The 69,300-nt window shown below is 49.4% G+C and overlaps 1 protein-coding gene and 1 long non-coding RNA gene across 2 annotated transcripts; one reads left to right on the forward strand and one right to left on the reverse strand.

Moving 5' to 3' along the window:
- Positions 1 to 449: 449 nt before the first annotated feature.
- ACADM (acyl-CoA dehydrogenase medium chain) lies at positions 450 to 11,277 on the reverse strand. The gene is made up of 12 exons (XM_031967889.1): positions 10,788 to 11,277; positions 9,893 to 10,162; positions 9,405 to 9,579; positions 8,995 to 9,173; positions 8,688 to 8,755; positions 8,163 to 8,242; positions 7,170 to 7,870; positions 6,085 to 6,190; positions 5,467 to 5,966; positions 4,548 to 4,643; positions 3,198 to 3,446; positions 450 to 1,319 (listed from the first exon to the last, which is right to left on the reverse strand). The coding sequence occupies exons 1-12, from the start codon at positions 10,818 to 10,820 to the stop codon at positions 1,248 to 1,250; spliced, it is 2,529 nt and encodes an 842-aa protein (XP_031823749.1). The 5' UTR covers positions 10,821 to 11,277; the 3' UTR covers positions 450 to 1,247.
- A 20,960-nt stretch (positions 11,278 to 32,237) lies between these two features.
- On the forward strand, positions 32,238 to 38,543 carry LOC105750607. The gene is made up of 3 exons (XR_002770368.2): positions 32,238 to 32,319; positions 34,716 to 34,865; positions 38,179 to 38,543. It is a non-coding gene; the product is annotated as an uncharacterized LOC105750607 (long non-coding RNA).
- The last annotated feature ends 30,757 nt before the right edge of the window (positions 38,544 to 69,300 follow it).

Here is a 69,300-nt window from a genome sequence, read left to right on the forward strand (position 1 = left end):
AGATCCGGCCCGAGGCCCTGCCCCCCAGCTGCGGGCTGGGTGATTGCCTCCGGAGGCCCTTCCCAGTCAGAACCCCACCCCACCCCACCCCCGGGCCTTGGAGGGCCACAGGCCCCCTCGCCCTCTGCCCCGGGCTGCTGCCCGGCCCCCTCGCCCTCTGCCCCGGGCTGCTGCCCGGCCCCCTCCCCCTCTGCCCCGGGCTGCTGCCCGGCCCCCTCCCCCTCTGCCCCGGGCTGCTGCCCGGGCCCCCCAGAAGCCTCCCCGGCTGCGGGGTCAGAGGGTGAGGCCTGGAGCAGCCCCGCTTCCTGGGTCTCATGGGGCCGTTCTCCTGTGGCTCCCGCTCACCCGCCCTTGCCCACCACGGGCAACGCCCCGGGGCGGGATGTGAATGGGGAGAAGCCGCCGCTGCCGCCTCTACTCTGCAGGAACAAACGGGAGAAGCCCAGGAGCAGGTTTGGAAAACCGCTTTATTCTGGTGCTCGTTCAGACTGCCCGGTTGGATGCCCTCCATCCTCCCGCCACAGTCACTTCCAGAGCGTGGCCCGTGGGACAGGCTAACAAATAAGCCAAGTGGGCCGTTACCGCCGGGGCCACCTCCCTCTCCCAGCCCGGACGCTCACAGGAGGGACGGGAGGAAGACGGGCCCAGCGCTTCCTGTGCTTCCGTCCCCCTCAGAGAAAGAGCTGCCTCCTAACCAAGAAAGGCGGGCCAGAAACTGCTCCTGAGCCAGCTTTCCTCCCGTCCTCGGGGGCTGGCAGAGCGGGTGCCCTAGAATGCCAGGCTGGGGGCGCACCCCGGGCACACCGATGAATTCTCCCGTGTGCCAGTCCCGGCGCTTGCAGGGCAAAGGGGAGAAGTGGGGATCTAGAGGCGCGCCCTGTTACCTGAGCAATGATGCGCCAGGACAAAGGCGGGGAGGGAGCTCCCTCCGGTCCCACCAGAGTGGCCGCTCAGCGGCGGAAAGCGCTCCGACTTTGGGCGGTGACAGTTTTCCGAACAACTCAGAAGGTTCCCTTGATGCTTTGCGATACAAGTATAAGCGCCATTGGAAGAACACACAAGTATTTTAATGAAGCCAAAGATTTCTCGTTTTAAAACCTATCTGGAGCTAGACAGAGGCTACAGCCACCTCACCGCCCTGGCGGTCTCCAGGCCGCTTTCCCGGCGCTTCTGTCCGCAGCGGCCGACGCCTGGCAGCCTCCCCGCTTCCCGCCCCTTGCAGGAGGGTCGCGGTGGGCCGGGTCGCCTCAGTTCTTGTACTTGCCGATGTGCTCCCGGGCTATGATCAGCCTCTGGATCTGGGCAGTCCCTTCATAAATCTGAAAGAGCAGAGGACATTCTCTAAGCGCGTCAGGGACGCCGCCGCCGCCAAGGTTTCCCATTTTGTGTCGGGTTCCCTGGCAGCAGCTGCCCAAAGGTCAAAATGCGTGCTTGGCGCCCGAGGCGGTCTGAGAATAAAACGAGCCAGACTGACGTGGGCCCAGAGGAGCCTGCCAGGGCCCCCAGGCGGCTCCCACGTTTCTAAGAGCCTAAGAATAATGGACATTTCTCACAGTATCAGAAAGGATCTGGATGTAAATACAGTTTCTTGCCATCAGGACATCACAAGAACCTCCCAGGGAACGCACGTGTCATGGAAGAAAAGCCTGAAACCAGTCCCTGTGGGTCCCCTTGGGCCGGTGAACACGAGAGCCTCCTCCTGAGCCAAGGACTGTGGGAGGGACTGGAGCTGGGTGCCAGGCGCGCCCCCGACTCAGGCAAGGCCCCTGAGTCATGCCCCGAGGGCCCGCCTTGGGTCAGGGCTCTGGAAGGGGCCACGGCCAGTCCAACGTGGAGCCCGACAGCCAGAGCTCGGGGGGCTTCTGTGGAACAGCTTCGAGGGAGGCACAGAGGCTGCCCAGGGCTTGGGGGGAACATGGTGGGGAACGGCTGGGAGGGGAAGAGGGGCCCCATCTCGAAGGGCTCTGACCCCCAAAAGGGACATTTGAAGCAGAGGGAAGCCCTGGGGCTGACTGGGAGGGGAGGGCGTGGTGGCTGCAATGGGCCGAGCTCTGAGGTTCCCCTGCCCCCCAACAGTCCAGGTGTGGGTGACGAGGGCGGAGCAGGGGACAGGGAGGTGTTGAGGTATGATTGGCAGCCTGTGGAGAGGGAGGGAAAGGCAGCCAGGATGACTCCTAGGTGGGGGCCCTGAGGACTGGGAGCAAGAGGGGGACCCCAGGTTTCCTCTGTCCACCAAACTGCTCCTGGTGAGAGAGCTCCTCCCTTCCTCTGGGAAGCCCTGCTCCCCTTCCCCTCAAGCCCCTCACAGCCATCTCCATCCAGGAGGCGGCCTGGGCAGCAGCCCCGACCTCCAACCTCTCCTCAGCCATTCCTGGAGGCCCAGGTACACGGCCTCCTCTCTCCCCCAGGACAGGGAGTCCCCCATCACATGGCTGGGGTCGGGTGTCCCTTCTCTCTTGGCCTCAGGGACCAAAAGCACCAGGCCTAGGTCCCCGAGGCAACCTCCCAGGCCCTCCTGGCCCAGCCCACGGCCTGGTGATTTCAGGGGGCTGTCTCACCAAACGTCCTCGAGCCTCCAGTACCCGGCACTAATGAGCCTGGGCCCAGAGTCAGCAAGACCCGACTCAAGCCCAGCCTCAGACCCCACTGGGTGACCCTGGACAAGTCCCTGCACCCTGCCTGCCTCCGTCTCCTCATCTGTACATGAAAAGGACATGGCCCCTAGTCCGGGATCAAAGCCCCACACGGTCACAGCGAGCCAGACCCAACTGCAGGGGCCGAGCAGCCCAAGGACAGGGCATGGGGAAGGCACAGGACGGGTCAGCACCAGGCCCAGCCCATCGGCACCTCGGGCACTGGCGCCGGCTTGGGGGTGCAGAGCAGCAGGGGTCCACTGGGCAAGGGAGGGGACTTCCCAGGCCCAAGCCATCCGCTGCTAGCTCCGGGGGCACTGCTGGGCTGTGTAAGGGAGCACTGGCCCCCATCCCCTTGGGCCCTTGTAACCCCCCCCCCGAGGCAGCATCCTGTCCCCTTGGGCCCTTGTACCCCCCCCAAGGCAGCATCCTGTCCCCTTGGGCCCTCGTGCCCCCCAGAGGCACCATCCCAGCCAGGGGGCTCCTGGTGGAAAGGCCACGGAAGAACCGTCCCGGCCCCCGGGTGCATTCTGCCTCTGGCCAGCGCCGAATTAGAACAGGTACCTGGTAAATCTTGGCGTCCCTCATCAGCTTCTCCACAGGGTATTCACTGTTGAAGCCGTTGCCGCCGAAGATCTGCACGGCGTCCGTGGCCAGCTGGTTGGCGATGTCGCCGGCGAAGGCCTTGGCGATGGAGGCGTAGTAGGTGTTGCGGCGGCCCGAGTCCACTTCCCAGGCCGCCCGCTGGTAGCCCATCCTGGCCAGCTCCACCTTCATGGCCATCTCAGCCAGCAGAAAGGCCACGGCCTGGTGCTGAGTGACGCGGAAGGAAGGAGCGTGAAGGCATTATCAGCCAAACGGCCCAGAGAAGGTGCAGGCGGACAGATACGCTTCGGTTCTGGCTGCGGCCAGGCCGGGCGGGCAGTGCCCAGAAAACCCGGGCACCGGCTCCCTTTTAAGGCCCCTGAGTCTGCCTTCTGCTCCCTGGGCAGTTTCTTTGTGTTCTGCTTCTCACCCCCCCCCCCCCCAGCTCTCCCCTCTCAGCACCGCCTCCAGCGCAGCTGACCCACAGAGCTCCGCCCTCCCTGACGAGGTGTTCCCCCCCCCCCAGTCTCTCACAGACAGTGGCCTCTCAGGTTGCCTTTGGTGTTCTTTATACCCCCCCCACCATGACTTGTGTGAGCCATGATTGGTTGGGACCACCCTCCGCCTGTGGGGCTCAACTGGGTGCCCAGTGGACTTGTCTTTGTCCTCCGTGGGGCCCTGGCTCAGGGAGGGAGGACCCCAGCCTCCAAAGTGGCCGGACCCCCCCCCGCCCCACTGACACCGAGGGTTCCCCCCTTCACCCCCCCCTGCCCCACCAACACCGAGGGTTCCCCGCCTTCACCTCCCCCTGGGCACCGAGGGCTCCCTGTGGCAGCCCCTGAGGCAACACTAAGGACAGTGTTAACTTGCTCTCGGGGAGACCTGCTTTCTCCCCGTCCCTATGCTCCAGAGAACCTCACGGTCTGAGGACGGATGCGTGAGCAAGTGCGCCCCACTGAAGTTACAGGGGTACGGGGGGGGGTGATGGGGGAGGGCACTTTTCTGTTCCCTGGGAGGAAGCGGCCATTATTCTCTCCTCCCAGCAGTCAGCGGGAGGGCCGACTCCTGCTTCCCCAGGAAGGGAGCCAAGTGTGAACAAACAGGGAAGAGCCACTCAGGAGGAGCGAGTTTAGCCTGCGGCATCTCCTCCTTCCACAACGTTTTTTGGCTCCTTCGGCTCCCTGAGAGCCGCTCGCTGCCCGGGCCGGTCTCCTCTGGCTCCCCTGACCCCAGAGGCCCCCGGCCACCTGCTCACTGCCCAGGAAGGGCCCCCCCCCCTTCCGGAGCCTCGGGGCCCTTGTGCAGGCCCGGGCCTGTCGGGGCCAGTACCTCCACGAGGTGCCTTCCGAAGGTCTTCCTCTCCAAGGCATACTTGGTCGCTTCGTCCAAAGCCCTCTGCGCGAGCCCGACGGCCCCGGCAGCGACCTGAGGCGGCAAGACAAGGGCGAAGGGGAGCCATCACCTGGACAGGTCGCCCGGCAGCCCCGCACACCAGGGGGCGTTTGCAGCAGCCCTTTCTGCGGGGGCTGCAAAGTGGGGGCCGGGGGGGCAGCCGAGCAGCCATGCTGGGCCAGAGAAACGAGGGGCGGCTGAATGTGGGAAGGGTCGGCCCAACCCGGCCTCAGAACCCAGGAAGCCCAGGGCTCGATCTTGTGACAACAAATGCGCAGAGTTGGGAAAAATAAATACTATTAAAAAGCCAAAGAAAAGAGCTGCTCATTGGATGCCCCCAAAGTCCTCGCAGCAGGCTCTGTCCCTGAAGGGCTGTGGGCAGGCTCACAGGGACTGAGAACGGGGGGAGGTTCTGGGCCCCCAGTAGCTTTCCTCCTCCCCAGATGGTAGGAGGCTGCTCCCCAGGCCCTGCACAGTCTGGGGGGGAGGGGAGAGGCTGCTCCCCAGGCCCTGCACAGTCGGGGGGGAGGGGAGAGGCTGCTCCCTGGGCCCTGCACAGTCTGGGGGGGGGGAGGCTGCTCCCCGGGACCTGCACAGTCTGGGGGGGAGGGGAGAGGCTGCTTCCCGGCCCCCCGCCCCCAGGGGGGATCCCTGAAGGTGAGGAAGGACAAGAGTCAGCCAGACTCCCTTTAGAAAGCACGCCTGGAGAACAAACTCTTCTCTTAATGAGGATGGCGGGGGACGACTTCAGGGGGGAGCCTCCAAGCCTCGGGGAGGACTGGGTCAATGAGGCCAGCTCCCAGGGGGTCCCCTGGCCGCCAGCGTGGAGCAGAGCTGGGCGCGGCGCCCTCCTTACCGGGGGTCTGGTCTTGTCGAATGCCCCCATGGCGATCTTGAAGCCAGAGCCTTCCCCGACCAGGACGTTCTCCTTGGGCACGACCACGTCCTCGAAGATGATGCCCCTGGTGTCTGAGCAGCGCTGGCCCATGTTTATCTCCTGCAGAGGACAGACCCTGAGGGCTGCTTCCTCACCCGCGCCGTGACCTCTGGGGCGGGGGCTCCCCGAGCCACAGCCGAGGTCCCCGGGAAGAGGTCGGACACGGGGGGCAGAGCTGAGACCCCCACGTGGGGGATGGCACCTTCCCAAAGAGGCAGCAGCACCTCCCTTCCACTGAGGGAGTCCTGGCCCAGGTCCCTTGTGCCGCAGCCCCAAACAAGAAAGCGGGGCAGGGGGAGGGCGGGGGCCCTCCTGACCGTCCCGGGGTCCCGCCACGTGAAGCGGGTGAATTTCGGCGGAGCCTTGGGGTTGGGCCGAGCCGAAGGAATCCTGGAAGACTAGGGCCCCTTCAAGGGGAGCTGTGGAGGGAGGGCCGGGCTTCTCCCAGCCCCAGGGGCCCACCCGGGCCTGGCGGGCCCACCCAGGCCAAGCCCCGGGAGGGGAGGGGAGGGGACCAGGGGGGGCCAGGGCACCCACCTTCTTTCCCCGGGGTTTCCACATCTTTGCCCATTGAGACACCGGCCTTCTTTCCCGGGGGGCCCTCAGGCCTCCCCCGGGCCGCCCCGGTGTCCGCAGGGTAAGCCTTTGGGAAAAGGTAAAAGGGTGGGGCGGAAGCTTTGGGGACCCCCAAACAAGATCCGGGGGGGTGGGGCCCCTTAAAGCCCAAAGGCCACGCTTGACCCAGGCCGCGGAGCCCTCCCCCCGAGGAGGGGGGACCCAAAGGGGCGGGGAGGCCCCAAAGGGGGCCCGGGTTTCCCTGCCGGGCCTTTCCCCTTTCCCGGGCGGCTGGCCTCCTCTCGCCAAGGACCCCCTGGGACCCCCTCCCTTTGTGGGCGGGCACCCGGGGACTGTTCCACGGTCCTGACCCTGGCCCTCCTCCCCGGTCCCGAGGGCAGAAACCCGGGGGCTGGGGCCAAGCCTCTTCCCCGGGGGCCCCCTCGGGGGGGCCCAAACCCCGCCCCTCCTTTCTCACCCCGGGAACTGTCCTTCCCAGCCCCGGCCCCTTCCCCCCCGGGTTACAGGAGGCTGGCTCTGCTTGGCCCTTCCCGGCCGGGAAACATGCGGGGTGCCCCCCGCCCAACCCGGCCCGGGGTTCGGGCTGCCCCTCCGGGGGTCCCCCCGGCCCAGGCGTTTTAAGGGGACAATTGGGACCCTACAAAGGCCCGGGAAGGGGGGCCCGAGGGGCCCGGGGCCGCGTTCTGGGGGGCGGGAAAGAGTGGAAGACCCAGGGCCAGGCCAGGACCCCAAGGCGCCCAGAGTTTGCTGATGAAGGGCCTGTCCCTGCCCTTATCCCAGACAGGCCGGGGGCTGGTGGGAGGAAGGGGTTCCCACCCCATCACCTCCGCTCCCCTTTCTGAGGCCAGACTCTGGGCCTCCCTCCGAGGAGTGGGGCGGGCTCCGATTCCCCCAGGACCCCCTCCCACCACTCGCAGACGGCCAGTACCCGGAGAACCAGGGCATGCGTCACGGGGGCTCCCCACCCAGCAGCCCCCTCCCCCACACGCACCCACCTACTGAACCACGCAGGCATAAGCTGAGACAGTGGGTGGAGCCTAGGCCACCCAGGAGGGTCGGAGGCAGGATCTGCCTCCGTGCCCAGACCAGCCCTGGCATCTCCTGGGGGCCCCGTAAGGACCCTCCAACATGGTGCCTTTTTCCCCCAATCTTGGCACAAGGATGGAACAGGGCCGGGCCCCCTCATCTTCCCCCCTCCAAGGACAATTGGGTGAGAAATGGTTCTGGAGGAGCTGGGCCCTTGGTGGCGGGGCAGGGGCCGGGGCAGGGCCGGGCGGGGCCAAGGGCGCAGCTGTGTGGTCAGCCATGTTATGGCCGCTGGGAGCCTTGCCCGTCTGGATGCCCCGAGGCCGACCCCCCAGAAGGAGCCCCCTCCCGGGCCGGCCCTGTCTGAGCAGGTTCTGGGGCACGGGGGAGCCAGACAAGGAAACGCCGTCCCGGACGTTGCCCGCACTCCTTGACCACACCAGCACGGCCGCCCCTGGCAGTGGCCGCCCCCGGGCAGCAGCCGCCATACTCACGCACATCATGGGCTGCTCCGTCATCCTCCCGAGGTACTTCTTCTGCTGCTGGGCGTTCCCCGCGATGATGATGGGCATTTGCTGAGGGGGAAGCGGCCGTGTTAGGGGGGCATGGAGAGCCATGGACCGCATGGGAGGGGTGGCTCCGAGCCTGGAGGGGTCGCTTGGTTGGGGGCCCCCGGCAGTGGCCGTGCCCCACAAGAGCTCATCCCTGGGTCTGTGTCGGGGTTACCAGCCGACTCCCACGAGGACCGGACTCGGGGAACCTGAGCAGGGCCTGGAGGGGAGGCCACAGGCGCCCCTGCTGCTTCCTGCTCGGTGCCAGGCCCAAGGTCACGGGACCCTTTGGCGTGGCCCCATTCCCGGCACCACGCCGGGAGCCCCCAGTGGGGGGATCCCGGGAGGGGGCCCCAGGGGGCAGAAGGGCCATGAAACCATGCCACAGGCACCAAGCCCACCCACCACATGGCCCGGCCCAGGGGTCCCAGGGGTCAGCCCCACCCCGGCCCCGGGGCTTACCCAGGGTTGGTTGAGGGCCAAGCCTGCACCGGGCCAGCCCTCCGGATGAGGCAAAAAGATCCCGGGGCCCCAGGCCGCCGGGAAGGAGGCAGGCCGGGGCCTGCCAGGCTGGGAGGGGAAGGGGAAAGGGGTGGGTACAGGGGGCAGGCTGGGAGGGGGGGGCCGGGCACAGGGGCAGGCTGGGAGGGGGACAGGGGCACAGGGAAGGCCTGGGGGCAACCCCTCCCACCTGACTTGTGTCTGGCCATGTCCCACCTTCCAAGGGAGGTGACTTGGAAGAGGTGGCCCCAGCCGGGCCCCCCCCCCGGGATTTCGGCCCCAGGGAGGGTCTTCCTCTGGTCGCCCATGAGCGGGGAGGGTCTGAACACGGGTTTGGGCCCAAGCCCCTTAGGACAGGGAGGGGAGGGGCCCCGGGGGCCAGGGAGAACAGAGACAGAGAAAGGCGAGGGGGGCAGAGGGAGGGGGCACGGAGGAGAGACAGAAGGCAGGGGGCACATGGTGCAGCCCCCGCCCCGCGACTCACCGCAGCTCTCCGGAATGTGGGTGTTGATGAGCCCCAGCTCCCAGGCCCTTTTGATCAGAGGAACAGGGAACTACGGGAGAAGAGCCGGGGAGGCGGTGAGAAGGCTGAGCGCCCAGGCCCCTCCCAGACCCCCCCAATCCCCCCCCTCCCGCCCGCCTCGCCGTCAACTGCGCCACTGAATTCTTTCTGCAAACTTCCCCTGGAACTCCTTTGCTGCCCGGATTTTGGGGTGGGAGGCCCAGACGAGGGGGGCCGGGGGGGGGGCAGCATTTCGGGCCGCCTCCAGGGAGCGTCCCCCCCCCCTCAGACCGGGCCGGCCGCCACCACTGCTGCGCCCAGACCGGGCCTCGCCTGGGGCCCCACCGGGAAGGGCTCCAAGGGGAAGGGCCCTCGCCCCAGACCGTGTCCCAATTCAACCCACTGGGACTGGCCTGGGGGGTCTTTGGCCCCCCTTGCCTCCCGAGCGGACAGCCGGGCACCCAGCAGTGCTTAATGCCCACAGGGGGCCGAGGTTCAGGGGGGGAAAGACCACCCGAGGCCGGATGTCTGCCCAGGAAGTGCGGGCAACACGGCTCTCCGGGCCCCAGGAGACACAGGTGGGTACATGCTCATGGGGGGGCAGAAAGCCCCCAAGTCCTTCCTGCGGGAAAACTGTGGGAACTGGGCTTAAAGACAAACTTTGGACCAGCGCCACTGGGGAAGTGAGGAGAGCCGCTGACCAGGGAGGACCAGGGAGGAGCCTCTGAGCAGGGAGGACCAGGGAGGAGCACGGAGGAGCCGCTGAGCAGGGAGGAGCGGCTGAGCAGGGAGGAGCCGCTGAGCAGGGAGGAGCACGGAGGAGCTGCTGAGCAGGGAGGAGCCGCTGAGCAGGGAGGAGCCGCTGAGCAGGGAGGACTAGGGAGGAGCCGCTGACCAGGGAGGAGCAGGGAGGAGCCGCTGACCAGGGAAGACCAGGGAAGACCAGGAGGGCAGGGGAGGCCCTGAAGGGAGGGCAGGGAGGATCCATCAGGAGGACCAGGGAGGGCGACCAGGAGGAGCAGGGGGAGGGGTGGAGGGGGAGCCCACCAGGGAGGAGGTGAGCAGGGAGGGAAGGGAGGAGGGCTGAGGGGAGGACCAGGAGGGCCCAAACCAGGGAGGAGGGGAGGGGTGAGCAGGGGAGCATGACCAGGGAGGAGCAGGGAGGAGCGGCTGAGCAGGGAGGACCCGCTGAGCAGGGAGGAGCCGCTGAGCAGGGAGGACCAGGGAGGAGCCGCTGACCAGGGAGGAGCAGGGAGGAGCCGCTGAGCAGGGAGGACCAGGGAGGAGCAGGGAGGAGCAGGGAGGAGCCGCTGAGCAGGGAGGCCCCACAGGACACCATCTCCCCGCCAGACCCGAGCAGGGGGCACTTACCAAAGTTAAACCCCAGCGCAGGCTCCCGCTTCAGCTCACTCCGGGTGTGCTGCGGCCTCCAAAAGATCCCGGGAAAGCCCGGCAGCACCTGCCCAAGCAGAGTCCATGGGGGCGCTCCGGGAGCGCGCCTCGGGGCCACAGCGGTGCCCGGGCCCCGGAATCCCGCCCTCGGCCCAGCCCGGGCCGGACTTGGGCCGGGGCCCCCAGGGAAGGCGGGCCGCCAGCTCCGGGCTCAGATTACCGGACCATCCCCTCCCTGGGCCAAGGTCACCCAAGCCGGTCCTCCCGGCCCCGGCGGCGGCCAGCTGGGCAGCGGCCAGTCCCCTCGGTGCGGCCCCGGCCCCCGCCCCGCCCCCCCCCCCCCCCCCCCCCCCCCCCCCCGCAGTCCTGGGGACACGCCCCCCTCCCGCCTCCGCCTCCGCCGCCGCCCCCCCTCTGAGAACGCAGCCCCGAGGGGCCTCAGGATTTCATCTCCTGCACTTCCCCCAGCACCGCCTCTGTCCGCCCGGGGATGGGCCGCCCCGTCCCTCTCCTCCCGTAACAAGCGTCAGCCTCAGAGACCCCCGTGGGGCGGGGAGGGGGAGGGGCAGATAGCGGGCACGGACCCCCCAGGCAGGGACAGAGCGGGCACGGACCCCCGTGGGAGGGGGAGGGGCGGGCGGCGGGCACGGACCCCCCTCCCCCCGCGGCGACGCCCGCGCCCACAAACTTACCCGCGCCCCGCGCCTCAGCACCGTCGCTGCCATGTCCTCTCCTTCTCCTTCCCCCCCCTCAGTTCAGCACCCGCTCCGCTTCCAACCGCCGGCAGAGACTTTTAGGGGAGAGGGAGCCCGGCCCCGCCCACACGGCCAGAGCCCGAAGCCCTGGGACACGCCCCGCGCGGGGAAGCTTCGCTGAGTCACGACCCCCGCGCGGCCGGATTGGACGAGGCGAGGCGGGGCCCCGCCCCCTTCGGTCCTGGAGCCTGAGTCCCGCCCCCCGGGGGCCCGGATTGGATGGAAGGTGACAGAGGCGCGTCCCCCCGGCGTTAGGGGTCGCCCACCCAGGGGAGAGAGCAGCACGTTGGCGCGACCCCCGAGGGCCCCGATTGGAGGAGGAGAGGCCGACGCCCTCCCTTCTCGCGCTTGGGACTCGGGGCAGACGGGAGGCCCCGGGGTGTGGGGGCGGGGAGCCGGCCAGGAGATGATGGGGCGCGGGGGTCTCCCGGTGCCCGGGCTGGGAAGGCGGGTGGGAGGAGCCCCCGGAGCGCGGGAGGGCGGAGCGAGGGCGGGAATCTGGGTGAGAGGTCACGGGGTCACGTGGGCCCGGCCTTGGCCTTGGCCCGGGAGAAGAGGGGCGGGGCGGGGGTCCGAGAGCCGGCTGGAAGGGCACCGACGCCCCGCGGCCTCCAGACGGCTCCGCCTGGGCCTGGAGGAGCGTCCTTCGTAGCTTTGGAGAGGAGAGGGACCTGGCTTTGAGTCCCTCCCTCACCCCCTCCCCAGCCCACTCGGGTCTCGAGGGCGCGGGAAGACGCAGTCGCTGCTGACGTCATGGTCACGTGCCGGGAAAGAGGGCGGCCCGGCCGGTGGCGGGGTCCGGGCAGGCCCCCTCCCCCAACCCGACGTTCTGCGGGGCAGAGGGGGGCGTCCCCGCCGGCCCCAAAGCCGGGCCTCCGCGCAGGTTCCCGGGATGCCCCTGACGGCGACTCCGAGCCCCCAGCTCCTGCGAGCCTCGGAAGCCTCCGGGCCGCCGGGTTCTGCCTCCCGGCCCTGGTCCCGACGCCGATTTCCTCCCCCCTCCCCCCCCCCCCCCCCCCCCCCCCAGAAGGGTCTTCCCCTCCCAAGGCAGCGCCCCGAGCCACCGGCCCGCCTCGCTCCGGTTCCCCCGGTCCCGCCCCCTCCCAGGCCTGCGGTTCGCGCCCGGGCTCCAGGCCAGCCACTGACCGCCGTGCGCCCCCCTTCGCGTCCGCTCAGCCCCGGGGCCGGCCTGCCCCCCTTGCGGCCCCGGCGCGGACTTTCCGGCGCTGACGGGACGCCCCCGCGGGGCCCCCTTCTCTGAGGGTCGCGGCCCATGGCGGGCTCTGGGCGGGGCGTCCCCGGGGGGCGCGCGCTTCCTGTGGGGCTTCGCCCCCAGTGGGGCAGCGAGCCCCGCGTAAATTGCCAGGCTCCCCTTGGAGCTCGGCCCCGCCCGCAGCCCCGGCAAAGCCTCGTCTCCTGGGACGCCCCGGCCCCGAGCCCACCGGGGGGAGAGACGCCGGGGGAGCGGCGGGCTGGAGAGGGGGCGTGGCCGGGAGCAAGGGAAGGGGGGAGGAGGAGAAAGGGGTCCTCAGGAGGGTAGGTGAGGACGCGCTGCGAGAGTCGGCAGGGAGAGGAAATTGCGCACCGGACGCCAAGAGCGGACTTTGTTCGGGAAAAATCGGGGGGGGGGGGGGACCGGTGACCCCAGACAAGTGACCGCTAAAAAGGATGCATAGGAAAAGTCGGGGAAGCCGCGGGCGCCGGCGCTTAGAAAGAGGCTGGAAAGTGGCCGGGACGCGGAACGAGCGGGCGGAGTCAGAAAATTAGGGAAAGACTCGGCCCTGGGAGGAGGATGTGAAAGGAGGCCAGAGGGCGGTAGTACAAGCTCAGAGACGCAGGTGGGTGTCAGTGCGCGTGCCCCTGTGCGTGACCGTGTGCGCGCGCAGATCCCCTGAGCTCAGCCTTCGTGAGGGGGGCGGGAGGGAGGAAGGGGGACAAGAGAAACCTAAAAGGAGCAAAGAAACGGGACCTTCGTGGAGACCGCAGTGGTTACTGGGTGGCTTCTCTCAAAATGCAGTTTTGTTCCATGATTCGAGTTCCGCTGCGCGGCAGCTTTTCTTTTTCTGTTTTGTATTGGAGTTTTAAATACAGACATTTTAGAAAGAAATAAAGGCTATCTGGCCCACAAACCCTTGGACAAGACTATTTAGTTTGACCCCATTTTGAGGAAAAAAGAGCAGGCAGCTAGTCCCACCCACACCAGCGGGCAGAGAGGGGGCAGTTTCCAGGCCCCCTCCCCCGCCCCATCAGGTCTCCCTTCCCCCGCTGTTTCTTCGGTTTGATTCCCCAGCGAATTCCCTTCGGCCCCGGATCGGTTATCGAGATAGGAAGCCCCAGGAGGGGGACGGGCCCACATTTTTCTGCGGTTTAAAGGTTTTTGTTTTGTTTTCCTTTTGAGGAGCAGCCCTGCCATTCATTGCTGTGAAGAACTTGCTTCTTCCAAGGCAGTCAAGCACGTGCCTTGTGGGAGGAGCTACTACCCGGGGCAGCCGCCCGGCTCCGGGACTGGGGGCGCTGGCAGGGGCAGCCGGCGGCTCTGGGACTGGGGCAGCCACCCGGCTCCGGGACCGGGGCCGGGGGCCTGGGACCGGGGCGCTGGCAGGGCCAGGGTCTGGGATGCAGCCACCCGGCCCGGACCGGGGCTGCGGGCCCGGCCCGGGCCTTGGGTCGGGCCGCTGGCAGGGGGCAGCCGGCGGGTCGGGACCGGGCGCTGGCGGGCGCGCGGTCGGGACTGGGGCCCGGGCGGGCCTGGGACTCGGGGCGCAGGCAGCCGCCCGGCTCCAAACCCGGGGCACTGGCGGCTCTGGGACTGGGGGGTGGCGGGGCAGCCGCCCGGCTCCGGGACTGGGGGCGCTGGCAGGGGCAGCCGGCGGCTCTGGGACTGGGGCAGCCACCCGGCTCCGGGACTCGGGGCGCTGGCAGGGGCAGCCGCCCGGCTCTGGGACTCGGGGCACTGGCGGGCTCCGGGACTGGGGGCGCTGGCAGGGGCAGCCGGCGGCTCTGGGACTGGGGCAGCCACCCGGCTCCGGGACTCGGGGCGCTGGCAGGGGCAGCCGCCCGGCTCTGGGACTCGGGGCACTGGCGGGCTCCGGGACTGGGGGCGCTGGCAGGGGCAGCCGGCGGCTCTGGGACTGGGGCAGCCGCCCGGCTCTGGGACTCGGGGCACTGGCGGGCTCTGGGACTCGGGGCGCTGGCAGGGGCAGCCGGCGGGCTCTGGGACTCGGGGCGCTGGCAGGGGCAGCCGGCGGCTCTGGGACTGGGCCAGCCGGCGGGCTCTGGGACTCGGGGCGCTGGCAGGGGCAGCTGGCTGGCTCTGATTTTCCAGGGCTGTGCCCGTGTGACAGGCAGGGCTGGTGGCTGGAACCGTGCCAGGATGCCTCTCTTGCGCATAGGAGGCTGCCATAGCTGGTGGAGGGGGGGAGGAGGAAGGCAGGGAAGGCTGGAGGACGGTTACTCCTCTGAGACAAAGGGAGCCCAGCGGTCAAATCAGTTGGCTGTGACCTTCAGTCAGCTTTCCTAACACCTGACTTCTCCGTGTTTATTTGTGGGCTTGTGTAGCTGTCTTTTGTCCCTAGGGGGAACTGGGAAACAAACCCAAAGGGAGAGGGGGGGGGGGGTTGGGTTAAGTCGGGGTTAAAGGGGTTTGTTATGTTAAATTCCCTCCCGACCTAACCCTAACCCCAATGCCTCCGACCGTCAAAACAGCCTCTTCCTGCTGGCCCTTCTGGCTGCCTCGGCCCTAGCATTTACCCCTTCCTGGAGCAGTAGGCACTCCCATGGCCCTGCTCTGTTATCAGGCAGGATGGGAGGCCCTGCTGTCCTGTTGTGCCACAGTTTCCTTTTGATGTCCTGCCCTAGTTTCCCTAATTGTCCTATTTAGTTACTCTGCCTCAGGTTATAACCTTTCCCTCTTTTTTTCTTTTTAAAAACAAGGAGCCCGCCTGGGTAATTTTTTACAACATTTCCCTTGACCACTTTTTTCCGATTTTTCCCCCTCCTCCACCCTCCTCCAGATAAGCAGTCCAAATTAAATCTTCGGTATCCCTGTCCAACGTGCAGAACCCAAAAGTTCCTTTTCACAAAAATTGGATTCAAAAAAATAAACGGAAGAAAACAAAACAAACCACTATTTCCCAGGGATTTTTTTATGTTTCTTCCACCTGTAATTTGTTGCTGTTTTTCAAAACAATAATTAAATTCCATATCTTTTCATAATTACCCTTTCCATTTCCCAGGGTGGGCCCAGCCCTCGTTTTGCCCCGTTTCTAAAAAAATATTATAAACTAAACAATTTTCCAACCATTTCCCCAGTCCCCCTTCTTTCTACCTTGGGGTAAACCCATAGGTTTTTTACACCTTTGGGGATCCCAAGGCATTTGGTCTGATTTTAATTTGGGCATAGTTTAAATTGTTCCAAACGGTTTAACCCCTCAATTTTGATGGACAAAGGTCTCCTCATTGCTCACCCCCCAAACCCCAGGCTAAACTTTCCTCTTAAATGGATGGTTTTAACTTTTGGGTTTAAATTTTCTTAATGTTTGGGTAAATCACTTTTACTTGAATATCAGGGCCCCCAGTACCTCCCTCCAGGTTATGGCCCTCCCATTAGGTTACCCCCAGGGACCCCCCTGTCTTTTCTTCCTGTAAAGAGCTTTGTCTTGCTCAGGGCTGGACTTTGGGCATACCTTCGCCCTGGGACACAGTGCATTTGTCCCTACTCTCCAAAACATTAAATTGGCTCCCCCTGCCCCAGTTCTGGCATTACAGTCCCTCTGCTCACCATCACCACAGACCCAAAATGCCAACAATCTGGGCCACAGAACCTCAGCACTGCACGAGAACCCAAGGGCCTGGGTCCATCCCATGCCCCCAAAGTGACTATTAGGCTTTTGCTTCAAGAACCCTTCGGGGGGACTCCAATACCTTCTTGGAGCCCAACAAACATCTCGAGCCCAAGAATATCTTGGAGTTTGGGGCTGATGTCTCAAGGAGTCTCAAAAAAATGCATAGTCTTAGACCACTTCCAAATCAAGGGGCAAAGATACCAATATCTCACCATTGACCCATGAGCCCAGGCCCAAAAGGGAGGGCAGCAGGGAAGGGAGCAAGGGAAAGATGCAGGTTAGGTTCTGTGGCAGAAGAGTCCATTAACAAGGGGGAAGATGCCATCAGGGCAGCTAATCAATGAGCCCTTGTGACACTTGGGCAGCAGGCCAGTTTCTAAAAGGAGTTAGTGATAAGTGGGGTTCCCGTAAGGAGAAAAATGGGGGCGGACATCATAGCTTGGCCTTCTCCTTGGATCCAGGGGACCAGGGCCTCCTCAAGGACCACCACGGGGCCCACTCAGGACAGATAATTCTCTTGGTGCCTTCCCTGGCACCCACCCAGCTTCCAGGGACCCAGGACCCCATCAGTATCTCATGGGAGCAATTCTACTGCTGGAAAACTCTGGTTTCCTTGCTCCCCTTCTGAGCTACAGCCCCCGAGAGAGCTCCTTTCCTAGAGCTCCCCCTTTTTCTTTTCCACTTCCTGCCTTCCGAACGCCACAGTCCCGGTTCTGATGGCATCACTCCAGCCAAACTCCAATCCCTCTCCTCTCCCACCAGGGAACCAGTGATCTCTTTGCTACCAAATCTTTATTTATTTATTTTTTTTGTTACATTTTAAATTCAGAGACTTTCCCTCCCCACCTTGTACTAGGGAAGGCCACAGACTGAACAGATGTCGGACTAGGCTGGGCATACTTCTAGGGGCCAGTTCTTTGGAGGCCAACAGCAAATTCTGGGCCAAATCTAAATGCTTCTCCACTCACCTCTGTAGCTTCTGACATTTGCTCATTCTCCTTTCCTTGAAAATGTCTCCTCTCCAATTTCAGGACATTCTTCCCTTCTGGTTCTCCGCTACTCATTCACTTTCGGCTCCCTTTCTGTTAGTCTGTTAATGCTCCATCTTGGGCCCTTAGAGAGATCCCATGGGTTCCCAGAATCTCTCATGGACGTCCCACCCAGGGCCAGGCCCCATCTCCTTGTCGTTGGACTCTCAGCCACCAATCTCATGGTGGGTTCACTCCACAAGCCCCACTGGCTCCCCACTAACTGTGGGGTCAAGTACAAAGCCTTCAGCTGGACACTGATTCCTTTCTTTCCAGGCTTAGCCTGCACTCCCCTCTAAGCACACTAGGCCAGATACACTGGTCTTCTGGTTCTCCCCTTTGCCTCAACCTCTCCATTTCTTTGAATTACTTCTTCAGGAGAGCCTTGCCCAGATCCCCCAGCTCCCAGTACTCTCAGTCCCCTGATTTTGTGCAGACTTTGCACATACCTGCTTGGTTACGGGTTGTGTCCCCTTGGCCTGAGGGTGGCGGGTGCTTGTGTCCGAAGCTAGCTGTGCAGTTCCACAAAATAACAATTAATTTGACATAGTTAAAATTGGTTGAGAGGTCAGTAGTTAGGTCTCCTCAACATATAAAGCATTATTGTAAAACTAATCAGGTTTTATATTTCACTTCCTGAACACTCTTATCTGACAGTCCCAAACAGGCCAGTGCCCAAAATGCTCTTTGATTCTTTGATCGCGTTATTAGGAAGTGTCTTTATAGTAATCCTAAATTTGTCAGGTCTTAACGTTCCTTCGGTGTCCTAATTTTTGGGAAAGGATGCCTGTGGAAAGTGAGCTGGGATAGGAAAGAGTCCAGGTAGAGGTGAGGGGTGAGCATTTCAGGCGGGGGAGGCAATCCAAGAGAATGCTCAGAGCTGAGAGGTGAAGGGTCCAGTTCATGGGACACCAGGAGCCCACTGGATCAGAGTCCTAAGAAAACTGGAAAAATAGGGACGGACTCAGGGATGAAGGCTCTGAAGCATTTGGTGTTGGAGCCTGGAGCAATGGGATTTGTTTATTGAATGGGGCTGCAGGTGGGGGATGGAGGGAAGAGGTGATCAGATAAGGCCGAGTTTTAGGAAAATCACATTAGTGACTGACCTGAAGATGCATCAGAATGGCCAGAGGCTGGGGGCAGGCAGATCCACCCTTCCCACTCTGGATTTTGCAATAGAAGTGATAAGGGCCCGGGAAGTGGGGGACCATGTTGGATCTAAGATGCAAGAGATGAAGAGGGATGGGGGGGAGGGAGTCCTCCAACAGCACGGATTGCATATGGTGCACCCCAGCCTTGTTTAGCATTCTCTTTATGTGGCTAGCCTTCCTGTAAGAATTCTCCGTGTGCCTTCTGAATGTCTATCCTGCAGCTGTCCCCTTTCTGACTTGTGACCCTTGGAGCATCTCCAGCATCCTCTGACCAAAGATATTTTCTGATCCTTCCCTGCTTGTGTCAACCCCCACCCTCCTGCATGAAAACAATTTCCTTCTGTTTGTTTTGTAGTTGTCTCATGTACTTATTGGCAACATGTGTTGTCTTGCCAATGGAATATGAATCTCTTGGAGACAAGGACAGTTTCATTTTTTTCTTTGTATGAAATAAAAATCTTAATTTTTATTACTCATGAATCTTTGTGTCTTAAGTGTGGTATTTGTAAACAACATTGTTGGGTTTTCCTTCCTGACACATTTTGATGCCCTCTTCCATTTTATGGGTGTGCTCATAACATTTACATTCAGGGGGCATGGTTAAGTTTATTTTTGTCTTTGTCCAAATCATACCATCTCTTTTCTTGGTCCTCTATACCTTTATTTAGGAAAAAAAAGAAAAATGGAATGAAATCAGCACTCATTAACAATAGTTTAGATTTCTTGAAGAAATCTAATTCCTCCCCCTTTTCCCTTATCCCCGACCTGAATATTGGGATCTAAATAGCTCTTTATAATGTTTTTCTTTTCATAATCAGACCTCTATAATAATAGTTCAATTTCCTCGTGACTGTTCATCAACTTTACCATTTTTTCCCCAAATCCCTGATCCAGCTATCTCCCTTGTTCACTATATTGTAGATCCACTATACTCCACCCCTCACCCTTCACAAATACCTTGCCTTACCTGCTACATATAAGAACAAGATTTATGAAGTTCCTGTTTCTCTAACTTAGTTTTACAATATTCTTTTATGATATCATAATAGTTCCTCCCCCTCCCTATTTTTTCCTCTAAGGTATTCATTTCTTTTTGAATACTTCAAACTTGAACTTGCCTTTCTTTGTTCCATTCGGGAGATGTGATACTAAAGATAGTGGATATCATTAGAGATAGTGAGATTCTGATTGTGAAAGGGCAATCCTCTCTCAGGATGTAAGCACTTTATCTTTTTAATTCAGTCAGTCAGTCTCTTTGTTTTCCTCATTAGGTTTCTTTTGTCTGCTGTGTTTGCCCTTGGAAGACTCTGCCCCTCTGATTTTTTCAACAGGAATTACTGGGTGTCTGTCTCATATTTTTTTCTGTGTTGTAGGTATTCTTTTTGTATCCAGTGTGGTCAATATATATTGAGATTTTTCTTTGCACTTTTTCCTTTTCAGTTCAAGATGTGGCCTGTGACCTTTATTTTATTTTTAGGACTTCCTAATATGTAGCAATCTTTCCTTAGATTCCTTCCAACAGTTTCCCTTGTGTTATAGTAAATCATCAGAAATAAGTAGCAGCAAACAAGTTTGACAAGTCTTAGCAGGTTCTTTCATGTTTCCAATTGTAGGATGGTTGTTTCCTTGTTGGAGATAACACTCTCGTCTGCCTTCACCAGGTGATCATCAGCCTGTTCCTCTCCTCTTCTTTTGACCCTTACCAGCTGATTTCTGCCCTGAGGACCTCTGTGGATTCCAATGGGGCTTAAGAGTATAAGCATTGACTTTCCTAAAAGTCAGTGGCATATAATTCCCTCGAGGAAGGCTTCTTAAACTGTGGATCACAACAGGGAGGAAGGCTCAGGAAAAATTTGGCAACAGTGAAAGGCTTCTGAAAGTAGAGACCGAAAATCAATTCAAACAGAAAGGCACAAATTGGAAGTGTTTCTGGCAGCGCTTGCCTGGGTCCCATTGCCTGGCTTCCCAGCCTGGGCTCTGAACAGCCTGAGTATACATTGTACTGTGTGTGCCTCAAACACTTGCCACAAACACCTCTACTGAGATTCGAGGCAGGGTCAAATAAAGCTTTCTCAGGCCGAAAGGGGCTGGGAGAGCAAAGAGCTCCTGCACCAGGTGGAGCTTTTAAACAAGGGGTCCCTTGTGGGTAGATTTCAGAACTGAGATGGGTGAAAAAACGAAAGGAAACAAAAGACCTTATGTGGTGATGTTTTACTAAACTAACTGAAGGTAAATGTTCTTCTACTGTGGATGAAACCAACACACACTATTCTGAGAAGATGTCCAGAGATTTCATCAAAAGGATGTAGTAGTAGTGGGGAGTAGTTGTAGTGGGGAGGTGAAGGGAGAAGAGGAAGAAGGGGAAGAGGAGAGAGAGGGATGGAGGAGAAGAGACAGAGAGAGACAGACAGAGTGAGAGAGAGTGAGAGAGAGAGAGAGAGAGAGAGAGAGAGAGAGAGAGAGAGAGAGAGAGAGAGAGAGAGAGAGAGAGAGACTTCCTGCACTAAGGGAAGCACTTCACATCAGTTACTGAACTTCAGCTATTCAGTTACCCTCTCCTTTCTTCTCTGTTACACTCTTTTATTCCTTCCAAACACTTCTTCAAGGGGGTTAGGATTTCTCTCTCCTTCAGATTCTTTTTATTCTTTGTTTTTATCTTTAAGCCCCCCTTTTTTTAATTAAAACGTTTTATTTTTCAAAATAGTGGACAGTTCTTCAACATTAGCTCTCGCAAAACCGTGGGTTCCAATCCCCCCCTTTCCCCACATCCTACCCTAGAGGGCAAGTAGTCCAATATATGTTAAACACAATAAAAATACATGTTAAATCCAATATACGTATACAGTTATTGTGCTGCACAAGACAAAAAGAGAAGCAAAATAAAATGCAAGCAACAACAGAGTGAGAATGTTCTTGTTGTGGGCCACACTCAGTTCCCACTGTTCTCTCTCTGGGTGTAGATGGCTCTTCATCACTGAACAATTGGAACTGGTTTGAATCATCTCATTATTGAAGAGAGCCCGTCCCTCAGATTGATCATCCTATAATCTTGTTGTTTAAACCCTTTCTTTACCACAGAAAACTGTTAGAACCTGCCTGAAGATTTTAAAGATGGAAAGTAATTTGTCAAACCTCTTTCCTGAAGCTTTTCATACCCATAATAATTAACTGTGAAGAGGCAGAAGACTTTGTGTAAGTCCATGTCCTCCTTTCTAGCCCGAAGGGATTCTCTGCAATCTCCTGGCCTTGCTGCACTAACACCCAAGGACGAGTCTGGGAGCAGGCTGCCAACTGGCAATTGTTTGTTCGCTTGGTTCGGGGCTCGGCAGCTGGCCGTGGGCTCTTTCTCACTCACTCACTCACTCACTCACTCACTCACAATTTTGACGAATAAAATAGGCCTTTTTCATGTTTACGTCCACATCCTCCCTCTGTGCTCCAACCGAGGACAAAATCTTCCTGTCACGAGCATATTCAAAGGCAAAACCTTTCAGCCCATTGACTACACCTGGGAAGGAGGGTCGGGATCCGGTGTCTCCTCCCCCTGCCCCGTCCCGGGCGGGCCGTTTGGCCGCGGCTCCTTCTCGGCCGGTTCTGAGACTGTTAGAACCGTTTCTCCTCACAGCATCACTGTGCTTCTCAGGGTTGTGCTGATTTTACTCCGTAGCCTAATTGTGCTAATGACGGCTAATTGGGCTCTGAGGGCTAATTTCATTATGCATGCGTGGCCTGCGAGCCTCTCCGCCTTTCTGGGAAGCCATCATAGTCTTGCTTTGCGCATTTTAAAGAAACATCTTCCAGGAAAGGCCCTCGGGTGTCTCCGAGATCCGCCATCCTGGGTCTTTGTTCGTTTTGTCACCCACCTGAGGAAAGAGCAGTTTGTTCCGATGGTTTCTGGCTTTTAGTACCGAGAGTTCCTTGCGGAGGGAAAGGCTGCTGCTCTCCAGCTGCTCCTTGGTCCCCTCGCCATCTCCTGGCTCCCCCGCCGAAGTCCCACCTTCTTCCTAGTTCCACAGTTCTTCCGCGGCCCCTTCCCCTCCCTAGCTCATTGTCGGCCCCTGCCTTGGGGGAGAAGGTGCCAAGGAGCGGGGCGGGGGCTCCGGAGCGCCTTTTCTCAGGCTAGGACCTCGAGCTCCTTCGGGGCCGTCTGCGCCCAGGGCCCGGCCCCAGTAGGGGCCTCCCTGACTTAGAAGGCAGTCCGGACTTGCCCTCGTTGTCTGTGGGTCCAGATGCGCAGAAGTCGGGCACATTATACGTGGGGAGTTGCGTAGACGCTCCCTGTGTGTGCACATGCTCGGAGCTCCCGGAGCACGTGCGAGTCTCCCAAAGGGGAGAGGGGCCTGGGACAAAGCGGGGGTCACCCTCCCACCTCCTTGGGGGGGCAGGTCTCAGTGGGGACCAAGGTCCTTCCCCTCCTCCGGCTCCCTCCTCTGCCCCAAACTCGGTGGGGTCTCCAGTGTTGTGTGACTCAGCCGATGGGCCTCAGTTGGTGCCATAGGAGGATTAGCGGGAGGACCCCGGCTTTGCTATTTGCATCCCCTGCGCTGCGGCTGTGGCTTTAAAGCTTATTACATGCTCCATGCATTCAGGTATTTTGTGACAGCAGAGTCTAAACATGACGGCCCAGAGTCACTGATGGAGAAAGGCGTTTGTAAAGAAATCTTTTTAAAAAATTACATGTTATTCCTCCCCAAGACAAGTAAAAACAATTTTAAACGTCCATTTTTCTCTCCCCTCCCCTTCCCTTAAGGGTTAAACCATCTGGTCTAGTCCCGCACAATGCATTTCCACATTAGTCATTTTGGGAAAGACAGACGGAAAAAGTCCCGGTGAAATAAAGGGGGAAGTTCTGTGCTGTGGCTGGCTCAGACCCCTCAGTGTGACTCCGGAGCCTTTTTCAGCCGGCCGCCTTTGGGAGCGTCTCAGATCCCGGCTGTGGGGAAGGGAAGAGCCCAGTCATCCAGGGCTCTTCAGCGGGTGGCGTGGCTCTCTGTGACCCGCGCTCCCCGGGTCCCGCGCTCCCCGGGTCCCGAGCTCCCCGGCCCTGCTCACTTCCCAGCCCCAGTTTATGTTCTTCAGGCTTTTCTGCATCCTGCCCGGGCGCCGCGGCTTGTTCAGGAGTCCCGGGCTGCCTCCCGGGAGGCAAAGAATCCCCAGATCTAGCGCCAGCCCCTCGTTGCTTGTGGTTCCGCTGGGCCGGCCCTTGGGGACCTTGCGGACGGCTTCCCTTTCTGGCAGAGATGCTTTACCTGGAATGAAAGCAGAGATGAAGGGCCTCGTGCAGGGTCACAGAGGCCGCGTTTGGTGTTTCCAGGCCCTGAGCGCTCCCCATCTCCCCATCTGGCTGAGGGACCACTGAGCCCAGCTGCTTGTGTGCCCTTCGAGAAGGCGGCTCTCTTCCTGTATTTGAAGAATAAGCTCACCAAGCTAATAAACAAGCTTTTATTAAGTGCCCACTACATGCCAGGCCTTGTGTCAAGCACTAAGAATATCAGCCAAAAGACAGACTGTCCTTGCCTTCCAGGAGGTTCCATTCTGTAAATTAATTTATTAAAAAAATTAAATTTATTTTATTTTTTAATTTATGGAATAAACAAGCATTTCCATAACATAGTTTATACATGTATACATTTTTGGGGGGGGCTGAGGCAATTGGGGTTGTGACCTGCCCACAGTCACACAGCTAGGAAGTGTTGTGTCTGAGGCCAGATTTCAACCTCCTGGCTCTCTATCCATTGCACCACCTAGCTGCCCCCATAGTATAATTCAGTACATGAAGCTGCAACTCTCTTATATACAAATTGTTATTCCTTTTAAATATATAATAAAATCACATAAATTTTTCCCCCATGGCTACCATTAGACCCAAATATATAAATGTGTGTGTGTGTGTGTGTGTGTGTGTGTAAAATCATTTTATGCACACTCCTATTCAATTCTTTCCCTAGATGCAGAGAGCATTTTTCTTTATATGTCCTTTGTAGTTAATTTGGGTATTTTTAATAATCATAAGGACTTATTTACTCAAAGCTGTTCTTAAAACAATATTGCTGTTATTATATACAATATTCTCTTGGCTCTGCTCATTTCACTCCTGATTATTTTGTGCAAGTCCGTCTATTTTTTATTAATTGTTTTATTTCTTTCTGGGTGTGTGTGCATATTAACTTTTAAAATACATATTTCTTTATGAATCATGTTGGAAGAGAAAAAACAAAGGAGAAAAACCACAAGAGAAATAAAATCAGGAAAAAAAAGTAGACATAGTGTGCGTTGATTTACATTCAATGTCCATAGTTTGTTTGTTTGTTTGTTTTTTCTGGATGCAGATGATGTTTTCTATCCAAAATCTATTGGGATTCCTGGGATCACTGAACCGCTGAAAAGAACCAAGCCTTTCATAGTTGACCAACACATGATCTTGCTGTTATTGCGTACAGTGTACTCCTGGTTCTGCTTGTTTCACCCAAAATCAGTTCGTGTAAATCTTTCCAGGCCTTTCTAAAACCAGCTTATTCATCATTTTCTATAGAACAATAATATTCCCTTACTTTCATATACCATAACTTATTCAGCCATTCCCCTATCCGTGGTTTTCTAGGATCACTGAGCTCATCATGTCTCATAGCCCAGTAATATCCCATCCCAATCGCGGGCCACAATTTGTTCAGCCATTCCCCAATCGATGCAGTCCTTTACCTCACAGCTGCTATAAATAGTTTCGAACAAATAGGACTTTTGCTTTTTCCCTAATCATCTTTGGAAAGAATCCTAGTCATTGTGTTGTTTGGCTAAAGAGTATAAACAGCTTCATAACCTTTGGACAGAATTCCAGCTTGCTCTCTGAAAGTGGCTGGATCAGTTCACAGATCAGTCAGGAGCTTTCACTTGAACTGGGGGAAGTTGAAAAACAAAGGCTCCGCCCCTGGGGTTTTGTTAGACTAGACCCAGTTCTTTATCTATAGTTGTTAAAATGTCATCATAGTAAATGCCTTTGCTTTGAGCTAATTGTGTTTATTGACTGACTATAAATATTTTTTTTTTCTGATAAGAAGCAAGATTGAATGAAACCCATTTACTAATAACTTCCAGTGTAAAAAATAAAGTCAGTGAAAAAATGAGTCTTGACCTTGCTGTTCCCTGGGATGAGGTTCTTCTACACTTCCCGGCACCTCCCAAATGCTGATGTGTGCCCCCAGAACAGAAGAGTCTGCAGGGCTGTGGTTGGTTACCCCCAGGGAACAGAGACTGGAGGAAGGCAGGGAAGGAACAAGAAGGTGTTCATTGTCTTTTACCATGGAATTCCAAAGCGAGGAAACGTACTCGACATCTGGAGACCAATGAGAGGGGAAATAATGTGTCCGTTTTCCAATTGTCCTATTCTGAGAGTCTGAACACTTAGCCTTTGAGTTTCTATACAGTGAAGATAGCTGTTCATATTTGTTCTCTCTGTCTCTCTCTGTCTCTGTCTCTCTGTCTTTCTCTCTCTGTCTCTGTCTGTCTGTCTGTCTGTCTGTCTCTCTCCAAATTGGCCATGTTTGCCCAGTGCAGAAGTGATTGCGGCACCCCTCCTCTGTTAATTCCGGTGGTTTCCTGTTACTCTAGAATGAAACATAAACTCTCTGTTTAGCCTGTAAAACCCTTTAGCACCTGGGTTCCTCCAGTCTTCTCAGATGCATTGGACCCAACTCCTCCACCTTCCTTCTGGATGCAGCTAAAATGGCCTTTTCTCTGTTCCTAGTGCCGGACTCTTGATTTCTCCTTAACTTGGCGGTGCTCCCCAGTACAGTTTGTCCCCGGAACCCTTTGATTAGAAAGCTGATGGGGAGGTCCTCCCTACCCTGGTGGATGGGGCCCAGGCCAGCCATCTCTTTATGTCCTGGACATCTCCATCTGCCCCTGACTGTGCCTCCCCTTCCCCCTTTTGCTCCCTTTGTCTTGCTGTTTCCCCAAAAGATTGGGAGCTCTTTAGATTGTGAGGCAAGGACTTTTTCACATTTATATCCCTGTACCTTGTATTCTATAGAGAAAGAGAATGGGGCAGTCTTATTTACTCGCCTTGCACTATGTGTGGTGGGCTTTAGTAAACATATAATGACTCACAGACTGGCTGGTAAATATAGACTGACTAGTGTCATTTAAAAGGCAGCCATTTACAAGGTTCTCCATCAGGCATTTCCTGATCCCTGCAGCCGCTTGGGACCTCTCTCCCAAACCCTCCTGTATTTACCCACTTTACACATATGCCTTTATTCACTTTGCATGTATGATGTGTCAATGCACACATGTGCATATTGCCGCAGTCTGCATGTGTAATTTGGAGCATGTACAGACATCCTAGAACCGGCTCTTCATTGAAGAGAAATCTGTGACTGCCCAAGTAGCCAGAAATGGGCTACTCTTATTCCTCTGACTTCTTCCTACCTACTTGTGGTGCCCCAGGGAGAGGCTTTGGGTCCTCCCAATGGAGGTCAGCATTCAGCTTGTGAAGAAGAACCTTTGTTCCTGCCTGAAACAGGAAAACCGGATGCATTGAGGCAATGGGAATTGGAGGAAGGAGTCCACTGCAGGCAGGCTTTGCAGGTGCCAGTTCTGCATCAATGCCCCAAAGAGAAAGGAGATCTTCTGGACAGGTAAGACAAGGATCGATTCAGCAGGTGAAGACTTGGCAGGACCAAGTTATATAGAAAGTGGAGTCTGATCACCTTCTCTCCAGATGTCCAGGTGGCAAAAGGGAGACGTGCATCCCAAGCACGGGAGAGAAAGCTCGTTCTTCTGTCCTATAGCCCCTCATGAAAGTTTAATGGTAATTAGTTAAATAGGGTTGGGGTTAACACCCACTAACAGGTCCTGAAGAACAGGGAGGGAAGACGGCACCGGCCTCCCTTTGGAGAATGAGGAGGCCGATCACCCAACTGCCTGTGGAGGTTTGGGGTTTCTTCATGACTGCCAGCTCAATATCCTCTTGCCTTTGTGACAACCATTGACAACCTGGTGGTTTCGTTCTTTCCCCTTAGAAATTATTGAAAGACTCGAAATCAATCAATTCCAATATTCTAGTACAGGAAAGTCACTGATTGTAGTGATTAATTAGCAGTGAGATGGGTTAATATGAAGTCATCAACCAGACTGTGTCTACACTATTAAATTTGCTGGTTCATTGGGGAGCAAAGAATTGCTTCATTTCAGGGGACCCAACATCTCACTCATTTGCTTTTAAGCTTTTTAAATATATCCCTTGTTTCATTTATTGTCAGGCTTTTATTGCTTGAAAATTGCCTTCATGTTTGGATTTGTATTATATAGAGAAATATAGTAGGAGCAGTTTTATTTACTTGCCAATTAAAAATGTTGCATCTTTATTCAAAGCAAAGAAATTATTGCTAAAGTTTGCTTGGTTGAGGTTTGTCATGTTCAAGACATTTTTTTTTTAATGTAACAGATACTTGTGAGCCATAAAATCCAATTAAAAACAACTTAAATAATTAAATATTAAAAGAGTTCCCTTGGATGCACTGTCTTTGTCCATTAAAATTAAGCTCCTTAAGGATAGACTTTCTTGGTCTTCATTTTGTTTGTATTTATATTCCTAGTGATTGATTCATATTCAGCACTTAAAAAATACTTCCTGTTGACTGACTAAATAGGTATTTTATACAGGTTGTGAAAGCACCTGGGCTGACTTAACAAGTAATTAATTTTTGTTGCTCAAAGGGATTAAAATCAGACTTCAAATCTCTGCAACTAGGTCCTCAATATTAGAAACTATTATCTTTCTGATAAAGGGAAAAGAAACATGGTACAATGTCTTCTAGATGTTAGTGTTCAGTAAATATGTTGAGAAATAAATCTAGAAGTTGAAGAGGTTGATGAAATTAAAGAAAAAAGAAATAGAAATGATATTGTCATTGCACTGTATGATAAACAGTTATTGAAATGGAAAGCACCGTAGGAGGAGGAGTTGTTTTAGATTTTTATTTGCTTTGTCAGTAAAACATTTAGTAAATGACTTGATGATTGACTGATTGATGGGCAAAAAGGAGAGATGAAGGCATTTATTTGATAAACAGATTTCATCCAGCTTAGGAGACATTAAGAAGTATTTATTTATCTGGATACCTGTTGGAACTCTAACTTTCTCAAAAGCTAATAATGCAATATTTTTGCAATTTGTTTGAGGGGAAGCTTATTTAATACAATTAAACCTAATGGAATAATGGTCAGGGAAAGGATTTCATGTAAACATTTAAATTAGTATCAGTTGCAAGCATTCAATTATTCTTTATTAAGCAATGAGCATTTAGGATTATGACTCAAGCATGTCACTAGGAAAAAGTTTTGAATAATGTACATGTTTTCTTGTAACCAGTAAGGAAGCCTTAATGATAAATATTGTGAAAATATTTGGAGACGTGTCCCAGAACTAAAATCCAGTAAACTGGCTGTGCCCTAAACTTAGAATAATAATGATCCTTTGTATTTTCAATAATCTCATCTTTGGGCAAAGCATATTGCTTTGACCCACACCAGGAACATATTCACTGAGGAACGTATAGACCTGTGTTTCCCAGGGACCTGAAAGCTATGCGTCATATCTCTTGACAAGCTCACAATCCTGTTTCTTGTAACAGTGTGAACCAAACTAGGTACTACACTCCTATTCCCCTCACACTGACTCTGTTTCTACACTTTACTGGGAGATCATCTATGTGGAGACTGTTCCCACAGGACCAAGGAATTCCTTCACTGCTCTGCAGGAACCTGCTAAGACACCCAAGAGGGATTAGGCCATGATCCAGCCTATCTATGTATGGAAAGCACGGGCTTTGTCCCAGCGTGTTGTCCTCCTGGGGGAGGAGGGTCAGAATGCGGAGGAGGCTTCCTCTTACAAGCATTTTTCATCTCTTTGAAATGAATTTTTTTATTATAACTTTTTATTGACAGAACCTATGCCTGAGTAATTTTTTTTTACAACATTATCCCTTGCACTCACTTCTGTTCCGACTTTTCCCTTCCCTCCCTCACTCCCTCCCCTAGATGGCAAGCAGTCCTATACATGTTAAATAGGTTATAGTATATCCTAGATACAATATATGTGTGCAGAACTAAACAGTTCTCTTGTTGCACAGGGAGAAATGGATTCAGAAGGTAAAAATAACCTGGGAAGAAAAATAAAAATGCAAACTGTTCCCACTTATTTCCCAGTGTTCTTTCTCTGGGTGCAGCTGCTTCTGTCCATCATTGATCAATTGAAACTGAGTTAGATCTTCTCTTTGTTGAAGAAATCCACTTCCATGAGAATACATCCTCATACAGTATCGTTGTTGAAGTATATAATGATCTCCTGGTTCTGCTCATCTTTGAAATGAATTAAACCTCTGTTTGATCCCTGACTGGAAGGAGGTACCATTGGAGATTTCTCTAGAGTCTGATACCCCTACCCGCTACTGCCGCTGAGTCCTCCGTTTTTAATTCCTGCTCCAATCTCTGGGATTATCCTTGATTGAGCTCACTTTTCTTTGTGAGGAAAACTCTAGAATCTCTCACTTGACCCTATATAGGGATATCCTATGCACAATCTATTTTCTCGAGCCTCTGTAAACTTGCTGCCATGTGCCTCCCCTAACTAACTATTCCTCTGTTTGGCTCTGGTGTCCCACGCCAGGAAATTCTTACACACCTCTTTTTTGACTCCAGCCCCCCTACATGCTAAGAAGATGTTCATTTAGCTCCATGACCAGCCCACCTCAATCATTTGGCCCCTCTGAACAACTCTGGTCTGTCTGTGTCTCTGTTCTTTGTTTTTTTTTTCCCTGCATCTCTCATGCTATGTGTGCCCTGAGTCAATCAGGTAAAATCAAATTTGAGCTTTACTGTTTGTATTTGTCTTGTCATTTTGTCTGTGTCTATCTTTGTAGTTTACAGACAACTACATGTCATGTTTGTATTGAGATCTGGATTCTGTTACCTTCCAAGATTTAAAATTCAGTCAACCAGAAAAACTTATAAGAGCTTTAGCCAGAACAGTAGGAAAGATTAATGAACTTGCATAACTGAAGTGATTGTTCCAGAAAGCCAGACTAGCTTCACTTTAGACTTTCTGAGGGATGCTGTGTTATAAGGATAAAAGGGGAAAAAAACCTTCAAGACACTTCTTTTCCGTCATTTCGACACTGCCCAAGTTGGAATTACAGAAAGAAAGTCAGATAAGCAAAGTCTGTAGAACCACTAAAAATCTCTTAGCAAATTCTGGAAGTTTGGGGATTCATTATGAGTGAGATGATGAAGTCCTGTCAGGGTTAAAGATATGTTTATGCTAGGAAAGCATGTCTCATTCCAAAGGACCCAAAATATCCTGTACCTTGTCTTGTAAATTAAATTGTTTTTGACAGTTAAAGTACATCCTGACCAAAACTATCAAATCCTCCATCTTAGAAGGGAAGGGAAGATGGTGAGATTTGAAAATATGAAAATATTGAGAATTATTAAAAATATTGTTTTCTTTGCTTTGTACTGGGGTAGATTTCCAAGAATAGGTTGTACCTCCTGAGACTCAGCAGATGGGTCAAAGGGGAAGAAAGGAAGGGGGTTAGGGTCTATATAATCTGCTTTGCTGAACACACATTTCTCTGTTTGCATCACTTCTCTGTTAACACCACCTTTGGTGTTTGGAGAGTGTCTTTTCTCAAGAAAGCTAATAAACTTTCCTTTTTACTACCCTTGTCCTGAGGCTGTGGAATTATTGGTAAGAGTCTTTGTCTCCCAGATGGCTGGGGGCTCGTCTGGGATTTTTAACTCCTTTCTTGGGGGACTCCTGACTCAAACCCCAAAGCAGACACGAGCCAGAATTTCAGGTGGCTTTCATGCTTAGCTCTGGATTTGGGACTCTCCTTGAAAGAGAAAAACCTGACAAGAAGAGATCTCAGAGTAGTAAAAGGGACATCAATCCCCCTTCTTTTTCCTCTTTCTGAAATTGATAATGAGAAAACCACTGTAAGCAGCCTATAGAAAAACAGTTAACAGCAATTAACAGAAGTTAACAGCAGTCATGTAAGTTTGTTCGTGAAAACTCAGAGAAGTGAGATCTAGGTCACTGGGCTCCCTGAGCTGAGCAGTTAGAGTCCATAAGAAGACCCCTTCTAAGTGGTTATAATTCATAAGATTACCCCCCCCCCCCCCCCCCCCCCCCCGCCCAGTTAGAGTCTGTAAGATGACCCTTCTAAGTTGTTTGGGTCCTCAAGAATGGGAAAGCTAAATTCAAAGTTGGGCAGGAAGGAATTGTTTGTTATCAGAAGTACTAGCTGATAGCTCTTTGGGGGGGGGGGGGTGTCCAAAAAGTTATTGGAATGAACTGCCAAATATAAAGGGAAGAAAATTGGGAGGGTGTTCCCAGAACAAATTGGGTATGTCACACTTAAATCTACATGTCAGAGCTGGAAATGGGAGATGCTTGTGTGCATCTGTGTGTACATGTCTGCTTTGCACTTTTGTGTTTTGTGTTAAAAGTTGGCAAGCTTGTGAGTTGCTTTAGCATCTGTACTGCTGCCTTGGAGAAATATCAGGCTGAATGCTGGAATTCATTCAGAATAGTAATCCTTTCAAAGGGGTTCAAGGTAAGATCTGTAGAAGTTCCAGACTATCCTGTTGCTCCATTAGGGCTCTGGTCTTTGACTCAGGATCCTAAATTCCTCTGCCTCAAACTTGGTGTGTGCTGAAGGAAGTGTTTTTTTTTTTTTTTTTGTTGTTGTTGTTGTTGTTTTTGTTTATTTTAATAGGAGAATGCCTTAGGTTTGGGAAATGTAGGAGAATAGATAACTTTGGGACCAGGAGACTGCACTTTTAGAAATAAAAACTAGCAGATTTAGTATCTCTCCTGTTTCATGGAAAGAAAGGGGATATCTCCCAGGAAGACAGCTTTGAATCTGTGATTCATTTAAAACTGGAAATCTGAGTATAGAATGTATGAAATTGAGTGGATGAGTGTATTGGTCTTTGATCATGGTAAGGTAATTTGGGAGCTAATTCTGGACTCCTTGAGATTACGAAAGGAAAGAGAATCTTTTTTCTCTTTCTCTCCCTCTGCCTCTGGCTGTTTGCAGCAGCTTTGCAGAAGAGGCAGGAGGAAAGGGAAAAATATATTTAATACAGTGAAGATGGTAAAAGCAAGTGGAAGAGGGTAGGCAGAGTGAAAAATGATACATATATAGAAAGGTAAATGAGACAATTTAAGCAGATAGGAATGAGAAGAGCATAGACTGAAAGGGATTAGAGAGTATGGAACTTTTGGAAAAATGGAAAAACTGTGCTATCACTTTAAAAACTCCTGCAAGCAAGGGGCCTTTAACTTCCTTATCAGAACTCGAATACCAGGAAAACGCTCAAGGTAAAAACTCATATGAAGCAAAAACTGGCTCTTCAGTCTTTCCTGGTTTCCAAAAGAGAGGAGGTTTGTGTGAATTGGGAAGACAACTAAAATGTAATTTTGTTTGAATGAGAAGTCTAGGTAGATTTTAGGGAATCTCACAAACGAAATCATTGGTTAATTTTAAAATAACTTTCAATTTGTATGTGTGTTAAAACTGGAAACTTAATTGGTTGTGATAGATTCGGTTCTACCTGAACTGATAAGTAATGGTTTTTTTTCTGAGATTGTAGAACCCAGATTTGGTTTGTTATCTAGTACCCTGAATGTTATTAGAATATAAAGTGAAAAACTAAGAGGAGGTGAAAAATGCGTTAAAGAATCTTATCACCCTTAATAACTCAATAAATGTAATTTAGGGTATTGGATATTTCCACTTTTACTTGTGAGTTAAGAGGAAATTACAGCTAAGACCATGGCTGTTGCTTATAATTCTAAGATAGTTCACTGTCTTAAAACCTACATTTGGTAATTACTGTGTTTATAGAACAAAAGTAAAAAGGAGAAGATTTAATAGTTAAGAGTGGAGAGATCCAGGCTCTGTAAATTAGTCAGAAATTTCAGGAGTTGTTAATGGATGGAATTAAAGAAAAAAAATTCTGTATACCTATTATAAAAGTCATTCCTGGATATGGGGAAAATTAAAGGATAGATGTAAATCCCAGAGATAGGGAATAATTTGTTAGGCAGAGTTTGGCTTATACAATTGATACTGGAATTAAAGGTGTTGAACCATGAGGTAATATTTAAAATGTCCCCTCATCTGGTAGAATAAGAATGGCAGATATAGGGGCGGTTTACAAATTCCCCACTTAAAATCAATCTGAAAAATCGATAGGATATAGTGTCTATGTTAAACAATCCCCTATATCATTGGAGGGAAAAATAAGATTGCAATCAGTAATAAAGGGACTGGTGAGGGATTAGAACTTTGTTATATTCCCTTTCAGTACCTCTGTTCTGCCTTTTAAGAAATCAGATGAGATTTACAGATTAATACAAGACCTTGGGGCAGTAAACAATTTATTTAGTGACAGGTAAATTCAGAAGTTATTCCGAAGAGAATAACCCCTGAGGTAATGAGTAGGGAATTGTTTAATTGATGAAGTAAACGTTTAAAGGAAGTAGCTTTGACAGGGAGGAGCAAGGAACGGATGTTTGTCCTTACAACAGAAGCAGCTCCTGTGTGTTCTAGGGAGGGGGAGAAGGGTTTGGGAGATATCGAAGCAATAAAAAATCCTTGAAGGAGATTGACAATTAACTGATAAGAGGGGAATGTTGAATAAAGGAAATCTTAACTAAAGTTAACTAAACCATTGGAGTGCTTAAGCAACTCAAACTTGGCTGTATAGGGATATGCACAATCGCAAAACAAGTGTCTGAAAGATTTGTAATATGGCCAAAGGCAAATGAGAAAGTATTGAGGAGGCGTCCCTCCAGAGCCAGGGAGCCTGTCTCCAGAATATTCAAGTTAGATTTTACTGAAATGACACGAGTAGGAAAACGGAGATATTTATCTGTTATAGTAGACCATTTGACAGGATGAGTGGATGTTTTCCCCTGAGCTCTGCTACTTGGAGAAGGGTTAGTAGAACAACCTCAGAACAAATTATAACTAGGTATGGATTGCCAGGGATTATTGAATGCTGATAATGGAACACATAAGGTTTTATAAAAAAAAATAATAATAAGGGAGGGGGCTACAAATTGAGTGCATCTCATTAAGTAAAGTGAAAAGAATGAATCAGCTTCTTTTTTTTTTAATAGCTTTTTATTTACAAGATATATGCATAGGAAATTTTACAGCATTGACAAATGCCAAACCTTTTGTTCCAATTTTTCCCCTCTTTCTCCCCCCCCCCCCCCCATGGCAGGTTGACCAATACATGTTAAATATGTTAAAGTATAAATTACATACAATATATGTATACATGTCCTAACAGTTATTTTGCTGTACAAAAAGAATCGGACTTTGAAATAGTGTACAATTAGCCTGTGAAGGAAATCCAAAGTCCCTTTCCCTTCTTTGGGGTATAAGCCTAGTAGTAACACTGCTGGATCAAAGGGTATGTGCAGTTTGATAACTTTTTGAGCATAGTTGCAAATTGCTCTCCAGAATGGCTGGATGTATTCACCATTTCACCAACAATGTATCAGTGTCCCTGTTTTCCCACATCCCCTCCAACAATGAATCAGCTTTTTAAGAAACAGATGGCTAAATTGATGTCAGATGCTAACTTGCTTTGGACTAAATGTTTGTCTTTTGCAAACTTTTGCAAACTTGGACTACTCCCAGAAGAGATCTGTGATGTTGTTGTTTGGTTTACCTTAGAAGGGAGGGGAAAGAAAAATACTCTCTTTGGAAACAAAGAATAAGTTTTTAAGGAATTATATGCTGACAGTGTCCTTATCCTTTTCAGCCCTTGGAAAACGAGAACCGCTGGCTCAAACATCTTTGGAGTTGGCAATTCCAGGAGATTGGGTGCCTGTTAAGTCCTGGAAGGTTCAGAGTGGGAAGGACCTTATCAGATGTTACTGATGACCGAGACCCTGGTCCAGGCTGAGAAGAGGTAAACTCGTTACACCAGAGTTAAAGGACCTGGGAAGGAACCTCATGAATGGATTGTTAAGGACAATTTATAAGCTCTAAAAATTGACTTTGCCCCAGGGCAATCCTGAATGTTTTGGTGGGGAGGAAGATATTTCAAAGAGCACATTTCACAGGAAAACCCTGAGGATAGTTGAGTGAACAGGCAGGAACTTCAAGCTCAGTCCCTCCTCTGGAACTCTTGCTGATTCCCCTAATTTGAAAGATTACTATGTTTCTTGAAACCATCTTGTCAGCCCTGGGGAAAGAGTTTGTTTAGGTTTTATAATCTCCAAACAAGCCATGGGTTTATTAATAATCTACAGGTTTGTTAATTAAAACGATTTCTAATGTTTACCTCTTATACCAGAATGAATTTAAGTTCAAAAAGGGGAAAAAAGGAGTGAGGGGTCAAAGATGTTAAGATCTATTGCATATGTGAGATTTAGTATTTTGTTTTAGTTGGTTGTTTTGAGTTATCTTAAAGCTGATTTTTTATTTATTATTATTATTGAAAGGGATTCTGAGAATAATAGTCTATGCCTTTGTCCCTTTGAATATGCTTAATAGCTGAACCTGTTTTTTGCTATAAACAATATGCAATTTAGAATTTTTTTTATATTTCTAAAACTTGAGCCTTTGGTTATTGGTTATTTAGCATCTTAAAGCAAAATGATTTGTGTAATGTTGAACTTAAAACCACCTACTTAGATACTGTAATGCCGAAGAAACTGAGCAAGATAGAGATTAGAGACCAATTCAATAATTTATTAAATGGAGAGAAATACTGGGACCAATGCCTCCATGTTGATCCCAGGGCTAGCCGAGACTAACATCTCAAAGAGTCTAGCCCCGACTATGGGGGCAGCGAGCCTTTTATGGAATAACAAGAACAATGACATAATGGAGGGACCTAGGTGGGGATAACCTAATAGAGGGAGGTTACTGATATTCTAATGACATTAAGGTTGGAGACCAAACCATCTCCATGTGCTGTTTCAAGGTATATTTAAACCCACGTTATGCTAACCAGGAATTCAGATCCAAAGGTAAGAAGGTTTTTTCACAACTGTACATCCCAAGAAATCCTATCTTAACCATTAAGAAGGGACGGTTTATAACCTAAGTCAGAATTACGAAATAGGACAATTGGAGGAACTGGTCACACCATTAAAGGGAACTTTGGCATAACAATATGAAAAATGTACTGTCAACTTTGTAGGATGAATCTCTTACTGTTACCAATGTAAGATTATGCTCAAGACTTATACAGCATGTAGGATCCGTGAGAACTAACCTCACCTAAAGTTTTGATTAATGAGATTTGCTATTTGAGATAAAATCTCTCGGGACTGTAGCTGATATTTGGAGTTTTGAATTCGGGTATGATTGTCTGATGGAACATCAAGCCAGTTACCCACCGTGTGAAAGAAATATACCACAAATTACTCAGAGGAATGGGATTCTGAACTATTACAGGTGGAGGCTTGTATCTGGCAAGAGTTGAGAGGACCTCCTTGATCTCTGTTTAAGGTGGGAGCCTTCTGACTCAGTTTCCCAGTAGTGTTCATTTGAATAAGAATCCACTTGATTATTCCTGAGTCTGGCTGTAAGGTGGAATTGTGACTGCATGAGTGGTTGAAAACTGTGACAATTAGTGTGAGAGGACTTCAAGTAGTAAGAAATAAGAGGGGGGATGAGTGCTATTATGGAGTCTTCTCAGAGTCAAAGGGAGGTTTATGCTAGGAAAGCATGCCTCTTTCTGAAGGGCCCAAAATATCTTGTATTTTGCTTTGTAAATCCAATTGTTTTTGACAGCTAAAGTACATTCTGACCAAAACTCAAAAGTCACCAAAACCTCCAGGCTAGAAGGGAAGGGGTTGTTGTCTCACCATCTGGTGAGACCTTATGAAAAACTTTGTTTTCTTTGCTTTTGTGCTGGTGTAGATTTCCAAGAATAGATTATACCTCCTGAGACCCAGCAGATGGGTGAAAGGGGAAGAAGGGAGAAGGGAATTTGTGGTTAGGGTCTATATAATCTACTTTGCTGAACACACACGCTTCTCTCTTCACATAACTTCTCTGTTAACACCACCTTTGGTGTTTGGAGAGTGTCCTTTCTCAAAAAAAGCTAATAAACTTTCCTTTTTTTTTTTTTACTACATTTATCCTGAGGCTCTGGAATATTGATTGATAAGAATCTTCATCTCCCACACAGCCATTAAAGAGTTTGGCAATTAGTCATTTTAAGACTGCAGGAGAGAACTCCTGAGACTTTTCCATGAACTCGCTTCCTTCTGAAACATCTTAGTAAGTTTTGGGGTACTTCTCTGTAAAATTTGTTTTAAGGGAAAATAAGGATTAAATCTTCCAAAGTTTTTATGAGGAATTGGAAAGAATAATAGTTTCATTCTTCTAGAACAATGAAGAAGAGCTAGTTTGACATACTTCAAAAATGGAGAGAGACAACTCTGACCTATCTCTGTTCCAGTTTCACCCACTCTCACCTCCTCCAGGCTAAGAAAGGATTTAGTTAGCTCCAAATCTTTGTGAGATGGAACATAATGGTCTCCCTTCTCATAAGAAGTCCTGTAAACAATTTGATCTGGACTTGATGTAATGTAAAATGTAATGTAATGTAATATAGGAATTGTGAATAACTATTGCATTGTCCGAACCTAGCCTATGTGGTTGGAGACCAAACCATCTCCATGTGCTGTTTCAAGGTATATTTAAACCCACGTTATGCTAACCAGGAATTCAGATCCAAAGGTAAGAAGGTTTTTTCACAACTGTACATCCCAAGAAATCCATATCTCTTACCTGAAATGTTGGCAATCAACCATTCATTTTTTAAGGGTCCCTACCAGGCCCCTTTGACCACTCCTATAGCTACAAAACTTGTGGATGTATAGTGATGTGCCCAACGAGTCATGTGTTGACATTTTCTCCTCCTGCATTCTTGCCCCCCCCCCCTTTTCTGCTTTTAAACCTCAAAGGTTCCATTAAGGAACTACCCTCTCCCCCACCCCTACCCCATATATCTGCCTCTCCTTTATTTTCCATAAGGAAAGAGGTTCTTCTAGACCTCTCCCCTTTTGCCAAAAGGGGGAAATATGAAGGTATTTGGAGATACTCTTTGCTAGCGCTAAGACCCAGTAAGAAGATTGTGTCCTGAGGCCCGCATAGCAACAATCCTTTGTGTTCTGAATGATCTCATCCTCTGGCAAAGTGAATTGCTTTGACCAGCAGCTGGCAATCTACTGACATACTCACAATCCTGTTTCTTGTAACAGCCGGTGAACCAAACTAGCTACTGAACTCCTATTCCTCCCAATACTGACTCTGGTTCTTCACTCTACTGGGAGACAATCTACATGGAGACTGTTGCCACAGGATCCAGAAGGGGAGATTGTTGCCACAGGATCCAGGAGAGGAGACTGTTGCCACAGGATCCGGGAATGCCTGCCCTGTCCATGCAGGAGCCTACTAAGACAACCCAAGAGGGATTAGGTCATGGTCCAGCCCACCCATGTATGGAAAGCATGGGCTTTATCCAGTGTGTTGAGCCTCTTTATGGGGAGGGGGAAGTGAGGAGAATTGGCACTTGCAAGCATTCTTCCTCACTTTGAAATGAATTAAAATTCTGTTTGATCCCTGACTCTCCTGTCTCTGGCCTACTTTATTCAGCTCCAGTCACCCACACTTAAGAGGCTGGTGCTATTCCTTAAAATTTTAAGAGTAATTTTAATTTTAATCTAATTAATTAAATTTTGAACTTTTGATTTGCCTTCTTTCTGAAATTTGATAGATGCTGATCTGGTTGATAATGTGGATCTAAGCAGAAGACTCTACAACTGGAAACATTTTTTTTTTAATTTAAATACCAATTTTTTTTAAAGAAGGAAGATCTGATACCCAGACTTTTCAAATTCTTGTAAATTCATGTGATATTCCACAAGTAAGTTTTACATCTCTCTTTTTTCCCATCATTTTAATTTTTTTAAATTTGAAAGCTTTTTATTTTTCAAACATATGCATGAATAATTTGACAATATTGACCCTTGCATAGCTTTGTGTTTCGGATTTCCTCCTCCTTCCCCCACCCCCACCCCTAGATTGCAAGCAATCCAATCTATGTAAAACATGTTAAATATATCTTAAATCCGATATATATAAACATATTTATGCAATTCTCTTGCTGTGCAAGAAAAATCAGATAAAAAAAAGAAAGTAAATGAGTAAGAAAACAAAATGCAAGCAAACAACAACAAAAAAAGAGACAATGTTCTGTGGTGATCAACATTCATTTCCCACATCTCTACCTTTCTCTGGGTATAGATGTCTCTTTCCATCACAAGATCATTGGAACTGGCGTCAACCATCTCACTGTTGGAAAGAGTCACATTCATCAGAATTGATCGTTGTAAAATATTGATGTTGCTGAGTTTCACATTTCTCATCAGAATAAAAAAAATCTTTATTGTTACTTATTCACATTTAAAAAAAGTCATCCCTTTTTGTTATGATTCTTATAATGTACTAAGACAGTGGAATTGATAGAGACAATAATTATCTAATTTAGCCTGGTTCAGTATGATTGATCTGATCCTATGAGGAGATGTTATAGGCTAGAACATGAAACAAGGGACTAAGTGGAATTGAGGAGACAATGGTTAAATCTAGTTTAGCATTGATTTAATCCTACAACAAATAATGATTTCCTAGTGATATAATGATCGGTGTGTACTCAGTGTACAGCATATAAGCAAGAAATTCTCAGGGCCAGATACACAAGCCCGCTCTTGGAGGCAGAGACAGATTCATTCCATCTTCCACCTTTGTGCTGCTGGAGGCTGAAGTTTTCCCATTGTTGGGAATTTATTATCTCAAAAGAGAGGTTACAAATCAAACTATACCTAGTCTATCACAAAATCGAAGGTAGAGAAATCACTTCCCTAAAAGTTCCTATGATTTCCATAAGAGCAATCAATCCTTTCTTGTTAGTGAGAATCAGATCCAGCATAGATGCTCTGTTTGTTCTTCCTTCTTTGAAAGGGGTAAAGGATGGGAGTCAGGAGTAAGAGGAAGAGTTAAAAACTAGAATTTCATTGATACAAGAATCCCACTGAGAAAATTACTCCTGCCAGAGCAGGTCAACAACTCTGGTGAAATTCTTCATCTTGTTGAGTTTCTTAGATAAGTGAAAATTTAAGTGATTTGTCGGGGTCACAGAGTCAATATGTTTCAGAAGTGGTACTTGAATTCTGGTTTTTCAGGGTTACTGAGAACTGATTGCTGGAAGCTTATTCTATCTACAGCCCCAGCCACCAAAGCAAATCAATTTCCTGCCCACTACTAGCTTTCTTCACTCTCCCCTTCTGCTTCTTGCTTTGGGAAAAGTAATCAAATAAATATTATCATTGCATCTGGAAAGGCCCTATGGCTCTATTCAACATTTCTGTGATTTAATCCTTCTCTGGCCACTACTCTTTGTGTGTCAAGTGACCCAGAAGGGCAAAAGCTGTCTCTCTTTTGTATTTGTATTCCCAGGACTTAGCACAGCACTTGGACACATAGTAGGCATGTAATAATGCTTTCGTTTCATTCATTCGCTTCAACCTCAAACCTCAAAACTTTTTATCTACTTTATCATTTTACCTCACATTTTTCTACCTTCTGAAGAATGAAAGTTTTCTAGCGAAAGGACAAAGTACATTTTCTCCTCTTTTTTTCTGGGCCCAGCATCAGTCATCAAAAGGACCCAGCATTTGCTTAATTTTATCAATCTTTTTTTCATTTACACTATTGTCCGTGTGTATATTGTTTTTTAAATTTTTTAATTCACCCTAAATCAATGTATTTCAATTGTTCTTTGTATACTTCCTATCTGTCTTTTCTCCTGAGCATATTCCGCTACGTCCATGTGTCATCATCTGTTTAGCCAGTCCCAAGCTGATAAGTCCCGCCTTGCCCATCCGGGTCCTGAGCGACACAGTTTAGGAAAGACACTGATAAGCTGGAGAATGTACAGAAAAGAGCAACCAGGAGAGTGCTCCAGAATCAGACCATCAGCTTGCTGGATCGTGTGTGTGTGTGTGTGTGTGTGTGCGAATGTGTGTTTGCTGAACACATATGTGTTTACTGAAAGTGTTGAAAATGTTTGTTAATGAGTGAGTGTGAGTGCATTGTGTATGAATGTGTTCGAGTGTTCGAGTGTCTGTGGATATATGTATATGAGTGTGTAGGTGAATATGTTCTTATATGAGTGTGTGAATGTGTGTGTAAGAGTGGGTGAGTGTATGTGATTGTGCATATGCTGGGATGTACGTGTGTGTGTGTGTGTGTGTGTGTGTGTGTGATTTTATAACCCAGAATACTCTGGGGAATAGATACTTTTATCGTCTCCACTTCACAGATGAAAAAATGGAGGGAGGCAAAGGTTAAACTGCTTTTTAGGATCATGGGGCTAGTTAAGTACCTGCAGCAAGATTGACGGTTATTAACGTCCATTTGCCTCAGTTGGGAGTGCAGACTCTGGATGACAAAGATAGCATCGGGTTTGCCATCTCCTTCCCTGGCTCATTTCACAGAAGGAGGGCACAGGGAAGCCCTGACGGTGATGTAAGTATTTGAGGAGCTGATTCCACTTGTCCTTGGAGGGCAGAGGCAGGAGCAGTTGGGGAAAGTTGAAAAGTAGATTATTCCTATCAGTGGAAGAGACAAACCAACCTTACTGCAAGTCTGGGGAGGTGCCGGCTCAGGCCTTGCTGGGAACCTGCCCAGACTCCTGTTTGGGGGATGCTGCTGGGCCGGGCTGGCCAGCCTGGATCCCAGGGCACCTGAGCTCCCCTCAGCTCTGCTAGGCTGCAGACCCCAGGATGCTTTTAGCTGCTGAGATGAATATGATTTAGCGTTAATTAGATTTTCTTGTTTTCCTCAGTCTGGAGAGCAGAAAATGAGCTTCTTGAAGCACCTTCTTTGCAGCAAGTTCTCCTCCCACATGGCTCTCACTCAGAAGGGGGAATAGAAAGGGTGCAATTGCTGGCAGAGCCAGCAGAGAGCGAAGAGAGGCAGCTTATGGCTGCTCCAGTTCCCTGGCTGCCGAGGGGAGAGGGAGGCTGGCCCTGGTCCAGCTTCGACTCCTTCTGCTGGCTCTTGGACCACTCTGGCAGGCGGGGCAGTTTCCAGGCCCCTTCTCAGAGTCAGGTTTCCTTGCTTACAAGGTGAAGGGAACGCTCAGTCCCAGGGAGAGACGCTGAAAAGAAAGACGTTGCCTTTCTTCCAGTCCCAGCTCACGACCGGGCTGGGAACCCTGGTGTCCAAGGCCGCCGGCCAGGATCACTGCAGGGCAGAAGAGCAGCTTTAAATAGCTCAGGCCCTAGATGTTCCACAGGGAGGGCAATAATTATGTGCGACACACATCGGGTGTTCGGGTCAGTTCAACAAAGAGTTATGGAACCTTCTCCGGAAATAGCATAGCACTGGGAGAAGAGTACGGGACTACTTGGCAATGGGACCCCTGGCTTTCAGTCCCAGCCCCGGTGCTTGCCGACCCCGGAAAGGGCTGAGACACTTAACGCCTCAGAGGCTCCATTTCTTCTTTCATAAAACAGGCTCCTAAGAATCCGTTCTCTACCTCCTCACGATGTTAATGTGAGAAAAATGCTCAGCCCGCCTGAAAATGCTCTGGAAACATCGGTAAGTAATTGCTAATGCTTTAAGGGTTGCAAAGTGCTCTGCAGATATTATCTTAATTGTCCCTGCAACTGTTCCCCGAGATAGATGCTATTATCCCCACATTACAGGTGAGGAAACTGAGGCAGGCAGATGTTAAATGACTTGTCGAGGATCAAGTGACAGAGAGCTCTATCAGTTAGCTGCTCAGCTGCCTAAATGGCAATTACTCCTATGTGACAAGACTCAAGCTGATTTTGTGCATTTTCAGTGGTGGCTTCACAGGAAGACGCTCAAGTTCTCCTTGGAGATTCAAACCATGGAGCTGGTGAATTTGATTTTACAATGTGTCCAAGGGTAGCAGGGTCACAATTTTAAGGGATGCTTGGCAAATTTGCCGCATGGAATTAGATGAAGAAAGATCAAGAAAACCCTCCCTCCAAGGTCAATTTACTTCAACTTTAATTTTTTGTGTCTTTAAAACCGATTGGAAACAATTTTAGGAGGGTAAACAATTTTGGAAAATATGAGTGAGGATCAAGAAAAGAAAGAGGTCCAGAGGTGGTGGCTACCCTGGAAATTGCTGCCGAGTCTCTGAACACTCCTTCAAGTAAAGAACAGGAGGGGCAGCCAGGGGTGCAGTGGAGAGAGCACCGGCCTGAAGTCAAGTGTCTGGTCTCAGATACTTAACACTTCCCAGCTCTGTGACCCTGGGTGAGTCACTTAACCTCGATTTCCCCAGGGGAAAGAGAGAGAGAGAGAGAGAGAGAGAGAGAGAGAGAGAGAGAGAGAGAGAGAAGAATAGGGAATAAGTGTGGCAATCACAACCCACATTTTTACAGCAGATATTGCCTGAATTTTTATAGAGAGGGAGCAAGTCGTTACTGGGAGTCATATCTGAACCCACTGGGAAGAGTCAGACCATCAACTGGTTGGATCAATGATCATGACCTGATTTTTAAAATGATTTCAGGCACAAGCTGCGACCAGCGGGACCTACTGCATCAGACAAGAACTGGGCACTTCAGTTTACAAGGATGCATTTGATGGTAGATAGTTTCTTTCTCCTATTGTGGGAATAAGTACAAGCAGATATGAAGGACTTTTTGGACCTCAGGGGTGGCCTCATACTACGATATTGCCAGGGCCTCCCTCCTGGGAGCTTTGGGTCAGGTCGGTTTTATCTGGTATTTACTAGAGGAGAATGAAAACGTCCTTGCATCATTATGACCCGTTTTGCCCTCACAGATCCCACGGGAGGATCTCTGGGATTCCCGGGGATCTCGGATCGTCCTAGGAAACTCCCGGGGGGAGGCCGGGCCTTCCCACGGATACTTTGCGTTGCCCACAGAAATGTGGCTCTCACGCAGCAGATGTTACGGTCAGGACCTCCAGAGAGGCTGTCTCAGCAATCCCGTTCTTGCTTCTGCTCGCAGCCGACATCGGGCAGCCCGGGGCAGTGCCAGGTGCCCCTCTCAGCCCATCTGCCCAGTCTTGGGCTGGAAGAACCAGCACCAAGTTTGGAAAGAGCCTCCTGGTCTTTGCCTTGGGCCTCGGAGTCCCCCCCAGGGATGAGGGTAGAGCATTTTCCCTCTCTGAGACTCAATGTCCTCATGTGGACACGGTGACATCCGGACGGCCAGAAACGGAGACGGATTCAGGGTCCCTGGTAAAGAATAAAGGTGCTGTGCAGCCAGGGTTTGGGAAGCGGCGAGGAGCCGGGGAGGAGGAGATTCTGTGCAGAGAACCTCGCCACGTTCTTCCAGGAGGACTTGGCGGGAGGACGGCAAGGGAACAAGGGGAGGGGAGGCTCCCTCTGCTTTCTGTAGCAGACTGTTCTCTTCATGAGGGACAGAAAGTTACCCCACCGGGTGCCAATCTTGCAGCGGCTCTGCCCGAGGAAACGGAAGCGGCTCCAAGGAAAACAAGGGCAAGGGTGCGGGCCAAGGGGGCCGGGGCACAGAACGTGCTTCTTTACCCCCCCCCCCCCATGTATGTGTAGTGCGTGTGTATGTGATGGGTGTGTGGGGATGTGTGTGCAGCTCTCTGCATGTCTGTCCGTCTGTCATCTGTGGCCGCCTTCCCCTGGATTTCACTTGGTTAATTTAAAACCAGGGCCCCGGCAAGGGGTCGGCAGGGGTACCTGCTGGGGGGGGGGCGGGGACCAGGTGACCTGGCCTGAGATCATTGGCCCACAGAGCTCCTTCTCAGCTTCATTTCTGTGACACCTTCCCCTCCTCCCAAGGACCCGGCCCTGCTTAGTGCTAAAGGGCATCAAAGGATCTCCCAGTGAGGGGGGGGAGTGGATCGGAACCCCTGGCAACCGGCTGGGGTCCGAAAGCTGAAGCAGAATGGGAAAGAATGAAGAGGTCACAGAGAAAGGGCGCTCTGGCAGGGGCATGGACACACACTCACCACACTCACACATACACACACACACTCACACCCCCCTACATACACACTCACACCCCCCCCACATACACACACACTCACCCCCCCCACATACACACCCCACATGCACACACCACATACACACACACACACACCTTTCACATACACACTCACACCCCACATACACACACACACACACCCCACACACACACACACCCCCCCCGACACACACCTTCCACATACACCCCCCCACACATACATACACACACAGAGAGTACACTCATACACACACACACCCATGCACAATGCACACACACAAGTCCCGGCAGAGCTGCCCCTTGGCTCTGGAGAGCTCCAAAAGGCACCTTCGGGCTCCCTCGCAGCCTCCAATGTGGCGCTGGCTCCGGAGCATTGTAAATAAGGGATTAGATACCGGCCTTTGAGGCAGTGTTTCCCTAGACAGGCAAGAAGAACAAATGGGCTTCATTAGAAAAGGACTGAGAAGAAGAATGGCGCAAACTTCTGTGCCGGCCGGGCTGCGCTGAAGGACGGCCAGTCAGAAATGAGGGAAATCGGTTCAGGAGAGCTGCAAGGTTCCACGGCTGGAGGCAGGCTCCGGGGGAGGCTCAGGAAGGAGGCTGCCCCAAAACTCAGCAGTAAGAGAGGGGCTTCGGGCAGAGGGCAGCCCAGAGGTGGCCCCGAGCCCAGTGGAGGACAAGCCCGGGGCGCAGCGGTGGGAGAAAGTCCTTGGCAGAGCCCTGTGAGGGGGCAGTCCCAGGCGTCTGTGGCAAGGCCCTGGTAGGAAGGGGCGTCCCAGGCAGAGCCTGGGTCTGGGCCCGCTGAGGTTTAGATTTGGGGCACCCAAGTGAAATCAGTTTCCTCATCTGTAAAATGGTGATGATGATAACATTTACTTGCCAAGATTGTTCTGAGGATCAAATGAGCTCATGTTTGTAAAATCCTTTGCAGTCTCATTCTACAACCAAATTCTAATAAGAGAAAAAAAGTAGTAAAAAGAAAGAAAAAACATTTTTTTCAAGTAGAAACAAAGAAAGAGATCAAGTCCTAAGCAGCCACATGAGACTTGATAGCTGTCATTCAAACGGGGTAGAGAGATTCTATCAAGGAAGAGGCAAAGGCTTACAGCCAAGAAGAACATAGGTAGCAAAACTAAGTCTAATCCTCCACGGAAGAAAATCGACCTTTCAGCAACGAAAGATGTTCAGTCTCAAAGCTGAGAAGGCCTGGATTTGAGTCCTGCCTCCATCATGAAGTGGCCCAGTGACCGTGGGCAAATGACTCGACCTCTCAGGGTCCTAGACAATCCTGGAAAGGCTGAGCTGCAGGGGATGTGCTGAGGGCTCTCTTTTGGGGGGATCTCACCTCATCCTCACCCAATAGTTCCCCGAGTCCACTAAACACCTTTGGGAAATTGGTCCCTCAGGGGCTTAAGACTAATGCTAGAACTCTTGAGAAGGAGGAAGAATCAAAGTCCTTTTGGGGACCCCAAATCTGAGGGCGTGGACTCAGGAGACCACCCTCCTATATAAACTCTGACCTGAGATGACCAGCAGATGGCAGGTGGGTGACCTGTTTCCCTAACACTCCCATCCAATCCTAAGACATCCACTCATGCAGGAAGTGCCTAGTACATCCTTGGCTGTATCCCTAACCTGCCTTCAGAAAGCTTACATTCTAATAGATAAGTGAACACAAACTATCTCCAGAAATACTGCAGAGTTGGCAGAAGAGCGAACTACCAAGTGGGGAATGGCTCGTTTAGGAGCAGGGGTCAGAGATCCAGGGGTCTGGACACCAAGAGGTCCCAGTGATGTCATGGCAAGTGGACAGGCACGGAGCCTGGAGTGGGCCGCCATTTCATAGAATCCCAGCTCTTTCTAAGCTTTTCTGTGTTTGTCACATGTCATTTCTTACAGCCTGGTCACAATTTCATCACCTTGATGCGCCAGGATTTATGAAGCCGTTCTCCACTGGAGATACCTATTTATTTCCAATTCTTTGCTGTCACAAAAATGCTGCTAAAACTAGTTTAGAGTAGATGGGGACTTTCTTTTGATCAGTGGCTTCCTTAGGGTATAAGTGCAGTAATGGATTCTCTGATTCAAAGCTTATGGACATTTTAGTCACTTTCATTTGCGCAGTTTCAAATTGCTTTCCAAAATGATTTGCCAAAGTGTGTTAAAGTACCTATATTTCCCCACCCCTCCGACACTGACTAGAGCCATTCTCTTTGGTTGTTTTGGCCAGTTTGCAAATCTTGGGGGTCCCATCGCTTTGGATCTCTCTTCTTAGTGATTTTGCACACTCTTTCATGTGCTTGTGAATAGCTTGCAATTCTTCTTTTGAGAACTGTTTGTTCCTTTCCTCTGACTATTAATCTATGGGGGAATGATCACACACACTTATTTTTCTAACAGCAGCTCATTTGTTCATTCATTCATTCAACATATGTTCATCAAACACTCGCTATGTGTAGGGAATAGCACTGCTCACTACAGAAAATACAAAAACCATAGTTGCTGATTTCTAAGAATCCACAGTCTCTCAAAGGAGATGATTGTGTACCAAGATAACTGTGACAGAAGACAATAAAAATGATACTCGCCACCCAAGAGGATGGTTAATGCCCCCAGAGGACTCTGGGATGCAACCTATCTCAGAACCTTAGAATTGTCATGGCAGCAGAAGTTGCCATCTAGCTCAACCTGCCCCTCAGTGATAATATACCCCCCAAATATTTGCGGAAGTCCTTGTTTTCGAAACCTCCACTTGCAAACTTTGAGTGAATGGGGCCTCTGGACATCCCAAGGCAGCTTATTCCTTTTTAATATGACTAATCATTAATAATAGATAGCACTGAGATCATGCTCTGAGTCTGCCAAGCATTTTACATATGTTATTTGCTCCTCAAAACAATCCTGGGAATTCAATGCTGTTTTTGCACTCATTTTACACATGAGGAAACTGAGGCTGGATTGAGATTGAATAGTTTACCTAGTGTCACCCAGCTGAGAAGGGTTCAAGATGAGGTTCGAATTCAGGTCTCTCTGACTCTGAGATCAACTCCACCCCCCACCATGTTTGCTTATTCTCATCATTGACATTTAAACTCTCAAAACAGATAATCAATTAGTATTGATTTAATTAATTGTTAATTAATTAATTACTGATAATTCTAAGTTGGATTTGGTTTTGACTAATTACAGCTTTACTGTAATCAAACTAATGTGAGAATAGAATTTATCATCAATGTTGACAGAGGGAAATCCATAAAGATGATCCAGGCCTTTCTAAATATTTCACAGATTTGGATGTAACCCTTGGAAAACTCAGAATTGGACTTAAAAAGGAAGAACTCTGATCTTAAACTCTTTGTGGTTTAAAATATGTATGTATCTATTGATCTCCATTAGAAAATATAATATATTGTGCTATGACAATATGTATCAATATAAAAGTTTTAACTTCCACTATCAAAATCTGTAAACAATATATCAACCATAAGCAACATTATCAAAAATATATAAACAATGTAAGATATATAAATAGGAATTTTTCTTTCTTTTGTGAAAGGGGGAAGAGGCTTAAAGCAGTTATTTGGCTCCTCTGAGGAGCTCCTGTTGTGACAATAATCTCCCCTGAAACAAGAGTGAAAGTCAAGTGCACCAATATTCATTAAGCATTAAATTCATTCATTTATTAAATTCCAGGAAGAAATGAAGAACCCAACTCAAATGAAACAAGAAAAAGCCAATTTCTATGAGAAATGAGTGTATGTGATTATTTCCCGGTGGTGCACCCCAACTCGAAAGCTGTGTTTATTATCTGTAGTACAATCATATCCCCCCTTTGTTTTTTGTCATCTTTTTGACCTGCTTTTCGGGGCACTGTAGATTGTGTTCTTTAAATCTTGGACTTTTGTAGACAGCTGGCGTAACCATAATGCAGAGAGCAGAGGGTCTGGGGTCAAAAAGACAGTAGTTCAAGTCTGGCATCAGACACTTAGTAGCTAGGGGACCCTGTATAATGGGGATAATAATAGCACCTATCTCTTAGGCATTTTGTTAGGATTAGATGAGATAACACTTGTAAAAAAAAGTATTCAGCATAGTGCCCGGCACATAGTAGGTGCTATATAAATGATTAGTTCTTTCCCCTTGAATACAGGTTGACAGTGACACCTTCTTTCACTCCATCCTATTGTCCTTTACCAGCTGGAATCACCCAAACTCTGCTGAATCAGGTGGACTTGGGCAATTGTTCTTATTTCAAAGAAAGAATGCTTTTAAAATGATAAAGTCTTTTTAAATGGGAAAAGTTTCATTTCTTTTGACTTTCAAATAGCTCAAAGTCATCAGAATCTTTTTATTCTCCAATTTCTCCAAACCACTTAACTTAAAAACAAGCACTCAACAGAAAAAATTTCCACTAAAACTATTTTTTCCAGATATTATGTAATAGGCCATTCTAATAAATATTTTCAGCCATTTGACTGCAAATGCAATCATGTACAATTAGTGACAATCATATTCTCTGTAGTGGAATATGTTTTCATCTTGCCCTTCAGTATAATTTGGATGACAATTCATTTCCCTTCTTGGCCACATGGAACTCTCTACTAGCAGCATTATGTGTCCCTCTCCCATAATCTGGCCATCCCTCACTGCACAGATCATTCCTTTCCACCCGTGACTGGTGATGGATGGCTGTAATGTGGACACATGTCCCCATTCCAGCCCGCTGGCTGCCCTCTCAAAGGGCTCGTCTAGAAACTTCCCGTAGGGGCAAAAGACCTCGGGCAGACTCATTTCATCATCAGCCGATGGGTTTCTCCAAATGTCACGCCTATAATACAGAAGTTGCTTCTTCCCCCATGTAGTAGGGGTTCCAGGGAGACTGAAACCTTGCTTTGCTTTGTTGGGGTTGGTCTCAGCTGGCCCTTGGAGCAGTGGGGAACCTGCACACAGCAGCCTGGGTTGTTTGGGAGGGCATCTTCAGAAGTCATAATGAGTCAGTCCCATCAAGTCTTTGGGTCAGCCCTGTGGAGACTGGGCAGCCCTACCTAGCCTGACCTGGTCTGGCCACTGCGAATTCTTCCTTAGTGCAGATCTGGCCATGTCAATCATCACCTGCAGCTCCCTATTACCTCCAGTGGTTCTCAAAGTATTGTCCCGAGAATCCTGGCAGGTCTCTGAAACCCTTTCAGAGGATCTAAACATTCAAAGTTAGTTTCTATTTCTAATATAGTAAACAGCTATAATATAACCCAAACAAAAACTCTTCGGACAGATCCTCAGTCAGTTTTAATGGTATAAAGATATTGAGAATAAACGTTTGAGAACCACTGAAACAGACACACCTGTTTGAAGTTTAAGTCCCTTCACAATCTGGTCCCAACTGATTTTTCCAGCCTGAACATCCCTTCTACTGCTACATTCTATGATATAACTATACCATCTTCTCTCTGTTCCTCACACTCAGTGTTCAGTCTTCTGTCTCTGAGCCTCCACAATGGCTGGAATATAGTGATAGTTCAGTTATTTTTAGTCATGTCCATCTCTTCATGACCCTATTTGTGGTTTTCTTGGCAAATATACTGGAATGGTTTGCTTTTTTCTTTCTCTGACACATTTTCTAGATGAGGAAATGGAGGCAAACAAAGTGAAGTGACTTGCCCAGAGTCACACAACCAGAAAATGTCTGAGGCTGGATTTGAACTCAGGAAGATGAGTCTTGGCCCTAAGGCACCTAATGCTTCATTTCCTCCACCTAACAGAGTTCTCTCCCTTTATGAAACTTTTTGTTGATCTGCCCAAGAGCTAGAGCCCTCTGTCCTTCCCAAGTAACTGTGCACTTAACTACTTTGCACTGATCTATATCTATTCTCTTCATGTTTATTAAATATATCATTGGCAGCTCTACCTTCAGAATGGACGCTTCTTGCTTTTAGAGACTGATCGTTCTTCGATCTCCCAATGCCTTGCACTGTGCAGAGCACACAAGCTAAAACAGCTTGCTGGCCGATTGCCTGATTGAACAACTCTATGCTCTGCTTGGGGTAGGTGCTATCGGTGCCATCACAAGCTGCCCTGTGGGATAGTCAGGGGTGTCCATAAGTCTTCCATTGGGGAACTTGGTGTGCTGAACACTTCCCTTGGGTCTTTGAGTATGTTCCAGTCACCAACACAACACTTCGATTATCCACTATTCCTCACCCTCCATATGTGACTGACCGACTGTTTACAGCCATTGAAGACATGATGGCTTGATGCTACTCCTGCAAACAAATCATCACAGGTCCACAATGTAGGCTACTTACGATCACCGAACCTCTTTCTGGCATTCTTTGCTCATCTACAATTTCAATTCTTCTCAGATTGTGGCAGTCTGTGGTTTTCAGCTATCTAGAATCACCAGGAATATGCTGATGTTAAGAAGTTATTATGATGTTAAGAGGTGTCCAAAAAAGGGTCCACAGTACCTCCCCAAATGAATGATGGAAGGAGAAAACTAGCTCATTTTCAGGAAAGACAATACAGGATAATGAAAAGATGTGGTCTAGTTTGCTTTCTAGATATTTGTTTAAAAAAAAAAAAAAAAACGGTCCATGGGAGGAGCTAGGCTATCCTCTTCCTGTTATTTCTCCATCTTAGCTCTGCCCCATGATAATAAAGTGAAAAGAGCATTGGTTCAAGACTCAGAGGACCTGGCTTCATAGCCTACCTTATCTGTATGATCTTGGGCAAATGTATTTCCATATTAATCATGCTGCACATGGAAAAAAAATGGATTAAAAAGGGAAAAAATACGAGAAAGGAAACAAAAAACCCATAAGCAACCAAACAACAACTACAACAAAAAGGTGAAAATACCATGCTTTCACGTTTAGTCTCCATAGTTCTTCCCTGGATGTTGACGGCACTTTCTATCATGTCTATTGGAATTGTTTTGAATCACCTCATTGTTGAAAAGAGCCAAGTCCATCAATCATCCCATAACCTTGTGATTACCATGTACAATGATCCCCTGGTTCTACTCACTTCCCTCAGCATCAGTTCATATAAGTCTCTCTAAAATCATCCTGCTGATCATTTCTTATAGAATAATACTATTCCATAATATTCATATACCATAACTTATTCATTCATTCATTCTCCAATTGATGGGCATCCACTCAGTTTCCAGTTTCTTGTCACTACAAAAAGGGCCGCCACAAACATTTTTGCACATGTGGGTCCCTTTCCCTCCTTTAAGATCTCTTTGGAATATAGGCCCAGTAGAGACACTGCTGGATCAAAGGGTCTGCACAGTTTGATAACTTTTTGGGCATAGTTCTAAATTGCTCTCCGGAATAGTTGGATCATTTCACAACTTCACCAACAATGCATCAGGGTTCCAATTTTCCCACATCCCCTCTGACATTCACCTTTATCTTTTCCTGTCATCTTAACCAGTCTGAGAGTTGTCAAAGAGTTTATATTCTAATAGGAGTAAGTGACTGTGGTGTTTTTCTTTAAAATAATAATGGTTCTCTCTAGGAGAAGGTTTCTCAGGGAGGTTTTCTGGAGGCAGCCTTAGTTTCAGTTAAAAGTAATAATCACCCAAAATGCAGCCAGCTGATAAAATGCAAACATTTATTTTCTCCTTCCAAGTTTTGTCTCTTTCCTTGGGCCTGGATAGCTAGATTCTTAGAGGCCTATCTCTCTGCTTGGTTCCCAGAGCTCCCCCCCGAATGTCTCCAAATCCAAAGGTTTGTCCTTCAGCCTCCAGCCAGCACCAAGGTGGAAGATGCAATGACTCTCTCTTGCCTCCGAGAGAGGGCTTGTGGGCTTCCTCCCAGAGTGCTCTTCTCCAACCCCTGGGAATGTTCCCCAGTAACTTCCTTGAAGCTCTAAGAGCTTCCTCTCTATATATGATCTCCCAATCTGGTTGTGCTTCCGAGAGTGGGCTTCTGCTGAACTGACAGACGCTCCCTTCTTCAATCTAATTCAGCTGAACTCTTCTCTCAGTGTTTTCAGCTCAACTCCCCAAGAGAGCCTCTGTCTGTTTCTTATATAGGATCTCTTTGGAGAGAGAGGGATATGGATTTCTCCCAAAGTGCTCTCTGGCCCTGAGAGCTTCAAGGGAGGTGCGAATTGGGATATCTCATATTAAACCCTGAAATCTCCCAAATGTGTGAACTCCAGTGAGTACAGGTGTGAACACAAGCATTGTTTCTCAGTTCCATGTAGTACCTTGTTTCAAGTTGAGTTAACACTAGGATTCCAACAAGTGACATATAAATAACTACTTAAATGCAAGTAGTAGAGAAAGTGGATACAAGGACTATTCTGGTAGTCATTCAACAGCTGGAGATGAATTTAGTGAGATCAAGGTTATGTAGAAACTTGACTTAAAGATGAGCCTAATCCACTCTGAGATTGAGATGAAATAGGGGAAATTATGCTCCTGAGGAGGAAATGTGTGTCCATTTGTTTGTATTTATTTTTGAAATAGGTATCCCTTCATAAAAAAAAAAATTATTCCATGTTAAATGGTTGATGCTAGTCATTGGCTCCTAACAAATGGGGTGGGGGGGGGAGAGGGAGAACCCATAATTTAGCGGGAAATTAAGCATTTATCAGTGGTAAAGAAAACAAACTGTGGGCATCTGACTTCTCTGCTAAAGGGGAGATGTAACAGATCTGGTCTGGAGAGAGGGACTACAGCATACAAAAAGATTCAAGATATATGGCCTCTATACTGAGAAGGAGCTTATGCCATCCATCACTCAATAGGATTCTGGCTGGCTTTTGTGCTTCCAGCAAAGCAGCCTGTCTTGTCCCTGATCTTATACATTTTCTTTAACAAAAAAACATCAGTTTTATTCTCAGTTCTACATTCTCTCTCCAACCCTTCCCACTCCCATCAAGAAAGAAATAAAAAAACAAAACTCTCTACAAACATGTATTATTGAGCAAAATAAATTCTATAGGAATTTGACCAACCCCCCCAAAGTTACATTTCAGTCTGCACTTTGAGTCCATCACCTATCAGGAGGTGAGTAGAATGTTTTATCTTGGACCCTTTGGAATTATAGTTGGTTATTGTGTTGATCAGATTTAGTAAATTTGATAAAAAATGATTGTTTTATGATATGGTTATTTTATAAATTGTTCTGTAGACTCTATTTGCTTCACTTTGCATCAATTAATACAAGTCTTCCAAATTTTCCCTGAAGCCATTCCTTGCATCCTTTTTTATAGCACAATAGATTTCCATCACATTCATGTAACTTGTTCAGTGAATCTCCAAATGATGGGCATTCCTTCAATTTCTAATTTTTTGCCACCACAAAAAAAGAGCTGCCATAAATAATTGTATATAAATAGATCTTCTTTCTTTTCCTTTGATCTCTCTGGGGTATAAACCCAGTAACAGTATTGTTGGGTCAAAGGACATGCACATCTTAATAGCTTTTGGAGCATAGTTCCAAATTGCTTTCCGGAATGATTGGACCTGCTCACAGTCCCATCAAAAATGCACTGATGTATCTATTTTCCTGTAACCCTTCCAGCCGAGCATTTTCCTTTTTTGTCAACTTTGTCCATCTGATGGATATGAGGTAGTATCTTAGAATTATTTAAATGTTCATTTCTCATTTAGTAATTTAGAACACTTTTGATAACTTGGTTTTTATTCTCTAAAAACTGCTTGCTCATATTCTTTGATCATTTGTCCCTGGAGAATGGCTTTTCTTCTTAGAAATTGAAACTAGTTCCCTATATATCTTAGAAAGAAGGTTTTTATTAGAGAAACTCGCTACAATTTTTTTCCAACTTTCTGCTCTTTTAATTTTAGCTATATTGATTTTGTTTGTGGGAATTTTTTTTTGAGTTTTTATCATTAAAATTATCCCATAATTCCTTTATCTCTTGTTTGGTTTAGAACTTTCTTCTTATCCATAGAAATGACAGGTAAATTTATTTACACTCTGCTAATTTGCTTCTGATATCACTCTAAGTCATATACCCTTTTGGAACTTGTTTTGCTGGAACTTTGGTCTATATTTTGTTTCTGTAGATTGTTTTCAAATTTTCTAAACAGTTTTTTTCAAATGGTGAGTTTTTGCCCCAGTTGCTGGATTTTTTGGGTTTATTAAACTCTCCAAGATTACATCTTTGTAACTTATCTTGAGATCTGGTATTTCTAGGTGCCCTTCCTTTCCACTTTTTAAAGTAAGTCCTTTGATATTTTGACTTTTTTCTTCCATTTGAATTTTTATTATTTTTTTCTGGTTCTGGTAAGCAATCTGTTGGTAGTATGATTGGCATAGTATTGAATAAATAAATCAATTTAGGTAGTAGTTTCATTTTTTGTTATATTGGTTCAGCCTATCCATGAGCAATGAATATTTCTTCAATCATTTGGATCTGCCTTTATTTATGTAAAAAGTGTTTTGAATTGTGTTCATAAAGTTCCTACATGTCTTGCTTCCCTATATTCTCTTAAAATTGAGTTCAAATCCTCCCTGTCCTCAAAAAATGCTGTGCGTTTTTGTGCAATCAAGTAATCATTGGTATATAATGTATGTAGATATCTTTTTATTTTATTTTATTTTTTTCTGAGGCAATTGGGGTTATGTGACTTGTACAAGATCACTTGCCAAGAAGTATTAAGTGAGACCAGATTTGAGCTCAGGCCCTCCTGACTTCAGGGCCTGTGCTCTATCCACTGAGCCATCTAGCTGCCCCTATAGTCAGATATCCTAGTATTTCAAAGTGTTTTACAATCAAAGTTAATAATAATAACTAGCATTTACATAATACCTTAAGGTTTTCAAAATACTTTATAAGTATTATGATACTGTAAGAATCAGATGAGATCAATAAAAAACTTACTGGGGGTGGGAGAAAGACACAGAGAGACAGCTAGCCAGAGAGAGATTTTAGAAACCAAGAGAGAGTGGGAGACAGAGGGAGACAGAGACATACACAGAAAGAAAGATGAGAGAAACACACAGCAAGAGCTCGAGAGCTAGGGAAGAGAAAGGGCGAGCTATTAAACAGCTTTATTTAAACAGCTATTTATTATGTCGGACAGCTCTCTTCATTTCTCTAGACGTCAAAAAACAGTGAGAATAAAGGAGATCACTACATACCAGTTATCCCAAGTTTTAGTGCTGCTTTAAGTCATTAAACCCTATAAGCTTTACACTAAAACTAGGCCACTAGATGGCAGCAGGGACGGACCTACAGGAAAATCTAATTTCAAACGTGGCCCCACTAGTTGTGAACCCTGGGCAAGTCACTTATGTTTGCCTCGGTTTCCTTATCTTTAAAACGGCGGGAATAGAAGCATCTGCCTCCTAGGGTCGTTTTCAGAATAAATGAAATATTATTATATAGAAATATTATAGAGAATGATATATAGAGTTCTAGAATTCTAGAAACTATGGAACTTTGAGGTCTCTCAAGGACTTTATAAATAATATTTCATATAAAATTCTTGAGAGTCCTCAAAGTTCTATAGTTATTATTATTCGTATTCTTTGTTACTAATAGCACTTTTTAAGAGGAAACTAAATCAACAATAGGATCACTACATTGGGCAAAGTCTGACAACCAGTGCAATGTGCACCATCTGTGGACGCTCCTCCTCCACCAAGAGCCGGGAACCTCTCCCGACTCTTCCTTCATTGATCTTTGCAATTTTAATGCAGTCACCTCTTTTTGGGGAGGGGGCGTGTTGTCCCTTCCATGCCGGGTGGTTGGAGCCTTTGTCGTTTCCTTGGCTTCCGATCTCTCTCCGTTCATGTAGATCTTCCAAGCTTCTGCCTTCACACACACGCATCATTTCTTACAGCCCAGGGATATCCAGGACACTCAGGGACGCAATGTATCCCCCCCCTCCCCCCACCATCGGGTCTGCCCCCGCTCTTCTCTCCGAGGCGGGACACGAAAGAACAAACAGCTTTTCTGGGTCTGTCTGTTTGGTTTCTTAAAATCAGCACGACGGGGCAGGACAGCTCCCGCAGACCGGCGCCAACTTTGTAATGGCAAATGGAGCAGCGAGGCCTTTGATGGACCGGGATTCAAAGGGAAGGAGCCCCCCGCCCCCACTTCTCTGTACTATAGGTCTGATGCCACCAGCTCTCTCCCTCCTTCCCTCTCTGCCTTGGGGAACTGCCCCGGGCCCTGCTGTTAACTTTCTTGGGCTAGAACTGGGGCATTCTTCCAGGGGTCTGACCCGGAATTTCAAGTCCTCCAGGTCTTCTCCAAGTGGAGGCAGAGCTGCCCGGAGACCACCCAGCTTCTCTCCCCTCGGAGTAGGCCCTGGAAAGTCGAGCCGAGCGGAGGACGAACAGGGTGGGAAGGCTGGGGCGCTGCTTGGCTCAGTCCTCAGTCTCGCAGCCGCCTGCACCGCCCCCCCCCCCCCCCCCCCCGCCCCCCGCCCCAGTCTCCTGGCGCGGATTGCAGGGGCCGGTTGCGCTTCTGCGGGTCTCTTGTTCCCTGGCTCCTCTCTCACCCTGGTGCTCCTGCCACCTTCCCTCCCCCGCTCTCCCAAGCTCAGAGGCTTCCTCTCCTCCTATTCTCCATCCCTCACCCCACCCTTTCCGTATCTCCTTCCTCCTCCTCCTCTTCAGATGCCCCTTTTCCCTTCCCCCTAGTCTTCCTCCCCTACTTCTTCCTCTTCCTCCTCAATTGCGAGGCCCTCACTCCCTCAGCTGTCCCTTTGGCTCACGAAGTCCTCTCCTCCCCCTCAGTCCCCCCTCCGTCTCCTTGGCTGCCGTGGCTCTTACCTTTTCTCTTCTGCCCCTCCCCGGCCTCCCCCATCTTTTCTTCTCCTTCCCCGCCCCACTGCCCCCCACCCCACCCCACCCCAGGCGCTCCGTGACGGCGCGAGCTCTGGTTGGACCGGAGTAGGTGGCTCTGCTCCGACGGGACACTGGAGGCTGAGGGCGGGAGAGCGGGAGGGAGGGAGGGAGGGAGGGAAGGGAAGAAAGGTGTGGGGACTGGGAGAGCGAGGGCAGTGAGGGCCGGCCGCTCTCGAGCCTGGGATCCGCTGTCTCTCCCGCAGCAACAGCCGAGGCGGCGGCGGCGGCGGCGGCGGCGGCAGGAGCAGCGGCGGCGGCAGAGGCAGCAGCAGGAGCAGCGGCGGCGGCGGCAGAGGCAGCAGCAGCAGCAGGAGCAGGAGCAGCAGCTGCTGCAGGAGCAGCAGCAGAGGCGGCGGCGGCGGTGGGCAGCCCGAGCGGGCGGCTGTGGCGGCGGCGGGCAGCCCGAGCTGTGGGCGGCTGTGGCGGCAGCTCGGGCGGGCGCCGGCCGAGCGGGCGCGGGGCTGAGGCGGGCGGCCAGCCCGGCGGGGCCTCGCGGATGCCATCGGAGCCACAAAGAGCGCGCTGAGGCGTGGGCGGGAGCCGAGCGGGCGAAGGAGCCAGGCGTGCCCGCCTGGCGAGCTCCCGGAGCGGCGGCCGACGGCGGGAGCAGCGGCAGGAGGGGCCCCCGCGGGAGCCTGGGGGCAGAGATGAGGGAGAAGTGGCAGCGCCCCTCCAGATACGGTGAGTCTCGGGCCCCGCGCCCGCCCTCCTCTCGCCATCCCCGCTCCAGCCGGCCAAAGGCGCCGAGGGGGAACTTTGCTTTTCTCTTGGGGGGGGCACCAGTCGGCCCCGGGGCGCCGCGAGGGGCTCTAGCAGGGGTTGGTTCCCTTAGATGCCAGAGGTGTCGGGGTTCTCTGCCCCCCGCATCCCGCTCCTGGCGCTATCTGTTGCACCTGCTGTTCTCGGGGCAGCGGGGAGCTCGCAGTCTCTGCCCACGCCTCCCTGGGGTGGGGGGCCCAGCCCTCCTGGCAAGCCGGAGGGCCGCGGCGACCCCTCGCTCCTCTTCCCGCCCGAGCCAGAGAAGTTCTGCAGGTTGCTCGGCCATCCTGGACCACGCAGGCTCTGCTGGGCCTTCCCCGGCAGCCGGGGGGGGGGGGGCAGCTGGCTCTCCCCGAGGCCAGAGATTTCGGCCTCACGTGTGCGCGCGCCGGCTGGGGGGGGGCTTTCTGCCTCACCCCACGACCTTTCCAGAAGAGCCAGAGAAAGTGGTGCCCCCCGCCCCCACTCCCACCCCCACGCCCACTTGCTGCTGTCGCGGGGAACCTGGGCTGAAGTCGGAAAGTTGCGGAGGGGGCGGTGCCCGGAGCTGGAGGCGCGCTGGGGCTTGAATTTGGGGGGCGGGGGAGAGAGGAAGCGAGCTGGCGGAGGGGGGAGTGTGGCCCCGGAGCCTGGCGGGGCGGCTGCGCCTACACCGAGGCATCCCCCGGGCAGCCTGGGAGGGCGAGGAGCGCGCCCGAGCGGGCGGGGAACAGGTGAGGCGTCGGGGCGCACGGGCCCTGGAGCTGGGGGGGGGCAGGGTTCATTGCCGTCGGCGAGCTGGAGCTGGGGAGGGGCAGCTCCAGGAGGGGTCTGCAGCCCTGCGGAGACCCGGGGGCTGGCTGCGGGATCTCCTCCCTGCGGAGCCGGGAACCCCGGGGTGGTGCGACCGGCACAGGCCGGAGGGCTGACCGCCTCCGCGGGGAAGCCTCGCAGACTTCTTCGTCTTGGGATGGTGGAGAAGGAAAGGACAGGCGCGGTGGGCTGCCAGGACGCGCGGAGGTGGGGTGGGGAGGGGGCGGGCGCAGGACCAGGGCGCTGGGGCCGACCCGGAATACGCCGGTCCGAGTGGTGGGGGCTGGGAGCTGGGAGCTTTGCTTTGCCGATCAGAAGGAGCTCCGCTTGATCCCACAGGTCCCTGAGGGACACAGTTTTGACCTCCCGGATTCAGTCCTTTTGAACTGTCCCTCTCGGCCTTTTTCACGGATTCTTGATTCGTAATCCCGGGGGACACTTGTGCAAAAGGGAACCTGCAGGAACCGGCCTTAGTCCTGAAGGGAACCGGCCTTAGTCCTGAAGGGAACCGGCCTTAGTCCTGAAGGGAACCGGCCTTAGTCCTGAAGGGAACCGGCCTTAGTCCTGAAGGAAACCAACCAGCCTTTTCTTTTGAAACTACCAAGACTGTGTTGCTATTCCTGGCCCAGTTGTCGCTGCTTTGAAACTGTCAGTGTTTGAAGACTGTAAAGTTCTGGAGGGCAGGCCCGGCCCATGTGAGGGCTGTTTAAATGACTGTCTCGTTGGATAGTTAAGAGAAAAGGCCTTGAAGACAATTAATTTAATGTTAATGTATCTGTTTCTGGTTCCTCTCACCTTGTGGTTGTGGGAGGTGACCTTAAACATATTGTAGGCCATCGAGCCCCCACCTTCCCCATCTCACCGTGTGTGTGCCCCAGCTGCTCTGGGATCTCGCTGGAGGTTGCTGCTTTCCACCATGGAGCCCCACGGCAGGAGGAGAAAGACAGGCTTGGCGCCTGCTGATGGGCCGGGCATAGGCAGAAATGCCATTGGCATCTGCCCCCCTCAAAAGCCTTCCAAGTTCCCTGGAGAGCCCCCAGCACTCACTAGGCAACTCCACCTGTAAATGAGTGCCTCGGTATGGAGTGGGCTAGACCACCTGTTACCCATGTGACCCTGAGGTGACACTTCACCTCAAGGGTAAAATGAGGCAAATGGATCAGAAGATCTTATAGGTCCTTTCTAGGGCTGTTCTCTGGTCCTACAGTCCTTAAAAGGAACCCTCTTCAGGCAGAACCTTGAATAAGAGAACTGATTTCTAGTCAGACTTCATTTAAAAAATAGAGGAGACATGGTCGTCTATGTCCAGAGAAGGCTTTGTGCTGTTTCAAACGCCGGGGTGTTTGGGAAGTGAAGGCTCCAGCTGATTGCAGTGCTCTCAGGGAAGGGTTACTTGCTCCCCTGCAAGAATGAGTGTCAGAGAGCTTCAATGGCATGGGCTTTCAAGGACTGCCATGGCAGTGTGGAAATCAGGTTTCCTTGGGCCTTGTCTTGTTTTTAAAGGAGACCGAGAACATTTAACTCCCATCTCCGTGTGCTCCCTCATCTCTCCTGTAATATCGGGGTTTTATCGGCTCATTTAACTTTTCCTGGGAGAAGACAGATTTTTGCTTTGCCCTTGGCATAGCCCTAGGTCAGGGCAGGAAAGGCCTTCCTTTTTCTGAAACCTCAGATACTGGAGAAGTTTTAGTCCCAGGACTTGCCTCCAAGGAACATTTTTGACTTGAAAGAGCCTGAGTTGGGATCTGCCAGTGACAGCTGACAAGGGCTTGGCCAGTTGCTCTTCCTGAGCCTGTTTCCGAGCTAGCTCTGGTTGCTGCTGGCGAGCTGCTCCCGAGCTGCAGCTGTCTGGTGGAAGTGCTCGTTTCTCGACCTGCTTTGGCTGGAGCTGCCTCTGGGACCTCGGGGGGCTAGAGAGCTACTCCATGCGGGGATATTACACACTGTTTTGGTTATCTTCTTAAGCAAGCCCCATCTCTGCTTTGCAACACTGCGCAGGGGGAGGAGGGGAAGCCATTCACCGAAGCCAGTGACACGGGACTTGCTCATTGGCTTCCCAAATCCCAGCAATAGAGAGCACATATCTAGAACAGACAGAAATTGGCTTAAGGGAAATGCACTTTCTCCACACCAGCAGTGAAATCAGATGAGTTGGCAGTATTTCTCAAGGGGGTAATAGCATTAATTCAGGACACCTCATCAAGAAGCATGGCAAATTAAATGTTTGTCGTTTTAGTGTTTATGATGCATTTATACCCCAAATCCCTTTGAGTCTACCCAACAGGAAGTGTCTTATAACAATCCAGAAACCTTGTCAGTGTCAGTAAGATAAAGTCTTTTAAAACATGACTTCCTGCCAAAATGGGGCTTGTAAGAATCAGTTGGAAAGTACCCCGGGGGCCAACTTGGCCAAATCTCCTGGTAAGTGGCCAATCCAGCCTTTGCGGCAAGACCTCAGGGTGGGGCTAACCCACCGCCTCTGGGGCCAGCCACTTTCAATAATCTCTAATGACTAGGATGTTTCCTATATGGAGTCTTAATCTTCCATAACTCTAGGTCAAAAGGACAGTTCTGATTTCTTTTCTGCATGACATCCCTTTAAATGCTTGGAGAGGCAGCCGACATGTGTCTTCTCCAAGGTAAGCATTCTGGTTCCTTTGACAATTTTTTGTATGACTTGCTCTTTGATACTTTGTGCTTTTCATTTCGATTTCGAATCGAGATACTAGATGGATAAAGTTGGACTTTAGGAAGGAATTTGAAAGTCCCTGTATGATATCCACAAGGAAAAAAAGTGTAGGGTATTAGGCTGGTTCATAATACCGTTAAATGGTTTCCTAACTGGTTGAATGAAGGCAAGTATTTAATAATGTATCTTCATCAACCTGAAGAGTGTCTTTAGTGGAATGCCAAAAGGTTCTTTGACCTTATTTACTATGTCTAGTATTTTGATCAGTGACTTGGATGAAGCCTGAGATGGGATGCTTATCAAAGTTATAGATTATATCAAACTTAGAAGATAACTAATGCTTTAGATGGTGGAAGAAAGATCCCAAAGCTCTGGGAGTTGGACGCTTCGATCATCTCCACCCCTCCCCAGGCTCTCCTTATTGCTTTATCGTCTATTTTTCTGCTGCTTACAAACATGCCTAGGTCTTCACGTCCTTAAAAACTCTGAACCTCTACTTGATCCTCCCACCTCAGAAAGCCATGCCTCGGTCATTTCTCCCTTTCACAGCACAAACCTAAGCAATGCTGTGCATGCTTCTTTCAGCCTGCTGCATTCTTTCCTCTCCCTCACTTTCTCAACCTTGTCTCTGCCTCTAAGGAAGATGTTCTCACTAAAATTGCCATTGGTCTCCTAGTGGCCAACCTTGTCCTAGTTCTCACTCCTTGCCTTCTTGCAGCTTTTGAGCCTGTAATATTTTTCTTCTGACCCCAGCATTTTCTCCTCCTCTTAGTTTCCTTCCTACCTGGCTGAATGTTTTTTGTCTCAGCTTTCTTTTCAGGGATCATAATCCATGTCTCACCTCTGAGTACAAAGTCAGACCTGGATAAATTCTTGCCTCTTCTCCCTCAGAGATGTCTCCAGCTCTGGTGAGCTTAATTATCATCTTTACACAAATGATTCTCAGGTGAATAAACCCAGCCCTCATTACTTTCCTGAACACCAGTCCTGCTTTAAATGCTGGCTGGGCATCTCTAGTTGGTGTCCTGGAGGCAGCTTAGACTCAGTGTTCTAAGCTAAAACTCATCGCCATTCCTCCCAAGACCCCTTGTTTCTTTGGGTAACCTCATTGTCTTTCTACTAACTAGGTTCACAACCTCGGGGTTACCCTCTCCTCCAGTCTCTTCTGTCCTTGACTCAGATCTCAGGTGGCCTCCCAAAATCTTACTTGTCTGTTGACTTTTCTGCCTTTACATGATCCAAGTGTTGGAGACAAGATTTGAAAGCAGATTCTTATGCATTTTCTTGGATCACTGTATTGCTGAGAATGGTGTCATTCACAGTTGGTCCTCGGTAGGATATTGCTGTCCCTGTGCACAATGTTCTCGTTCTGCTCCCTTCACTTTGCATCAGTTCATATTAGTCTTCTCCAGTTTTTCTGAACGGCTCATCTGTCTTATAGCACAGTAATACTTCAGCACAATTACATACCAGACTCATTCAGCCATTCCCCAATCAATGGAGATGCCCTTGATTAATTCTTAGCCACCATAAAAGAGGTGCTATCAATATTTCTGTATATCCTTTTGACAGTCCTTTCAGAATTGAGATCCAGAGCTGGAGTGGATCTCAGCAGCCAACTAGCCCAACCTCCTAGATGAGGAAACATTGAGAAAGTTAGGTTGAAAAATTGGATAAGGCCGTGTCCCATCACTAAGGCAGAGTTTAAATCCAGGCCTCTTCCTCCTGAGCCTATGTTCTTGTCATTAATCGCCTGCAAACATTTTTGGTTAGGTGACAGCTGGGTGAGAGGCTTTGTGCTGAGCGTTGGAGATATGAAGTCAAAATGGAAAAGGCATTGATCTCGTGGGGATCTGGGAGATCGTGGAGCTGATATTCTGGGAGAAGAGGAAAAAATAATCATAATCATAATCATAGCACTGATATAGCCCATTATGCACGTTAATCTGGTCTGGTCTTCACCATGGTCCTGAGTGAGGCAGGCACTCAAGCTATCCTTGTTCTCCAGAGGTGTGACTTAGCCAGGGTCATACAACTAGTAAATGTTTGAGACCAGATTTGGATCTGACTCCTGGCTCAGCGCTCTATCCGTCTTACCACCCCGCTATCCGACATTTACCCAGATAAATAAAAAACATTACAGCTGCTCTCACATATCTGAAAGGCTGCCCGTGGGAACCAAGCTTCCCTTTATTTTCCACCCCAAGATGGGTGGGGGCAGGGCACCAACAGTGATCAATGGTGAAGGAGGGACTTTCTATCAGCAGGAGCTGTGCAAAGGTGGAAGAGAGGCTGCTTAATGAGGTAGGTTGTTGCCAACACTAGAGGTGCTAAAGCAGAGGCTGTTTGAAATCTGGTCACATGGAAGTGATGAGAACCCTGGGAGAAAGGGATCGTTTCATCCTTGAGTTCATTAGCACCAAGAAGGAAGAGGGGGATTTTGATGTGTCTTAAAACCATGGTTTCAAGGAATTCAGCAAAAACAAGAGGCAGGATCCCATTGGCCTGAACCTCCACAAAGGAAATTCAATTCAAGGAGAATGGGAAGCTCTGATGGGATAAAGTTCTGCAATGTGGTTGCAGATAATCCTGAGTCGCAGCTTTGAAAGGCTCCTTTGGAAAGGAGTCAGAACCTCCCGGTCAGAGAAGAGCACAGACCCGTTAAGAGGGTTGTCAGGAAGTCTAGAACCCAGCTGAAGTTGAACCTGAGGCAGATGCTGAGGACCAATGGGAGCCCTTCACAAAAAGTTCTGCTGAGAGAGCCCCGAGAAGCTCAGCCATCCCTCTGGGCTTTGAGGGATGAAGGATGTCAGGGACCAGGGGCACTGCTGATGTCCTGTTAGGTAACTGTCTTTTCTGTCCCAAACACCACCCACATGGGAGCTGGTATCCATCAGACTGAGCTTACATGACTGGGAGGAAGGGGGGGGGGACAAAAATCATGGAGTCTGTTCTGCCTGAGGTCAAGGCATGGGTCCTTGAGAAGTCAACTGATCTTTGAGCCACGGTTCAACAGTCACCTACAGCTGGGAGAGGGGTGACTGCCACCAGGCTTTTCACAAAGGAGAAGAAAATAGATCCTCCAATTATAGACCAGAATGTTTGGGACTCATCCCTGGAAAGATTCTGGAAGAGTATTGGGTGCTCAAGATCACTTGAAAGTGGCCTCCCGCGAATCATGGAAATGACCATATCCCCTTGCTTCCAAGGTTGTGGACAAAATTGCAAACTTTCTATCTATCCACTATGTCAATTTGGACATAATTGCAAACATTATATAAATGCTAGTGATTATTTTTTCCTAGCCAATAGCTTGAATCGAGATAGATGCCATGCTATCGAGGTGGGTAGACAGCTAAAAATATTAGCTGAGACCTTGGATGATTGATGGCTAGAGTATTTAATAAATGCCTACTATGTGCAAGGCACGTGCTAAGTACTAAAGGTACAAATACAACAAGTTCTGTTTTCAAGGGGTTCATATTCTCAATTTAAAGAGAATCATATTTTTCTTTGTGCAGCAAAAGAATTATATAAATGTGTTTATATATATTAGATTTAACATACATTTTAAAGTGTTTAACATATATTGGATTGCTTGCCATCTGGGGAGAGGGTGGGGAAAGAGGAGAAAATCTGAAACACAAGGGTCAGTGTTGAAAAATTATCTGTGCATATGTTTTGAAAATAAAAAGCTTTAAAAATTAAAAAAATTAAAGAGAATCATAAAGAGTAGGTAAAAAGTGGGGGTGAGAAAGGTCTGGGCTGGTTTGCAGAGGGATTGGGCATGGGGCCCTAAGGGAGGGCAGCTTGGTTGGTATCTGGTTGGTGGGAAATAGGGTGGAGGTGGAGGGGAGTTGGGGGTGGTGGAGATCAGGTGGTCAGTCAACAAGTATTTACCACTCACTATGTCTTAGATTCCTGGCAAGATATGACGAATACGCATCCATCAGAGTCAGAGGCAGAGACAAAATCAGAATCTACCCATATTGGCAGGCTGGGATGATTGGTCTAAGCAGAAAGGATAAAATTCAATAGGGAGAAATATAAAATTCTGTGCAGAGGTTCAAAAAATCAATGGAGGTTTTGGAGTGAAAAGCACTATGATCTTGACAAGAGTTAGGATCAAAGGGTAGAAGTTATAAGGAAACACTCTAAATCCAGAGTGACCCCACAGTCTTAATGCAAGCCCAGCTTCCATTTGGGGCAATCATCTGTAAGCTATACCTGCACTAAGACTCTGAGATACCTTATGTAATGGAGTACTTGTTTACAAAGCAGTTTCCAGTGACAGAAGGATCTATATCTGTCACTGGAAATCTTCAGGCAGAGTTGGGAACCTACTTTACAGAGATGTTGAAGGATTCAGGTACTGGGCATGGGGTTGGACTGATGAAGTTTCTTCCAGTTTGGGACTGCGGTACTATACACCCAGAATGTTTCCTTGTGATACCCCTGGCCTTTGTGATTGGATGGTGTGAGATCAGGTTGGTTCCCCCTAGCAAGCAATCCCCCAGTCCTCCATCCTCCCAAGTACTCGGGATTCTGACACTTCCACACCCCTTTTATTGAGCTGAAGAGCCCTCTGTTATGTTGCAGGGATGGCACGTTCCACTCAGTAATAACTCATTTCAGTTCTTTGATCAGATTTAGACAAGACTGAAAAAAATGAGAACCAAGAGAAGGAAGGAAGATTCAGTCAATCAGTGCATCCAGCAACGAGTTTCCCAGTGCCTGTTTTGGCCCAGGTCTGCCAGTCCACGGCTATAAAGAGCCCAGAAAAAGCAACCCTGTTCAAAAGGAGCTTCCTTTCTGTAAGGTGAAAAGCACTTTAGTGGAGTAGAAAGATCACTTGATTGGGAGTTGGGAAGACCTGAGTTCAAGTCCCATTCTGATACTAACTTGGAGACAATTGGCAAATTATTGGACCTCCCTTTTTCACCTGCAAAATAAGGGGGTTTGATTAGAGGGTTATAAGATCCTTGTCAGCAGGCATCTGTTTCATTGATTCACCGGTTTTTTATGGTCCTTTGCTGAGCATCAGGCAGGAGACTGAGGGGACAGGAGTTTGAGGGGGCAGGAGATTGAGGAAGGCAAGAATAGCCCACTGGCTAGTATTCACAAAAGGAATCATTGCTATTTCAGCAGCCATGAATCATAAGACATGTGTGGTGCCCCCAAAACACATCTCCATATCTTCTCCTCAGTCTCAGCTCCTTTTCCTCTCATTCTCTGCTAGTAATTAAAAACCAGACTTCTATTAGAAAGATCTGCAGCTGAACTGCTCTGCTCCCCTGATATAGGAGAAAACTTAGCAAAATAAACTTATCACTTGTACATGATAAATTGGATCATTGGATAGAAGGGGGAAATACTGAATGTATACTTGGGGTCTAGCACAGTGGGGTATATATAGGTGGTGCTTACCAAATGCTTGATGAATTGAACCATGTACAAACAAGTATTTCATCTGTGGCAGCAAACTTGGCAGGACCTCTCAGGGCCAAAGTCTCAGATGAGAATACTGCATTAATTATCAGGAAACTGAACTAGTGCTCATTCAGAGGAGACTTTAGACATCATCCAGCCCAATCCCTTCAGTTCATGATGGGAAACTGAGGCACACAAAGATTAAATCGGCTTTGTCTATTTCTCCCCAGGCACTTACATATCACTTGAGAGTAATGACATCGAATTTCTTTATGCGTTCCTTAATTGGCAGGGTTTTTTCCATTAACTCAGACTGACCTCTTCTTCAATTATTTGAATTAGCTTTATGGTGCATTACCTTTTTCTGAAAACAGGGTTTCTATCCTGTGTTGTGTGCAATCTGTTGGTTTCACAAGTCACAAGGAAGACTATAGATGTGCTGTTGAGTAGTTGAATCACTGGGATTTATGAGTCTCTGAGGCCCCATATATTTGGGGTTTAATATTAGGTGAGAGTCTCTTAATTGTTCCCTCTGGTCTCCGTGTCTCCTGCTCTCTGATCCAAGCCTCACACAGCTGCCAGATTGATATCACTAGAACACACATATGACCATGTCGGTACTCTTTCTCAAAAGTCTTCAGAGGTTCCCTCTTGTCTCTAAGATAAAGTGAACAGTTCCCATCCTGACACCAAGAGAACATCAGCTTTAGTCTTATTACATGTTACTTTCCTTCACACATTCTCTATTCAAGACAAAGCATCTTGTTCCTTGGTCCCCACGGGTGACGGTCCATCTCTAGTCTTTATATTTTTGTTCAGATATGCTCTTTATCTGGAATATATTCACTTGTTACCTCTAATGACTCTCAAAGTCCCCCTGTAACTGTTTTGTGGGGGGTGAAGGAAAGGACCTGGGACTTCTTGATTGAACCAATCAATCAAAGCTGTGAAGTAAAGGTGAATAAAGAGCAGACAGTTCCACCAACCAAAGGCATCTTAAAAGGGTGCACTGGCCAACCGAGATTGGCTGATTAAGCTCAGTCTCAACTTGGAGTCCTTCCTTCCAAATCCAGCTTGGTTCCTAGGTCTGGCAGCATTCACCCAAACTTCTGAGAAGGAATGAGAGAGAGCTTCTGTCATCTTCTCCCACACTGGCCATTAGAGGAGTCCATGGTGAACTCCAGAAGGCTGGAGGACCAGGACTTCCTCTCCTCCCACATCCTGCCACAGGTGGAGTTAGGGCAGCTGGGTGTCTGGGAACTGAGGAAAAACTATTTTTATTTTTTTATTTATTTTTTTTTTGCAGTTTTTTTTTTATTTAATAGCCTTTAATTTACAGGATATATACATGGGTAACTTTACAGCATTAACAATTGCCAAACCTCTTGTTCCAATTTTTCACCTCTTACTCCCCCCACCCCCTCCCCTAAATGGCAGGATGACCAGTAGATGTTAAATATATTAAAATATAACTTAGATACACAATAAGTATACATGACCAAAACATTATTTTGCTGTACAAAAAGAAACTGAGGAAAAACTAGATAAACACCCCATTCAAAAGAGAGTTTCCTTGTGGGAAGGGATGGTTAGTTTTTGCATGTGCAATTAAAGTGAATGATGCAACAAGGAAGCCTAAAGCTTGGTGTTCTACATTCCCGATGGTTCTGTGTCTTCCATCCCCGCTCCCCCAATTCTAGCTGTGTGTAGGAAGACCCAGCATAGATATTGGAGTGAGTCCTTTGATCCTATGCATGTATGTCCAGGTCTGCCACCTTCTTAAGACTTTAAGGCAGCTTTTCA

This window comes from Sarcophilus harrisii, chromosome 4, assembly GCF_902635505.1.
Source record: "Sarcophilus harrisii chromosome 4, mSarHar1.11, whole genome shotgun sequence".
Classification (NCBI taxonomy): domain Eukaryota; kingdom Metazoa; phylum Chordata; class Mammalia; order Dasyuromorphia; family Dasyuridae; genus Sarcophilus; species Sarcophilus harrisii.

What these genes read in the sequence shown, in the direction of transcription:
- ACADM (XM_031967889.1), bottom strand. Translation starts at nt 10,820, where the DNA reads ATGGCAGCGACGGTGCTGAGGCGCGGGGCGCGG. An exon ending in CAGCGGCTCCTCCCTGCTCA is followed by an intron (nt 9,580 to 9,892) that starts GCGGGTCCTCCC and finishes GCTCCTCCCTAG; the next exon opens with TCCTCCCTGCTCAGCGGCTC. An exon ending in ACCCACATTCCGGAGAGCTG is followed by an intron (nt 8,243 to 8,687) that starts CGGTGAGTCGCG and finishes CTGCCTCCTTCC; the next exon opens with CGGCGGCCTGGGGCCCCGGG.